General features: G+C 39.9%; 1 protein-coding gene across 1 annotated transcript; it reads right to left on the bottom strand.

Moving 5' to 3' along the window:
* Positions 1 to 1,713: 1,713 nt before the first annotated feature.
* On the bottom strand, positions 1,714 to 13,298 carry OOSP2 (oocyte secreted protein 2). The gene is made up of 5 exons (XM_027577845.1): positions 13,223 to 13,298; positions 8,954 to 9,132; positions 7,809 to 7,912; positions 5,968 to 6,080; positions 1,714 to 1,787 (listed from the first exon to the last, which is right to left on the bottom strand). The coding sequence occupies exons 1-5, from the start codon at positions 13,296 to 13,298 to the stop codon at positions 1,714 to 1,716; spliced, it is 546 nt and encodes a 181-aa protein (XP_027433646.1).
* Positions 13,299 to 60,948: the final 47,650 nt, after the last annotated feature.

The raw sequence follows: 60,948 nt of genomic DNA, 5'->3' as shown, positions 1-60,948 counted from the left end.
GCAGGAAATATAGGTAGATGGGTGAGAAAGCATTGCAGGATGGGGATTGAACAGTTATTTCGAAGAACAAAGAACGAAGTCAGTAAGAGCAATGTCTGGACGAGGGAGAGGCGTCACATGCATCATCACATTCGATTCTTACAGGCTTAGAAAGGCTAGTTAAGTTGCCAACATTATAGATACAAAAATTATGCAAATTGTTGTTTAAAGGGGTGCCTGGTTGGCTCAGTCAGTTAAGTGTCTGCCTTCGGCTCAGGTCATGATCCCAGGGTCCTGGGATCGAGCCCCGTATCCGGCTCCCTGCTCAGCGGGAAGCCTGCTTCTCCCTCTCCCACTCCCCTTGCTTGTGTTCCCTCTCTCAGTGTGTCTCTCTCTGTCAAATAAATAAATAAAAATCTTTTTAAAAAATTGTTGTTTAAATACATTAAATGATTACCATGTAGCAGTCATCACTCTAAATGCTTTACATGCCTTGCCCCACTTCCTCCTCATGCTAACTCCAGACCTAGGTGCAACTGTTAGCCCAATTTCATAAAAAAAGAAGACTATGGCATGGAAATGTTAATGACCAGCTTTCCTAACATTAGCCAGTACCTGGCCAAGCTGTGTGCAAACCTCAGGCTCTGGGTAGGGTGAGGTCAGAATGATGCCTGTTACCCCCAGTGGGATTTTAATAACACCACCCTCCACTTTCAGAGGTGTCCCAGCTTAGAAGATGAATTATTGTGAAAATGAATAAAAAGAAACCTTGTTTAAAATGGTGTTGGAAAAAGGTGCCTGGGTGGCTCAGTTGGTGAACCATCTGCCTTTGGCTCAGGTCCCGATCTCAGGGTCCTGGGATCCAGCCCCAAGTCAGGCTCCCTGCTCAGTGAGGAGCCTGCTTCTCCCTGTCCCTCTGCCCTTCATCCCTGCTTGTGCTCACTCTCTCTCATGCTCTATGTCTCTGAATAAATAAACTAACAATTAATCTTTAAAATAAAATGGTGTTGAGAGGCCAAAGCGGGGAGCTCTCACACCCTACCACTTCTCAGGGATTGCAGACCCCATAGGAAGAGACCTAGGTTCTCAAGCTACTTTACCTACGTTGCTACCCAGTACAAGGAAGAAAGGTGCTTCTCTAGCAACAGCCCAGCCAATGAGAGACAGTCACAACTCAGACGCTGAGGAGCCCCTATACTTGGAACTCCCTGTTCAGTCCAATGGACTTTGTGTTTATAACAGCCCTCCCCAGCGCCTCCCACCTTCCTCTATAAAAGAGCAGTCCTCGCTCTGTTCTCCTGACTTGGCTGTGGTTTGCTTTAGTTTGCTTTTCTCAAATTGTAATTCTCTACTATTCTCAAATAAACCCATTTCTGCAGTTTCATTCTTAAGCTTAACATGACATAATCATCCGAAATAAGTGTCCTTAAGTAGGTGATGGAACGATCAGAGTCAAGAGACAGTAAGGAAATAAATAACATATGAAGATTCAAACTGCAATTTTTAGGAAGTTCACAGGGCAGGGCCGGTGAGGAAGGCCTGGAAAGGGAAGTCTATGAGAAAGAGGAGAATGTTCCCAACAAACTGTGTGAGGTTCTAGTTCTAGAAACTGGAGCAGAGGTGGGAACTTGGTCACACAAAAGAACGAAAGAGGGCCGGGTGTGATGACCCAAGGAGAGCTCTGGGAGACTGTGAACTTGGGCACTGGATATAGAGTGAGCTGAGGTCCAGCAGTCAGGAAAAAGGAACAATATGCAGGAGCTCTGTGACCAGGGCAGGCCCCGGAGCCTGCCGCAGATGCTGCGGAGCTAGGGATGACAGGGAAACTAACTGTAAATCATGAGGAAATAGCTAACAGGGTGGCAGCAAAAATATGTTCCTCCTGCTTCGCTTTAGCCAGAGCCATTGCAAATGGAATACTGAAGAAGCAGCCAGAAGAGGAGGGGGAGCTGGGGAAGGGAATGGGAGGGAGAGGAGGAGGAGGGAAGGACAAGAAAGTGCCTTCGGGGAAGGAGAGGGAGAAACATGAGTAAATGAAAAAAAAAAAAGTAGTTCCTTTTAACACACTCGTTTTAAATGTAGAGCTGTAGAGGGGAGGAAGAGCTCTGAAAGGAAGTTACTTAAACTCTAAGACTTCAGTTGTCTCGTTTGTAAATATAAGACCCTAGTGCCCACCTTAGAGAACAGTACATATAAAGATTAAATGACAGAATACATGTAGACATCTTAGCAACTTAGGTCTTTGCAATGCATTCAGAATAAATGAATAAAAATGGGGAGCCTCTTCAATTATTTAGAGAGAGAATGATTATGAGGAACTGCTCTCAAGATTCCCAGAGATGTCTCCCACTGGCGTGCAGTACCCCCTGATTCCAGTGGATGTAGAGTGCTGGTTTCCAGTGCGCCTGGTTTCTGTGCGGGGACTGATGCTCACTTGGCTTTTGCAGCAGACCTTCCTGTCCTTGCCTTTTTTCCTGGGATAAAGCCACTGTATAAAGTGCCTCATCTTCTACCCACGGTATTCTTCAGAGGAAACTATCCCTTCTGTTACAGGACTAGGGGTTCTTGCTCACACGATTTTCTGCTAACCCCCTGGTCTGGGCAAGGATTGCTCTTCCCTCTGCCTTAGGAGGCTCGTAAACCTGCATCTTCTCAATGCCACCCTCATTTGTGTCTCCTGGGGTCCCCTCTCTCACCAACTGGCATGGAAATCAGACCTTTACTCTTCCTTGGAGCCTGAAATACAGAGATCTGGGCTCCTTCTGACCAGGCTGCTCTCTCTAGTGTCCACATGGGGGTACAACACTTGAGAGGCTGCCTGAGAACCTGCCAAGTTCACACCAGGCACCTGCCAAGGCTAATTCAGTGGGACCACTTTGATCCCTCAGTCAGCAGCACACGATTCTTTAAGGCTGCCCTGGACATTGATCAAGCCAACCCTTTGGCCCTTGAACAAGTTTTTAAATTCATCTCCAGTGTTATTTTTCTACAGTGAAAATGACCTAGAGTAGATAGAGCCTTGGTGAGCATCTTCCTTCCAGAACTTCTCTCCCCTCTATTCTCTACTGCTAGAATACTGCTTTGCCCAGGCTGGATTCCTTGGGACTAAGGTTTCCAGACAAAATTCAGAAGTCCCAGCTAAATTTGAATTTCAGGAAAACAACAATTTAAAAAATAAGTATGCACCGTATGATATTTGATCACTTAAATAAAATAAGTCCCAAATATTGCATGGAATATAATTATACTAAAAATAATGCTATGAGAAATCCAAGTTTAACTGAGCATCTTGTATTTTGATCTGCCAAATCTCATAAACCATACTTAGGGCACAAATTCCACTCTATTCCCTTGGATCATTCCTGACCACTGCCAGATACATTGTCAGCGCCTCAGCCCACCATGGTGTTAGACTTCCAGCCACGCGGCCTATCAAGAAAGAGTGGCAGAGTTTGCAGCAAGCCCCAGGTGAAGTGCATCTACAGGGATCCCACCCTGATGGATCTGCCCCAACTTAGTGGCCAAGTGAGCCTTCCGAGCATCTTCCAGTGGCTTCTCGGTAAGTCACTCTCTGAGTGAGCCACCAAGTCACTCTTGCTTCCTTTTCAGAGTCAGCCTACAGGTTTTTACCAGGTATTTTGGGGCCTTTTAATGGGCTATTTGGGAGGGAGGGACTCACTACTAGCTGGGCTGTGGTTGAAGTAGAAGACGCCTGGGTGGCTCAGTCCAAACGTCTTTGGATCTTTACTGCCCACCCCCTGCCCCCACCACTTCATGATTCCATCTCCTTTCCATCTCTCCACCAAAATTTCTATTGGCTTCTCAATACTTTGTTTTCTTTTAAGAGCATATATTTCACAGAAGAACTTTCATTTTCTAATAGAACAAATTCCAGTTGAAAAGTCTAACTGATCTACTATTAAACGTATCTCCATGCAGTTAGGTTAATATGGGATAAGCTATTGTGCCTTGTAGCCAGACTAGCATATTTTTTTATGTCAGGTTCATCGAAATAAAATTTATATACAATAAGTTTCCTTTTTCGGGTGTATAGTCCTACACATTTAGCTAACATACATAGAAGTGTAAACACCATCATAATCAAGCTAAAAGAGCTACGCATCTAATTCTCAGCATGTTGAACTTTTTTTCTTTTTATCTATAATTAATCTGGAACTCCATCATGTCATAAAACCTACTTCTCAGGAAAAGATTCCTACAGTCACTTGCATCCTTGTGCACTTTCCAGGGAAAGCAGTAATGTATTTTCAAAAAGAAAATAGGCAGCGTTTAAGCATATGAACTAATCAATACTAAGTACTTGATGAGCTATAATTATACCAAGTCCAGCTTTGTCTCTGGCAAAACTGAAAAACAAAACATCTATCATTATATTGGCTTTGTAAATGTTCTGGATGAATCCACCCCTCAGTCACTTACATAGAATGAAACAGAATGAACATATACACAAAAACTTACAATGCTCTGCAGAATCAGGGCAGACTACCTGCTACAAACTTACAAGAGGAACATTTAACAACAGAGACATCCTTGTGATTTTATTTCCATTTTTTGATTTTCAAAAAGGACTGGCAATTATTTAAGGGACACCTTAACCAAAATAATTCAATATCTTTTCATGATAAAAAACCGTCAGCCGATTAGGTCCAGATGGAATGCCCCTTCACATATTAAAGACTGCATAAAGCAGGCCCATAGTGAACACCATACCCAATGGTGAAAAGCTGAAAGCTTTTCCTCTAAGAAAAGGAGATCACCAATTTTAAGAACAGCGGGCCAATGATTTAACCTATGTTTTATCTGTAAAATTGGTGTACTATTCATACATAACTTTGGGGTTATTAGAATTAAGTAAGTTGTCATGACATGCTGGTAACATTACCTGATACATGTGAAGCCTCACAGAAGTGTTACCTCTTAGCTTTATATTAACTGTCGAAGGTAGATGCCCACTGTGAAAATGTTTAAATTCTTTGACAGGTAAACAACTATAAGCAGCATTTTCTTGAAAATGGTATAATAGCAGAATTTAAGGAAAATAGCTTAATGAAAAATACCTTGGCAAAATCAGATTCCAGGCTCACGTAACACCCAAAATATACATTTACAAAGCGATTGAATAACAAATGGCATAGCTCCATTCTCATAATTGATATAAGAAATATCCCAGAAGTCAGGAGTGACTTTTTTGTCTATTACATGGGAAGACTCCCTCTTTAGGGAAAAGATGTCAAGGTAGCTGGTGATAAGTGATTATGTGAAGATGATACTATGATGGGAGGATACTACCCTTGACCACCTCAATCCACCAATTATTTCAAGTGTGGAAAAATCACATCAGGGAGAGAACAGAAAATCTGACATCAAGTTTCAGTTAAGAATGTGCTTATTTAAATTCTAGAATATGAATCTAATTTCCTTCTGCAATAAGTAATCATATATGATATACATTGAATTCTTTTTAGGAATTAACTTTACCGATTAATTAGGAAAGCCACAAGAGTTAAAGTGTCTTCACACAAAAGGACTTTGTCCTGAGAGTATGTTAAATTTTAGACTCTGCACAAATTAAGTCTCTGGCACATTTAGATACTTCTCCCTATTCTTTACTTTTACTAAAAAATATTTAGAACATATTTCTCAAAGGTTCATATCAATTGGATCAAATTATTGTCATTGAGAACATTTTGTTCTACCGTATAAAACAGAAAATAAAATTTAAATGGGTAGTATAAATTACCTAATAGTTAACATTAAATTAATAAGCTATATCCCTAATGAATAAAAAAATGAAAAATATACCTTCCCTGAATCAGGACCTTCACTGAATTAGGGATTTTTAGGGATAAGATACCTAAGAAAAGATTTATACCAACTTTTTTTTAATACAAAAAACAGTTTTTCCAACAAAATTCATGACACCAGTTCCAAGTCTCCATTCCTCCTTGAGGAGGAAACCCGTCTGACTTGAACTTAGTAAGCCTAGTTCTTCCGGTGTGGTCTCAAAGTCAGCAATAAAGGGACTGGGGTCCAATTTTGTTTCATTTTCTGTAGAAACTGGTGTAAGCCACACCGATTTCCTAAAAAACAAAAACAAAAAACAAAAACACAGAGGAGCAGATATTGTTGGTATACATGGTACCTGGTCTCTCTGAGTCTATACTTGGGTCTAAGTTATTTTTACCACTGTACCACTGTGGCTCTTTTGAGTACAGTGATTTAGGGATGTGGCACAGTGCCTACACCCTCTGGATAGCAGGGGATTTGAAATGCTTGCTTTAGTAAAGTACCCAAGTGCCCAGTAAAATGGATTCAGACAAGTGAATCCTAAGAACAGTAAGTAAAAGCTGTCAAAAGTTTAATCCAATGTACTGGTGGTAAAGGGTGTGTGTGTGTGTGTGTGTGTGTGTGTGCGTACAGCAGTAAAACATATGCACCGGTAACTTCATTGTATATATTTGCTGGCCTACTTTTCATTTTTTTCTAAGGAAGATGAGCTGCAAACAACATAGAAATCACTATCAAAGCAGAAATGCCAGGGGGAGTAAGTCAGAGGCGGAGACGAACCATGAGAGACAATGGACTCTGAAAAACAAACTGAGGGTTCTAGAGGGTAGGGGAGTGGGGAGATGGGTTAGCCTGGTGATGGGTATTAAAGAGGGCACATTCTGCATGGAGCACTGGGTGTTATGCACAAACAATGAATCATGGAACACATCAAAAACTAATGATGTAATGTATGGTGATTAACACAACAATAAAAAAGTATTGAAAAAACTAATGATGTAATATATGCTGATTAACACAACAATAAAAAATTTAAAAAAAGAGTATCAAGAGTATTTAACAATATGAGTGTACATAATGGCACTGAACTTTACACCTAAAAATGGTTAAAATGATAAATTTCATCTTACATGTATTTTACCACAATAAAAAAAAAATACCAGGGGTGCCTGGGTGGCTCAGTCTTTTGAGCATCTGACTCTTGACTTCAGCTCAGGTCTTGATCTCAGGGTCATGAGTTCAAGCCCGGCACTGGGCTCCACACTGGACATGGAGTCTACTTAAAAAAAAAAAAAAAAATTCTCCCCTGCAAAAATACTACACGTTTGCTCTGAGCTCTACCTTCTTTTTTTTATGTCAACTATTTCCATATACGAAACAAGGATAACATTTTTTCCAAGATTTGTAACTAATAACACTCAATGTAAATATTACAGTGACAAGATTTATAACTCATAACACTGAATGTAAATATTAAAGTGTTTCAGGATACATCATTCCACTTGGTCTCAAAGTTCATGTGGGGTCCCTTTAGGATTCAATGTCTCAGTTCCACAAAACTGCAAGCAAAGTGCATTTAATGCTTAGGTTGATAACCCTTTCCTTTCATGCATTTCCATGAGTTAGTATTAAAATGAAGAACTCATGTTCTCTTTTTAATAATTTACTCTATTAACATGGAATTAAACTGTAAGATGTATTAGAGTATTATGAAGGAGGAGACATTGAAAACTAGTATCAGGCTTGATTCTTCCACTTATTAAGGTGACTCAGTATCTAATGATTCTGCTTTGTAATTCAGTTGCTGCAAAATGACCTAGTTACACTAGATTGTATGTTTTGATTCTAAAATGAATATTACATTTAAAAATAAAAGTATTCAGTATTTTTAGAAATGCTAATTTCGTGTTTGGATGTATGCTTATGAGGGAATCAAGTCTAAAGTTCATGTTTCCCCAGAAGCATCTTTAAGTAAAGGTGAAGCAGATACATTCCAAAGAAGTCTGGTCTATTGGACTCACCTAGAGGCAGAACATTCCAAAGGGATCTTCTGATGGTCACAATGTAGATTCCTAGGGTTAAAGTACATCTCTGTTTGAAAAAGGAGAGTATCCTCTGAAACAACCTAGGGGAGAAGAAAGTTTAAGTAGAAGGTACTTCTAATAATAGGGGAGGCATACATACATTTGCGTAGGAAGTAGAAAACATTTAAGATCTCAAAGTTGACTACTGTCACTTTTATGTATATACGAAGTTCTGACAATCCACTGGGACAGAACAGGAGTATTATCTGTAAGAGCGTATAAATACCTCTTGTGCCTGGAAAAAAATCTCAGTAGTACATAGGAGCAAACCTAAACTGCCAATGAGAGCCATGTTTATGATTCATTAATGGAAGATTTTTTTTTATTATGTTATGCTAGTCACCATACAGTACATCATCAGTTTGATGTAGTATTCCACGATTCATTGCTTGCATATAACACCAGTGCTCCATGCAGTATGTGCCCTCCTTAGTACCCATCACCGGGCTAACCCATCCCGCCTTCTAGAGCTTCATTCCTTTTCCTCATTTCTAATAAAGCCAACACCTTATTTGTGGGTGACTATTACAATTAGTCATTGGCCCAAAATGTCCTTGTTGTATGAATATAACTTTTAAATATGGGACTCCATGAAAAGAGAATATTCCAGGATAATAATACAGTTGAAGATTTATGCCCAGAAGAATAAGTAACAGATTTTATCCCAGTGAAAATCTACTTGCTTATATGGACACACATCCCTAGAGCACAGGCAGCTCAAATGATCCAATGAATAGGATATATGCCTTTCCAGGAACTGTGACCTTTCCCACTAGGAGTATCAAATGGAACTTAAAATTGTCTGCTAAGCTTTGGTGAAATACAAGCGTAGCCTAAGGACAACTTAAAATCGGCTTCCTAACCAGTCTGGAAATGTGTGTTCTCAGGTCCTGTGCACACAGACGGCCCAATGTCCAGTGAATGATAAGTAAAGGAACTGTGTCGTTGTCTACCCATAAGTTATGATAACTAGAAGCAAAATTTGTTCTTTAAAACAAAACAAAAAAGACAATTTTATTGCCAGGTATAAAGGTCTAAAAAACTATTTAGAAGTCATTTTGATAAATAATCACTATTCTCACCTTTATCCTGATCCCACAGTCATGTACAGGGTATATGAAATCATATGCGTATGTTTGTATCCGAGTCACGGGGCAACCCGATCCCAGATGTAATTCATCAGCAAATATATACAGATTGCTGCTGTACCCACACGGGCTAACCGAGATCATCACCCAGTCCACAGAACAACTTACTTTCACTGCAGAAAGAATCATAGGAGAAAGCATCAGACACGTATTTATCTCAGGGAAGAATTCAAAGAATATTCAGCTATGCCCTTTGTGATTAAATAAAAAGTATTCCGTTCTCCGACAAAGATAATCAAGGCTTTACAAACAGCACATATAAGGTGTTCACATCACCATTAGTTTCCAAAATATCTTCATCATTATATCCTCAAATAACTAGACTTCAATTATTTCACAGGGAAGAAAATCGACACATAAGAATAAGAAAATCACAATCTTCTAGCCCCCTGCCTCCTCTTAAAGAAACTAGATCCCAAAGAGGGTGATGTATCTAGGGCTACACATAAGCGACGGAAGTAAATTGCAATGCATTCGAAGAAGAGCGATATATCCCCAGGAATGCTTTTTGGAGAGAAGGAAAAAGAGTGGAAGAGTACGACCCATATCTGCAGCAACTGGAACCAGAGATGATCAGAGCCATAGAGGGAAGAATCTGAAGAGAGAAAATCCACTCAAGTTCTGTGAAAATTTTCTGTAAAACCTATTCTTACCCTCTACATTGAAATCTTCAGTTAGGAATCATTACTATTTCTAATGGATTAATGTATCCTGTAGAAGTAAAAATGTGCTGGATTCTGACCAAGTGCGCCAGACGGACATTAACCAGAGTTTCTTAGGGGATGATCAAAGTTAAGGAGAAAGAAATACCCATCACGGGGCTCACCCATCCCCCCGCCCCCCTCCCCTCTAAAACCCTCAGCTTGTTTCCCCGAAGTCTGGGAAACTATTGTTCAGAAAGAAAATACAGATTTATTAGCTTTAGTGTTTAAAGAGGCATGATTAGTAGTTGGGGAAAAAAAACTAATAAGATTACAAGACTTCCAAATTAGAGAACAAAACAGAATGAAGGAGAAAAACAAATTTCAAACAATTTAGGAGAAGGTGAAAAAGCAGGAGGGGAAAGAGACAAAACAACAAAGCAAACAAGGACAAAAAGCAACAAGATGGTTGCAATAAATGAATTGCAAATATATGTCAACAATAAAAATAAATGTAAATGAACAAAAATACTTCAGGCCTAATGACCAACAGCTGAAGGAAGGAATAAATTGTAATGTATTTATATAATCAACTTCTATATAACATGGAAAATATATTATACATATAAAGTGATCTGAAAACAACCAAGAAGCGAGTCAAAGACAAGACAAACCTTATATATATCTACCGATACAAAGTTCCAGGGAGAGATAAGCATTTTTTTAAAAGATTTTTTCCAAACAGAGACTATTCTTAGATAGCTAGAACCTGCCCTACAGTTCCTAAGGCATGAGAATCAAAACCCAATATATGACTCTACATTTCAACCAATACAGCCTCCTCATGTTCTCCAAAAGTGAAAGTCATTGGGTTTAAATCTTATCTTCCTATTTTGACATTAATGGAAGTAACTCAAACACAACCTGTCATCCAACCTAGGATAAATGTATTAAACATGGATTTCATTTCTTAGTTATCTTTATTTCACAGCTGCAGGGGCACCTGGGTGACTCAGTTGGTTAAGCGTCTCCCTTCAGCTCAGGTCATGATCCCAGGGTCCTGGGATCGAGTCCCATGGTGGGCTCTTTGCTCCATGGCGAGTCTGCTTCTCCCTCTGCCCCTCCTCCCACTTGTTCTCTCAATCTCTCTCTCTCTCTAAGAAATAAATAAAATCTTTTTAAAATTATATATTCACAGATGCACAGAATCCAGTAAGTGTTGAATATATATAATTTGAATTGTAGTCCTCGTTGATAGTACCACATGCATGCAGCAGTTCCCCTTTACCAAGTGAAAGTCCGACTGGCCATCCAACCTTTAGGATGGCAGTCTTCTCACAGCTGGCTGGACAGGGCTTGAATTCTGTAGATACCCAATTATTAGATTTTTTAAAAACTGGTTAAAAAACTGCAATGCAATTTATTCATTAATCAGTGAAGGCCACCGAAACTGGAGACTCACAGTCGGGTTGAACATTAAGTTCTGGCAATTTGACTTGAGTGTGCTCAGAGCCTCAGATCACTATGTGGAACTGGGCCAAACAGGTTCAAGTGAACATGCACCCAAGGTGCCAATTCTAGCCAGTTACGGGAAAGTTAAGCTGCAATGGTTTGAGATGACATTTAAGATGAATTTCCTATACTCTCAAAGGTCTCCTAGTTACTGTATGTGTTCCAAATATAGCCACAACCAAAGCACTTACATGTCAATTCTCTCCTTGGAGTCTAACAAAACCTGGAAGTAAATAAAGCAGTATCCATAAATAAGTAATTCAGTCACTGCTGAAGTCTGATCAGCGCCTCCTATCCCCCACCAGCACGTCTTTAAAGACAGAAGGGGGGAAAAAAGAGGGGGGGCGCAAAGCAACAGAAGTACATTCAGTAGTGCTCAGGTATGATGATGATTGATTAGCCATTGTCTCCTGCAGAAAGGACATAAAGTGATGAGTAAATTGGTCAGGGGCTCCAAGTTGAAAGCCTTGCTTAAAGGCTGCCTTTGGAAGACATATGTGAACAGATCTGTGGTCAGAAAAATTATCAGGAAGCAAGATTTCCTTCCTAAAGCAATTAGGATAATTTGTCATGGATGTTTTCCATTATTCATGCCGATCTCAATAATACACCACATGCCAAACATTATAACTGGAGTTTGCATATCATCTAAAAATTAAATTTCCTGTGCCATTAAGCACAAACCATACCCGTGACTGATTTTGACCATCTTCTCTTCACAGATTTACTTAGTAAACTGCCCCTCTGTGGTAGCTGTAGAAATACTAGGAGCTGGAGGAGGATTTTCCCACGGCAAAGCTCAGTAGATTATCTCCCAGTAGATGAATCTTGCATCAGTTTAGGAATTGACAGCAGGTAGTTGCCCTCAATATTTTGTATCTCCTACTTCTCACAAATAAGTCTAACATGACTCTGAGCAAAGCCAGAGGGACTAATTGTCTATTATCTTCTTTCCTGTAGGATTGGCGCTCACTTATACAGTCAAACAAGTGTCTTTAAAAATGACCATCTGCCCTCAATATTTTGTATCTCCTACTTCTCACAAATAAGTCTAACATGACTCTGAGCAAAGCCAGAGGGACTAATTGTCTATTATCTTCTTTCCTGTAGGAGTGGCGCTCACTTATACATCCATTACAAATTAATCATAGAAAGTCAGGAACACACAATGAAAAGAGTAGCTAGAGGTTCAAACCTTGACTAGGAAAGCTCCCAAAACAGTAACAGAACCAGGAGATCTTGGCATTCAGGATATTCTTAAATGCTTTGGAGGATCGAAATCTTCCCAGCGTGAAAATATATTCATATGTCACAAGCGAGAGATTCCAACTACTTAAGCCTGTAAGTTTTTGTTCTTTACAAATAAATCATCAAGAAAGTAAGAAAATTCAGGGAGAGGTTTTGGGGGGAAAGTGGCATTGGAGAAGGCAGGTGTTTTACCTCAGTGATAGTAAGCTCCAAATTGCTCCATGTGTTTGAAATATTATCCTAGCATCACCTAGATAAGATTCTCAGGAAGATCCTTCCCAAAGGAAAAAAAGAGAGTTTAAAGATAGTCAAAAGGTAAGTGGACATGGACCTACAGGAAGTCTGGGTTTCTGGTTTCATTTTTTTCATACTACATTAGAGTCATTTCAGTCTGACATTATGAGGCCATGTCTCAAGAAGTTGAGAAATTATTTGAGGGAAAGCCTGAGGAGCACCTGTAGCTGCTACACAAATTGGCTGAAGTAGAATCTTCCTTGGACCCCAGCACCGTGGATCACAGCCAGGCATCAATGCCCTCCTACCCTGAGCCCAGATGGCCCTGACACCCTGCGCCCCCCAACCCCAAATGGTCCCAATGCCCTTGAGTCCCCCACCACAGATGGTCCCAGGGCCCTGGGCCTCCCACCCCAGATGACCTCAGTATACTGACTCGACTCTTCTTGACCCAAAAGTATTTCTCTTCTACCTAATTGTAAGATCCAATCTCTTCCAGAGGACAGTCCCTGCATGGAAAGTGATCATAACCCTTCCAAGGAAGTGTTCTCCAGAACTGGCCATTTACCATAGATGCTCTCGGTGCAAGGCCAAATCAAGGCAGCAAGGAGCGTCCAGACCCCTAAAGCCACAGAGACCTTCATCTGAGCAGACCCCCAGCCAGCACTCCTCAGGAAACAGGAAGCGGGGCCGGCCGTAAGTGAATTTATATGGCATCCCACTCTCAGGTGCCTTCACTTTCCTACTGATTTAGAGAGCCCACGGGGCGTTCGCGCAGTGTCAGCCACCTAAAATCTGCAGCTCTCCGGATTCCCCAAACGCTGAATCTCCAAGAAACATATCAGGCAAAGAGTGCTGTTTGATGAGGGTGCCTGCAAGAGGCCTGTTGAGATGGCCTGGGAGGCTGGCATGGCCCACAACACTGCCAATAAATGCTCAGTTGTAGGAACCTGATTCCACTAGGTGATTTTTTTTTCAGGTGTCCTTCTAATAAGCAGAACAGGCTAAATCAAATACATGTGAAATCCAAAGACGTTTATTTATTCATTTCTTTGGGTTTGGCTGAAGAATAGCAGCAGAGATAACTAAAGGGACTTGACCAGAAACAAAAAACCCCAGGAGGAGACAGGGACCTAAAGAAAACCGTCTCTCTTGGCATCAAGTAAATCCACAAATCCATCTTTGCCGATTCTTCCATAAATTAATGTTTTAGTTACTTTAATGAGGTCAAGCCTTAAAAGTATTTGCTTATAACACAAGAGAACAGTAATTTTTTCATGCTGGGAAGATTCCTCAGAAGAGAAACATATATATGTCATCATATATTTTGTCCCCTTGTGTTTATATGTATATGCATATGTATATATAATTATTCATGCGTAATAGATATTTTCAATCCAGTACTCAGAATAAAAGTTCCAGCTAAGCATTTTTATTGCATTTTCTAAAAATGCCAGTTGTGACAAGAATGTGATGGTGTAATTTTAAAGCGAACTTGGAAATCAAGTTCACAGTAAAAAATCAATTCACAGTAAAAAAAAATTCCAAGCATCTGAATTGAAGGCCTATTATTGGTTTTCCTGACAACTAAATTATATTCTCAATGTTACAATCTGCTGTCATATAAGTACATGAACAGGGCTTCCTTATATGTCATGAAAAGGACTTTTGTTCCCAACATCCCATTCTCTCAGGGACAAGGAGATCCCTTAAGTCGTGACCCGCATGGTGTTCGGTCTGCATCTGGAAAGCTGGAGAACCCAGCCACCAGCTACAAAAAGGAAAAGAGTTGAAGAAAGACAAAGACAAGTCCACATGTTATTTTTTTTTTTTTTTGTCTTTCATTTTCTTTTTTACCTTTTCATGATGTTAACATTTCTATGATCTAAAATCCATAAGCGGGGCACCTGGGTGGCTCAGTCATTAAGCGTCTGCCTTCGGCTCAGGTCATGATACCCGGGGTCCTGGGATCGAGTCCCACATCGGGCTCCTTGCTGGGCGGGGAGCCTGCTTCTCCCTCTCCCACTCCCCCTGCTTGTGTTCCCTCTCTCGCTGTGTCTCTCTCTGTCAAATAAATAAATAAAATCTTTAAAAAATAAATAAAATAAAATTCATAATCTTTACATTTATCTTTTAAATCATGCCAGGGCTGCCTGGGTGGTTCGTTCTGTTAAGTGTCTGCCTTCTGCTCAGGTCATGATCTCTGGGTCCTGGGATGGAGCCCTGAATTGGGCTCCCTGCTCAGCAGGGGGTCTGCTTCTCCCTCTGCCCCTCCCCCTGCTTATGCTTTCTCTCTCCCTCTCTCTCTCAAATAAATAAATCTTTAAGAAATATAATTTTAAATCATTCCAATATAAACATCTAGTATTGTTCCAGAAGGCATCAGAGTCCACTGGTAAGGAGCCTAACCTCTGGAATCATAGACCAGTTTCTCCACTCTCAGTTTATGCAAATTTGGGAAAGTTAAACAAGCTAAGGCTCACATTCATACTCTGTAAAAAGGAGGTAATAGTACTATTTCCCTTGTAAGTTTATTGTGAATATTAAAAGGGATAACAAATGTAAGCCGTCTGGCCAGAGTTAACAGTGTACAAGAAATACATATAAAAACGAAGTAGGGGTGCCTGGGTGGCTCAGTCTGTTGAGCATCCTACTCTCAATTTCAGCTCAGGTCATGGGATTGAACCCAGCTCAGTTCTTGAGAACAAAGATTCTCTTTCTCCCTCCCTCTGCCCCTCCCCCCCAGCTCATGCACTCTCTCTCAAAACACACACGCACACACACTAATGTAAATAGTGTACAAAAGTACATACAGTCTCCTCAAACTTAAGCACAGTGAGTTCAGGTTTCATACAGTTTCCCAAGGAAACGTTATAGACCAGAACAGATGATATATTCAAACTGCTGAAAGACAAAAACTGAAGGTTTGCTGCATTTGTTACTCCCAAAGGACTTCTCGAATTATTATGCTGAATTATAATTTTCAAAGATGCTGGATTCAGTACCACAGTGTTTCAATACTATATATTTCTGAATCTGTGCCATAAGCAATATTTTTCTATACATATATATTCATACATGGGACAACAGTTTTGGAATCTGCTATTGTGGCCAGTGACTACAAATTGAAAAGGTATCTGCCACCTGTTTATTTTTTTAAGACTTTAGGATTGCTTATGAAATGTGAGAATTTTCATTTGTTTACACTTAGAAAAACTTGCTTGAATATATCCTATCCCAACACCATTTTACTGGTAAAAATGTGATGACTTCTAAGTTCTCTGTCTCTTTAGACTTTCTGTCTCTTGACTGCACCTGCCAACATTTTACTGAAAAAGTATTCATCGAAACCTCAAAAAAAAGAATTTTTAATTTCCTCTATATTAATTTGTTATTATTTATCATGGTTTCTTTTTCTTTTTAACCTGAGTTCCATTTAATTGATTTATTTCCTTTTATCTATGCAGTTAATTCTCTAGCAAGGTGGAAGCTCCTATATATTTAATTCTTTGGAAGTTTTATTTTATTTTTCTTTTTTCTAAAGTTTACAAGATTACCTCTGTGTCAGGGTCTCCAAAACCATCCCCAGTTTTGATGATTTACTAGGAGGACTCAGCATATAGTCATAGCATAGCATAGGCATATCACACTATGATTTAATATAGCAAAAGGATACAGAGCAAAGGAAAGGTGCATGGGGCAGAGTCCAAAGGAAACCAGGTGCAAGCTTCCAAGGGTTGTCTCCCAGTGGAGGCACACATCAGAGTGGCGGGAACTTTCCCCAAATCAAAATCCCAGATGCCAGCCTTGCAAAGCAGGCCTTTCTTAGTATAGCAGTCTCAAGCCTGCTATTTTTAAAATCTGTTCTGGGCATCTGTGAATTGTCAAGATGGGGAATCCTATGTTTTTCTATCATCGAGTTAACTTGTATCTGTCATAGGCAGAATTCTAAAGATGCTTTCTGTAATTGATTCAATCAAACATTAATCGAGGTACTGCTGTGAGGGATTTACAGATATAATTAAGATGAAGGACTTTAAAATAGGGGGATTAACCTGGATTTTCTGAGTGACCCAATCTAACTACATAAATCCCTAAAGCAGAGAACTTTCTCTGGCTGGAAGCAAAAGAGATATCACCTCAGAAGGGGATGTCAGTAAGATCTGAGGACTGTGAGGAATTCAACCCGCCATCATTGTCTTTGGAAAGGGTCCATGGGGGAAGGAATATGGAAGGTCTCTAGTGACTGACCTCCAGCCAGCAGCCAGCAAAGGAGACAGACTTTAGTCCCACAACTACATGAAATCAAATGCTACCAACATCCTAGATTAGCCCGCAGACAGGGCCTCTCCAAGAGCCTCCAGAAGAAACAGCCCCACTGACAACTTGATTTGAACTTGGTGAGACTCTAAGCAGAGAACCCAGGTGAACCATGTGGGGCCTACACTCCAACCATAAAAAGTGTGGGATAATAAATGGGTGTTATCTTCAGGTGCTAAGTTTGTGGTAATTAGTTACAACTGCAGCAAAAAACTAATACACAATCTGTATTCTCTTACAGGGAATTTACTACATTTTTCCAATGTTTTATGATAATTTGGGATTTTATTTCTAGATTTTATATTCCAATATGAAATTTTGGCCAAAGAATAAATTTTGCTGATAAATCGACCTTCTAACACTTATTTGCATTTATCCTTTTTGAGCACATATTTTAATAATTCTTTAGAGGGGATCTATATGTTATTTATTGTAATCCTTATTTTGTTTTGTTGTTGATCATTCTCACATGTGTAGAGGATGTCTAAGGTTAAAAGTGTTTAAGATTGTATATTTTTCTTAATCTCCTTTTTGCCCTTCATAGATGAATTCTAGTTAGCCTGAATATAAGAAGGAAATGATTAAAGTAAAATTTTATCAGAATTTTAATACTATTATTCCATACAGCTCTAGCACCCAAGTTTGCAGATAATTCTTATACAACTTAATAACTTTTGTAATGTGTGTTTGCTGCAAATTTGAGAATATTCGGTTTGTCTATAAATGCAAGAAAACCAGAAAGTGGTCAAAATTCATAAGACACGAATTGTGTCTATGATGTTTGTGAAACATAGTGGGAATTAATAGGATGAGTTAACTAACCAGAGGTTGTATGGTATGGTATGTGCTGGAAGGCTGGTTTGTATAAGCACATCCTGAATGCCCCTGTTAATCACTATCTTGAGAATGTAGAGATCGCATCTTCCCTCTGTATTCCATGAAGCAGAATGTGCAGAAAAACATGTTCAGCGTTCAAGGTCAGGGATTCCCAGGATGGCCAACCCAGAGTGTCTCCCTTGTAAGGAAGTGTCCAGATGGCAGGACTTGACCTCCTTGGAATACAGGCCATGCAGGGAGGGGAAAGCCTACAAAGAGTTGCTAGGCTAAGTTGCTGCATAGATCCCAACAGCAGATGCTTTATCCAATCCACTGCTCCTGGAACCCTGTATGTAAATTCTCCCAATAAACCTTTGTCTTCTTCGTCTCTGTCTCCAGATCTTTTCTTCACCCTCACCGGGCCATCACCCACCTTTGGCTTAAAGTCTGCCTGGGAAGCAGCACAGAGGCATGACAAGGATGGATAGAATAAACAGAAAATGCAGTGGAATAAAGAAGAATGAACCTGACATTCATTAGCTATTAGCAGGTTATTGATCACCACTGTTAACCTTAAAAATAAAACTGCCAGTTATCTTACCAGCAAAAGATGGGTTTATTCAGGAATAGCAGAGAACTGCAATCCAGGGCGAGAAAGAATGCAAAACCGTAGGCAAGTCTGGAGAACAAAGGAGGGGAACACTCTTTTATAGAGGAAGAGGGGGAGTTGAGAAGGCTGCTATACACAAGTCCATTGGAGTAACATGGGAGCTCCAAGTACAGTGAGTTTTCACTGGCTGAGTTGTAACTGTCTCCTTGGCAGGACTATGGCTGGGGGAGGAGAAATGTCTTTCTGCCCCCTGCTGGGATAGTAATGCTCAGAGTAGCTAAAGTGATTAATGCAAAGTTGCAAGGTCTCTCTCTTCCTGTTGCATTTGCAATTGACAAGGAGTGGTAGGACATGAGACTCCCCCCCCCCCCCCCCCCCCCCCCCCCCCCCCCCCCCGGTGAAGCTCCCAGCTCCATTTTAGTGAGATTTCCCTGCATGGATTTTCAGGTTATTAAAAGACAAATCCCCAAAGTCAACAGCTATATTAGTATGTTAAAAAAAAAAAAGCACCCCCTCTGCTTGAAATTATCCCCTTCCAAAATTCCCTGTTTCTCTTACAATCACTAAGACTATTAAGCAACACAAAAAGCATGAGGAGCCCTCCTAATACGTCAGAAATCTTCCTGGCTTCAGATCTCAAACCAAGGTACCACAGGAAAAAGAAATCAAGGGGGTGAGCCTCTTCAAGTGTTTTGTAAATCTCTTGCCTCTTCAGCTGTGGGTGGTGATCTAGCATTCTAGAAAGTACCCTCAGCACAGTTTTGGCTTTTCCTTCTTATAGCTGAAGTTTTTAATAGTTCTAAGCAAGAAAGAAAATCAGAGGGGAGAATGTGAGAAGTGGTTCTAGACTATACCCCCACACACCAGTTGTGTCTTCCCCAAACACATGGATGTGTCTGAAATTGTGTCTCACCTAATACTTAATACGTGTCGATTGGACTGTTAAAGCAGGACTTTGGCAAGATGCTTTGAGGGATCCTAGTGGGTGATACAGAAAAATCCCTTATGAATTCATTGAAAATATTGCATTTTATATTTACTCTGGATTCTCATGAAAAGAAGCCAGTTTCCCTGATTCAGACCCAGTAAAACTGGGACAAGAAGTGCTCATCTGTACTCGTAACCAGCTCCAGGAGATTCCAACGAACTCACACAATCATGGTCTAAGTTTGGAAAAACACTGGTTTCTAATTTTGCTCTACCAAAAGTCATCTTATTATGAATGTATATCTCAGGGGGCGGAAGAAAGGTGCTCAGCGAGCATTTTTGTCCAATTAAACCTAGTGCAAAATCTTGAAACAAAGGGGTGGTGGATAGGGGATAACAATGTGACCTGGTTCCATATTTTGGCAAAAGCCAACCTTTAAAAAGCTCCATTTCAAAAGTAAAAGATTAATAAATTACCATTAGAAATTATATAGTATGTCACACGGATTGCCTCAGCTTCTTTTTTTTTTTTTTTTTTTTTTAATTTTTTTATTGTTATGTTAATCACCATATATTACATCATTAGTTTTTGGTGCAGTGTTCCATGATTCATTGTTTGTTCATAACACCCAGTGCTCCATGCAGAACGTGCCCTCCTCAATACCCATCACCAGGCTAACCCATCCCCCCACCCCCCTCCCCTCTAGAACCCTCAGTTTGTTTTTCAGAGTCCATCATCTCTCCTGGTTCGTTTCCCCCTCTGACATACTCCCCTTTTCTTCCTCTCCTGTTATCTTCTTTTTCTTTTTTCTTAAAATATGTTGCGTTATTTGTTTCAGAAGTACAGATCTGTGATTCAACAGTCTTGCACAATTCACAGCACTCACCGCAGCACATACCCTCCCCAATGTCTATCACCCAGCCACCCCATCCCTCCCACCCCCAACCACTCCAGTAACACTCAGTTTCTTTCCTGAGATTAAGAATTCCTCATATCAGTGAGGTCATGTGATACATGTCTTTCTCTGATTGACTTATTTCACTCAGCATAACACCCTCCAGTTCCATCCACGTCGTTGCAAATGGCAAGATCTCATTCCTTTTGATGGCTGCATAATATTCCATTGTGTATATAGACCACATCTTCTTTGACTTTTAACAATATCCCCAAGTGATGTGCATGCATTTTAAAGTTTGAGAAGCAACGGCACAGTGAATGGATAAGAGCATCAGACTGGGTTTGAATGCTGAGTGTGCCCCTTACTGGCTCTATATTCTTAGACTCGTTACTTAACTCCAAGCTCTGAGTTCTTCATCCATAACATGGTGACAGTGGCAGCTCTGAGGGTGGTGTGAGGATTATGTAAGATTATACTCAATATCTGGCACACTGTATGCACTCAAAAAATGGTGCTAAATGTGTACAACTCTTGTCATTGTCCTAGTTGGAAGCCTTTTTTTCCCCATGTGGACAACTGTGGTAACTTCCTGCCTGCTTTTGTAGTCTTAGCGTATCCCCATTCATCCCATCATATACTCCAGTGCCAGTTCTTTCCACTAGCAAAGATCTGATTGTGACACTGCTCTCCCCAAAAAGCTTCAGGACATCTCATTGCATTTATATGCCCCTCACTGTAATCGTAAGCCAAACTTCTCTGCATGAAATCCACAGCCTCATACTCTCTGAGCCCAGTCCAGACAGAATGATATGGTGGACAGAAGGAACACCTGAGTCAGGAGCTTCAAAATTTTGCTCTTGTTTTAACAATAGTGAGCTGTTTGACTGTTTACTCCCTTCAGGCTCCAATTTCCTAATCCATACAATTAAGTAACTTGGTTAACAGCTTTACCAAGGTCTTTTACACCTAGCAATGGATGAGGCTGGAACTTAAACCTACGCTATGGACACACCAGGAATAATTTAATAAAGTGGCATAATACAAAACCAACATACAAAAATCAGTGGCATTTCTATACACTAACAAACCATCTGGAAAGGAAATCAAGAAAACAATCTCATTTCCAATACCATTTAACAGAATAAAATAGAAATTCATTGTCATATCCAAGGTTATGAAAATTTACCACTATGTTTGAAGAATTTTATATTTTTAGCTCTCACATTTAGGTCTTTGCTACATTTTGAATTAACTTTTGTATATGGTGAGCAGTAGGGTTCTAGCTTCATTCTTATGCATATAGATATCCAGCTGCCCAGCACCATTTGTCAAGAGATTATTCTTTGTCCATTTAGTGATCTTGGCATCCTTGCTGCAAATCAATTGATCATAGATGTAATGGTTTTATTTTTGGATTCTCAATTTTATTCTGTTAGTCTATATGTTTATCCTTATGCCAGTAACAAAGTTTTGATTTGTTTTGAAATTGGGACATGTGAATCATCCAATTTTATCCTTTTTCAGGATCATTTTGGCTATTTTGGATTTCCATATGAGTTTTAGGATCAGTTTTTCCATTTCTGTTAAAAAAAAAATGCCACTGAGATCTTAATAGGGATTGTATTCAATCTGTAGATTGCTTTGTGGGGGAGTACTTTCATCTTAATAATATAAATTTTCCAATCCATGAACACAGGATGTCTTTACATTTATTTGGTCTTTAATTTCTTTCAGCGGTGTTTTATAGTTTTGAGCTGGATTCCTTGCCTATTCCTACACCAATATCACACTATCTTAATGATAATCAATTTATGGTTTATCTTGATATCTGGTATCGTAAATCCTTTTACATATACTCTGAGAGTGCTTTAACTGTATTTGATCAATTGCCAGCCCGTAATTTCTTGAAGTTTGCGTTTCTTTATTTTTTCCATCTTTTATTTTCTCCTTTTTTTATTTATTTAAATTCAATTAGCCAAGGTATGGTATATCATTGGTTTTTGATATAATGTTCAATGATTCATCAGTTCAGGTGCTCATCACCTTTCTAACAAATTTTTAAATGTACAGTACAGGATGGTTAACTATAAGCACAATGTTTTACAGTAAATCTCTAGAACTTTTAAAAAAATATTTTATTTATTTGACAGAAAGAGACCCAGCGAGAGAAGGAACACAAGCAGGGGGAGTGGGAGAGGAAGAAGCAGGCCTCCGCTGAGCAGGGAGCCCGATGCGGGGCTCGATCCCAGGACCCTGGGATCATGACCTGAGCCGAAGGCAGACGCTTAACGACTGAGCCACCCAGGCGCCCCTCTAGAACTTTTTCATCTGCCATTCCCTAATTTAAAAAAAATGCTTTCCAAGTTTAAGTTTAAAAAAGAAAATCTGATTTGGGGGTGTCAGGGCAGCTCAGTCGGTTAGGTATCTGACTCTTGATCTCCACTCAGGTCTTGATCTTGGGGTTCTGAGTTCAAGCCCCAGGCTGGGCTCCATGCTGGGTGTGGCACCTACTTAAAAAAAAAATCTGATTTGATTAGTATCGGAATGAATCTATAATCCACGAGTCTTCAGTCTGTGAACATAATATCTCTTTTTTAAGGTCTTTTTAGGTCTAAGCAGAAAGTTTTATAATTTTCTCTTTGGAGTCCTTGCATATTTTTTCAGGTTTATTCGCAGGTATTTGATATTTTCATGCTATTGTAATTATATTATTTTTCTTACTGCTGCTGGCATATTAAATTTTAGTGGCTTTTAATATATTAACTGTAATAATTTGTCTATAGAGTCTTGGTATTTTCTACATAAGCAACTCTTCACCTGTGAACAATGGCAATTTTCTTTTTTCTTGAAAGCTGTTATCTTTCACTCCTTAATGCTGCCATGTACTCTCCCCAGAATCTCCAACACAGAGCTGACAAATGTAGTCATAGTGGGTACCTTCACCTGATTCTTGATCTCAGAGGACAAGTTATCACATTACAAAATGTGATATTTGATGTAGATATTTGAGTTAAATTTTATCAAATTAAAGGTCTTAAATTAATTAAAGATCTTGAATTTGATAAACTTAATCAAATTTAATCAAATTAATAAATTTAATCAGTTTCTTTATATCAATATTTTGCTCCTTCATCACCTATAGTTGATTAATTTTACCCAATGTTTTTAATACATCTATTGAGATGACTATATCATCCATTAATCTGCCATTGTGGTAAAATACATGGATAATTTTCTCTAATATCAAGTCTAGATTTCATTACTGATGCAAACCCAATTAGCCATTATGTATTATCTTTATTTGTGTGTTTCTGGACTTGGTTTTTCTAACCTTTTTTTATAAGAGTGATGATCTATTATTTTCTCTTTTATTATCCTTGTCAGTTTTTGTTATCAAGATTATTTTAGTTTCATAAAATGAGGTAGAAATTATGACCAGTTTATCAATTCTCTCAAATAATTTATTTAAGATTGAATTATTTTCTTCCTAAATGTTTCGTAGAAATATATTAGCCTGTATTAGGGTCTTGGTAGTTACCGAGCACATGAACCACGGCTGTAAAATAGTCTTAGGACCAGAAATCCTAATCATGTTGTGGATCTGAACAGAGGCCCCAAGTTACCAGGTTGGTGTGGCTCAGAAATCCTCTATAGTGAAACAGAAATGATACATACAGGAGAAGGTGAAATATGGCCAAGATAGGGACTTGCAACTCCATGAAGATATCTCAGGAGTGCCTATCTCCCAGACATACCACCCTTGGAGCCATTGACTGTACTGGCCTAATGAGGACCCAGATAGAGAGACCTCCTAGATGATGCACAGGCCTGGTTCACTGATGGCTCCTTCCAGTTACCTTGTACAGGGATGGACTACATTCCTGTAGAGGCTACATTCCAACCTGAAAGGGACCTCTCCCTTACCTACTATGGTAAAGAACAAGTGGCACAATGGGCAGAAGTTCCTGCAATATGGATGGCTATCAGGGCCACCCTAGCCAATGAGCCATGCTGTATTTTCACTGACTATTGGGTTGTGGCTAAAGGCTTGGTTGTTTGGTCAGGCCAGTAGCAAGACTCAGGCTGGCATATAAAATAAGCCTTCCCGTGGGGATAAGGTAGTCGGATAAAAATGGACATTGCTGCTAATAAGTTTTTTGTTTCCCATGTGGATGCTCACCAAAAGGCCTCTACATTAACAAAGGGGAACACAATAAGTAGCTAAATACAGAGACTGAATTATTCTCTATCACAGAGGAAGCAGATGTGCAACCAAGTGCCTCCTGGATCCAAAAGAGAATTGCTAATGAAAATTCAGACACCATCTTGGACTGGAACTACACGCATGGACGGCCACTGTCATGAAAGATGCCAAATGGGCATGGAAAAGCAGTCTGCCTGCCAGACTCCAACCAAAGCTAAAAATACTGTGCAGGGACAAATGCCTCCAGCCAAAGGCCAGGATGTTCATAACAAATAGATCCTGCTGGGCCTCTAGTCCTGCCCAGAGCATTCAGCTGGATCCTGACTACATTGACATTTTCTCCAGGTTTGGCCTAACCATCCCCATACATTCCACTGAGTTGGGCCACACTATCCAGGCCCTATGAGGCCACATTTGTTTGCTATTTATGTTCCCTAAGCATATTGCATCTGATAATGGCCCCAAATTTGCAGTCCAAGCTATACATCAATGGGCCCAGTAATGGACCATCTGATGGACTCTCCAGGTTCCATATGACTGGAATGGTTGAGCATTTTAATTGACAGTATAAAAATAGGCTTGAGTGGCTAATGGGGAAGAGACAAGATAACCCCAGCCTATACTACACATCTCAGGGGAGTAGTGTGGGGTCTTGATACAGCGATTCCCAAAAAGGGTAGTATTCATTTGCACTACATGTTTGACCAGGGTATTCATCTCCTTCCTTCGATTATAAACCACTTTTTACAATTATTTACACGTCAGTCTCCAAGGGTGGGGGGAGGTTTGCCCATAAGGCATCTCTTCTCATCCTTTCCTGAAAAATCAAATCAGTGGCAGATCAGGATGCCTATTAAACAGCAGTGGGGAGGGAGACACTACCCTCCTTCTCCATTTACCTCCCCGGTACAGATCATGGGTTTTTGCCTACAAGGACCTCAAAAATAATGGCCATCAGTTGAAGGTCTGAAGTTCAACATTTTCTTAATGTAGCCCTGCCACTTTGTCTTTGTAGTCCCATAATCTGGATATCAGTATATTAAATAGAAATTTTTATTAAACCACAGGAGTATCCAAGCCGGAAAACTCACCACTCTGGGTGTGGGATCAAGGGCACTATCCTTGCCTGTGTTGCAGGAGAAACTACCTGTCTCAGTCAGTGGGGAGGAATTCCCTCAACTGATAGGACATGACCTCCTTTGGGCCTGAGAGCGTGGCTACAGGGATGAGAGGGGGAAGGGATCCAAATTGTCTTCTCTCTCTCTTGCAGGGTAGCCCATGTGACTCTTGCCTTGCTGAAGTCACTAGTATGCCAGTCTTGGGAAGTTACCACTGCCCCAGATTTGACAAACTATTAGATATATCCCCTACTGTTCAGTCCCACAAGTATACATCCAATTGCTATGCCACTGAATACCACAAACAGACATTTCTCTAACCATGTATGTTTCTGGTACCAAAAGTATTCCAACCTTACTAATCTGGACCCATCTCTGTAGCTGGACTCTAACAATCCCAGGAGCAAAATGCCTTCCAAAAAGTCAACTCACTCGTGTCAAAGATGGGACATCTTGAGAAAGGAATACGCCCCAGAACACTTGGAGAAAGGAATGCAGGATCCACTATAAGGGCTGTTTTGACCATGACCCTTGCTTTTTGCTGTAAATATTGAGTTGATTATATACACTGTGTGATTTGAACATTGTTCTCTGGGTTTTTTCCATACCCGTAGGAGAGGTTGAGCAATAGGTATTGCATTCCAATATTGCCCCCACACAACAGCTTTCTTTGTAGAAAACCTATTTTATTTCTAAAGCTATTTGTAAGATTTCTCTTTATTCTTGGTTTTCTAAAATTTTACTAATATAAGTCTAATAAAGACCTGGGTTGAAATAATTGAGATAGAGGACACACACCTCACATATATCAGAGAGTCCCTGACCTGAGGAAGTATAAGAATTCAAACAGCTAAAACAAATTATCCTGAAATTTAGACAAAATAGCTGATGTTTTCCTTCACTCTCCAAAGATACATAAAAATTATTTATTGAAATAAAAATCATGTTCTTACATTCAAGTATAAGGTTTTTCCATATTGTGTCAGTAAAGTGCCCCAGTGTTTTACTAGGAAGGTAAGACAAGTAGAAAGGAAAGGGAAATGGAGACAGGGTGATAGAGCAGGGTAGTATTGGGGGAGCATATTTACTTACTGCACCACTCAAGAAGCAGCAGCATTTGGGGACATATTTAGGGACTTCATCTTCCTCTTGATTTTTCTTATAAGAGGAGCCACTACACATTTACCTAGATTTTTGTTGGTCTCTTAGCCAAGTCTCTTGCATCATGGAAACTCTATGAAGTGGGAATCTCCTTCCTGAGATTGATTGGTTCTTTGGACTGAATTGTGTCCCTCACCCCACCCAAATTCATATGTTGATGCCCTAACCTTCAATGAGATAGCATTTGGAGATGGGGCCTTTGGGAGTCAGTTAGGTTTAAATGAGGTCAGAGTGGGATCCTCGTGATGGGAGTAGTGGCCTCATAAGAAAAGACACCAGAGAGGCCCTGGGTGGCTCAGTCAGTTAAGCATCTGCCTTAGGCTCAGGTCATGATCCCAGGGTCCTGGGATCGAGTCCCACACTGAGTTCTCTGCTCAGCAGGGAGCCTGCTTCTCCCTCTCCTTCTCCCTGCCTCTCTCCCTGCTTGTGCTGTCAAATAAATAAAATCTTAAAAAAATAAAAAATAAATAAAAAGACATCAGCACACCACTGCCCTGACACCCACCCTCCAATTTCATCTTATTTCATACCTACCACTAGAAGAAGTGGTATGGGGATGAGAACTAGATTAGTTGCGTAGTGGTCTGCAATTCCTTGTGACTCTGGACTTATTTTTTTTTAAAGCATAATAATTGTAAGACTTTTTCTTTTTAAAATGCCTTTATCACAGGGGCTCAGTCGGTTAAGCATCTGCCTTCGGCTCAGGTCATGATACCAGAGTCCTGAGATCGAGCCCCACATTGGGCTCCCTGCTCAGTGGGAAGCCTGCTTCTCCCTCTGCCCCTCCCTCTGCTCATGCTCTCTTTCTAACAAATAAAATCTTTTTAAAAAATAAAATAAAACGCCTTTATTACAAATTTAAAATCTGGAGAAGCTCCTTTTCCCCCTACCCAAAGAGTCCATTAATATAGACATTGGAGCAAGTTCTTCATTTAAAAATATCATTTATGAATTGGTAAAAGATGATATCCAAAGGCACCAGTCCAGCTTCTACTAGGCAGTGCACTCCTCAGACAGTCATCATGCCAAGGTCAGCAAGGTTGCCTCACCATCCGGAATTTATAGGTTAATTCCTGCCCTTAAGAGGGAAAGATAAAATTCATGTTGTCGAAAGGGGGAAAACTATACCTGCAATGGAGGGGGAGGGGAAGGAAGAAAGCATAGTAGTATAGTTGCACTGAAGGGAAACTATTCATAGCTAAAAAGTCACTGAGGCTCAGCAAGGCAGGAACATGAGGGGGAAAGGCACCAATTTTAAATCACAGAACCCATTACAATATTTTAATGATTAAGTATAGCAGACATATGACATTATATACATATAATTGATAAGTGTTTATAAATTTTACAGAACAATCCCTCAAGTTTTGATTTAAATAGGCCCGCTGATATGTAGAAAAAAATAAAAGAGCTTTCCCTTCTACAGTGCAGAAGCCCAAAGACCATATATAGGCCACCTTTGTGGCTTAATTAAGAAGTGTTTCCTCTTATAGGCATTTAGTTCTTCTAAAACAAAAAGCTGATGTGAATTACCACCTTCATGGAAATTTCCAGTCCCATCCATATGTAGGTTATAGTCGAAGATTTTTCTCTGGCTGAACTGAGATCAATAAAATTGATGGAAAAAAAATGGTAAAATAGCTCTTGAGGTTACAATTGCAAAAACACTGCTTTACCTGAAAGAATAATGAGAAATGCTCAGGCCAGGTATAACTCCTAATCACCATAAGAGTTCATGGCTATGATGATCCTGACCTCAAATTATGTGGCCACAGAGGGTACTATGTGTGGTATATGTCAACATTTTACTAAACACTTGCCATTTTTCATGAGTGTATGGGAAAACGTGTGTAGTACAAAGTCAAAATACTTGCCCAAAAGATACTTGTGGATGAGTCCCCACATTTTCCATTTGAGGTGATGTTGACTTTTCCTGACCCACTGGCCCTTGGGCTGTTGCCCTATGTTTACTACCATTATTCTTTTTCCCTTTTTGCACAAAAGTGAATACGGTCTTTCTGAAGTAGAGAAAAGAGAAATACATAGATTTCAGGCTGGCATATATCCGCTTTGGGGGAGTGAAGAAGAGATTGTGATGTAGGGAAAAAAACTAAATTAGACAAATCTAGGTTGTAAAGGACAGAATGCCAAATCAAGTACCTTAGACAAAAATGGAAATTTGTACTTCACAGAAGAAAAACATTCTTAAAAGGAAGATTCAGTAAAACTCATTAGCCCAGAATTTGCTCTTGGGGCCCTGAGGTGATTTCATAGAAGTGTCAAATACCAGAAACTCCTAGTTAAGTGGCTGAGGCTCTGTTCTTTCCAGTCCTGCCAACCACACATCTACAGAGGATGACTAGAGACATGCCATTTTGAGTTGTTTGTTTATGATAGAAGGATGAAGTGGGCGTGAACATTCTCCTGCCCTTTATGAAGCCAAGTAAGAGTGTTTTAAACCAGCTCTTCAAATGCTGAGGGCACCTACAGTAGACTGACCTCTTACCCCCAAATGGCTTTGTGCTTATGCGGGACTAGCACAGGAGAGATGCACAAAAGTAGGAAATAGACAAGTGGGATAGGGTGCAAGAGCACCCCCACTTGACCATGCTGGGTTGTTTTCCCACAAGTAGGCTTCTAAATATTTATCCAGGATACCACCCTAGAATACTTATCAACTGGAGAAGTTACCCCCCAAAACAAAGATACTAGAATGAACAATCAAGATGGAGAACAGAAAGGGCAGGGAGCAGGGCTGGGTGACAGTTGTGTGCAATAAGTAAAGCCTCATATAGCGTATTCCATCTGGAATTCTGCAATTGGGATGACCTTCCCTTACAGGGTCCACCCAAAGAATCATTCATTCATAATTTTAAATGTACTTGGATTTCAGAGTATAGGGCATAATCACCTAGCCTGTTACTAAAAATGGACCACAATTATACCATGTAACTCAGACGCATGTGCCTCTCACCCTCCTTCAACCCCCATCATAACTGAACACAGCATCTCAGTAGGAGAATCAGGGGAGGAAGCATCTGTAGATCCTACTGAGCCCTCTCCTACTCCAGATTCACTGTGCACAGGGTTGAAGTACAGAAACACTGACTTTCATATAAAATTTAAAATGCCCACTGGACTTAATTATGTTTTCACATAGGAGAAGAGGTTGTTAAGGAATGGAGAAAGGAGATTGTTCATAGCACAGCAGAAAGCAGTGATCAGCAAATAAATACAGCTATTGAATCCCTGTGTCTCCGTAGAGCTCAGAAAGCTCCTCTGCTCCATTCTCTCTCTGCATAGAGGAATTCTCACAAATAAGAGAATACAGTCCTCCAGCAAGTCCTGTTTTTTATATCATAGTGCATCACCAGAGACTGACACAGTCCTAGTTTGAAAATTTGGGAGAAATACTCTGATTTTTAATCTCTTGGGTCATCCCTAGCTCTGACCCCATAGTCTGCAGACAAATAGCATGGTTCACATAAGGACCTCACAGCACCTTTAATAGTGTTGTGACAGGGCAGGCTAGGGATGGTAGGTACAGAAAAGGAACACCTAAGTGAAAGAAGGGAAATTTACCAATAAAAATCCTCCTGCATATTCTCTTTCATAACTCTGTTATTCAACTCTTACAGAATCTTGGCTAAAGGGATAAGCAGCAGACAACACTGAACTGTGTGGCATGTAAAACTCAGAACCATTTGTTATCCTGTCAGCTGACTTTGATGAGCAATTATGAATCATGATCCATTCACATTTATATTCGTGGACCCATTCATCTAACAATTACCAACATCTCTTGATACTTATAGAGGGAACTTCCAACAGGGTTGAGAACACAGGATCTAGAACAAGAAAGCTGACTTCTGGCTCAAAAATACTGTCAGCTACCAACTAAACCTTAAACAAATGAGGCTTGTCTACTCATTGAGAAAATAATGGAAAGAAAGGACTGCATTTTTTTTTTTTTGATAGACCTATTCACACGGCTAAACAGAACACTATTGATCAAAGTGGACCCAAAGCTCAACCTCAGCATACTGTCCAATAGCAGAACACCTGGCAGCCAAATATGTTAGATAACCTTAATCCCAGGGGTCTACTTCACTTACATTTGAATATAGCAGGATATTGGGGGGTAACCAGTCATATTTAAATTTGCCGGCACATAAGTGATTTAACTTTCGACGAGAGTACCCCATGGCACTCCTAATGAGACAGAGTATAAAATGCGTTATTTTTACTATGTCTGAGGGCTACAAATAATTTAGGAATCCAAAAACAAAGGAATCACCATTTTTACATTAATATATAAAGTAGATATAAGTGGAATATATAAAGCAGAACAGAGCTAAGTGACAAAATGTCTGTTTTTAGAAAAGACCCCGTGAATGGCTCTTGACATTCTATTGGCTTGGCAGCTGAGTCTGCACAATTTTGAGTCACCACACCTGTTTACAAGTAAGGGTCTGATTTAGGTAGACCTAGATTGTAGGACAATCTATGCAGGTTACTCTGGGTGGGACCTTTAAATATTTGGCACATTCAGAGCAGGGGACAACATCAAACAGGAGGTGGCAACCTTTCTCTGAAATGGGCTAAAGAATAAATATTTGAATCGTTGAAAACCATAGGGTCTGTTATATAGACTCATCCTGCCACTGGAGCAGGAAAGCAGTCAGAGATGATACCCAATGGAATGTGCTTCTTCTATTAACACCATTTACAAGCATAGAGAAGATGGCTGGATTTGGTCCTAGGGCCATAGGTGCTGAGCCAAAGTTGGCTATTACTTTTTTTTTTTTCAAAGATTTATTTATTTGAGAGAGAGAGAATGAGAGAGAGAGAGTACATGAGGGGGGGGAGGGTCAGAGGGAGAAGCAGGCTCCCTTACTGAGCAGGGAGCCCGATGTGGGACTCGATCCCGGGACTCCGGGATCATGACCCGAGCCGAAGGCAGTCGCTTAACCAACTGAGCCACCCAGGCGCCCAGTTGGCTATTACTTTAAAACAAGATATAGGACAGCAGCAATTCTATGAACAAAAAAGCAACCACTTTCTGGAAGCTGGGACATGCAGAGAAGTGAATCAGAGGTGATATTTGGGAAGATAGACCACAAGGGGAGGGAGCCTCCATCATCCGGCTACTGGCAAGTGATAGAGCCTCACAGCACAAAATTGGAACTTTTAGAAGTCAGCTCCGCTGAGGGACATTGCTCCAGTGGCTAAGCAGGGGGTGGAACACTTGCTGGGACAGTGTGGTCTCAGGACCCTCGGGGTCACAGAAAGACCAGGGGTGCCTGAGTATGGCAGAGCTCCCAGGTATCAGAGCGGGGAAGCCAGCTGCAGAGACAGAGCCAAGGAGTGGGCCCTCAGCTCAGGGTTGCCATAAACTGTGATCTGAGGGACAGTCTGGCCATGGCTCTTCCAGCAGGGACCCAACAAGTGGCAGATCCAGGGAGACTCCCCTTCCTCCCCCAAGAGGAGTGGAGTGCACCGCAAGAATCTGCTGGGTTTGGAGACTCAAACGGAGTCATGTGCCAGAGATAGAAATGCTGGGTCACAGGCTGGGTGAGCACGGAGTGCGGCCGGAGACCAGGGAGACAGGAGTGATTGACTGCTTTTCTCTCGGGGCTCACTGAGGACTGGGGCCCCAAGCTCTCAGCTCCTCCAGGGCAGAGATTGGGAGGCTGCCATTTTCACTCTCATCCTCCAAAGCTGTAAGGAAAGCTTGCAGGGAACAAAAGCTCCCGAGAGACTTAGCGTGGACCCTGGCAAGTGCGGTGCAATTCTGCCTCAGGCAAAGACATTTGAGAATCACTGCAACAGGCCCCTCCCCCAGAAGATCAGCAAGAACACTAGGCCAAGACCAAGTTTACCGGTCAATGAGAATTGCAAAACTCCAGTGCTAAGGGAATACAGCACATAGAATTCATGGATTTTTTTCCCATGATTCTTTAGTCTTTCAAAGTTTCTTTAAATTTTATTTTTTTTCTATTTTTTTAGTTGAATTTTTCTTTCCTTTTTCAAGCAACATCTTAGCAATTCCTTTTTTAAAATCATTTTTAATTTTCATTTTTACAGTCATATTCTATCTTTCATTGTATTTAACCTTATTTTTTGTATACATATAAGTTTTTCTTTCTTTAAAATTTTGGGATACAGTTTCTTCTAACAGACCAAAATATACCCTAAATCTCTAGTGTATGACTTTGTCCTAGTCTCCCCCTGATCACATTCTTTTTTATTCTTTTTCAAGCAAATTATCTTATTCCTTTTTAAAAATCTTTTTAATTTTCATATTTACAGTCATATTCCATCCCTTCATTGTATTTACTCTTATTTTTGTATATATAAGATTTTCTTTCTTTAAAATTTTGGGAGGAAATTTCTTCTAACAGACCAAAATACACGCAAAAATCTAGTGTGTGACTCTGTTCTATTCACTGGCCTGCTCATTTTTTTTTTCCTTTCTTTCCCCCCTGGTTTTGGGTCTCCTCTAATTTGTTTAGTGTATATTTTTCTGGGGTCGTTGTTACCCTGTTAGCATTTTGTTCTCTCACTCATCTATTCTCTGGACAAAATGACAAGACAGAAAAACTCACTTCAAAGAAAAAAAAAAAAAAGAACAAGAGGCAGTACCGACTGCTAGGGACCTAATCAATACAGACATTAGTAAGATGTTGGAACAAGAGTTCAGAATGATGATTTTAAAGATACTAGCTGGGCTTGAAAAAAGCATAGGAAATACTAGGGAATCCCTTTCTGGAGAAATAAAAGAACTAAAATCTAACCAAGTCAAAATCAAAAAGGCTATTAATGAGGTACAATAAAAAATGGAGGCTCTAAATGCTAGGATAAATGAGGCAGAAGAGAGAATTAGTGATATAGAAGACCAAATGATGGAGAATAAAGAAGCTGAGAAAAAGAGAGATAAATAACTACTGGATCACAAGGGGAGAATTCGAGAGATAAGTGATACCATAAAGCAAAGCAACATTAGAATAATTGGGATCCCAGAAGAAGAAGAAAGAGAGAGAGGGGCAGAAGGTATATTGGAGCAAATTATAGCAGAGAACTTCCCTAATTTGGGGAAGGAAACAGGCATCAAAATCCAGGAGGCACAGGGAAGCCCCCTCAAAAATCAATAAAAATAGGTTAATACCCCAAGCATCTAATAGTAAAACTCACAAGTCTCAGAGACAAAGAGAAAATCCTAAAAGCAGCTTGGGACAAGAGGTCTGTAACCTACAATGGTAGAAACATTAGATTGGCAGCAGACCTGTCCACAGCAATCTGGCAGGCCAAAAAGGACTGACATGATATATTCAGAGCACAAAACGAGAAAAATATGCAGCCAAGAATACTATATCAATAGAAGGAGAGATAAAAAGCTTCCAGGATAAACAAAAACTAAAAGAATTTGCAAACACCAAACCAGCCCCACAAGAAATATTGAAAGGAGTCCTCTAAGCAAAGAAAGAGCCTAAAAGTAACATAGACCAGAGAGGAACAGAGACAATATACAGAAACAGTAACTTTACAGGTAATACAATGGCACTAAATTCATATCTTTCAAAAGGTATCCTGAGTGTAAATGGGCTAAATGCCCCAATCAAAAGACACAAGGTAACAGATTGGATAAAAAAACAAGACCCATCAATATGCTGTCTGCAAGAGAATCATTTTAGACCCAAAGACAGCTCCAGATTTAAAGTGAAGGGGTGGAAAACCATTTACCATGGACATCAAAAGAAAGCTGGGGTGGCAATCCTTATATCAGAAAAATTAGATTTTAAACCAAAGACTATAATAAGAGATGAGGAAGGACGCTATATCATACTTAAAGAGTCTATCCAACAAGAAGATCTAGCAATTTTAAATACCTATGCCCCTAACATGGGAGCAGCCAATTACCTGCCAGTTAACAAAAAAAAAAAAAAAAAAAAGAAACACATCAGCAATAATGCAATAATAGGGGATTTTAACACTCCCCTCACTGAAATGGACAGATCATATAAGCAAAAGATCAACAGGGAAATAAAGGCTTTAAATGACACACTGGACCAGATGGACTTCACAGAAATATTCAGAGCATTCCATTCCAAAGCAACAGAATACACATTCTTCTCTACTGCACATGGAACATTCTCCAGAATAGATCACATCCTGGCATAAATCAGGTCTCAACCAGTACCAAAAGACTGAGATCATTCCCTGCATATTTTCAGACCACAATGCTTTGAAACTAGAACTCAATCACAAGAGGAAAGTCGGAAAGAACTCAAATACATGGAGGCTAAAGAGCATCCTACTAAAGAATGAATGGGTCAACCAGGAAATTAAAGAAGAATTTTAAAAATTCATGGAAACCAATGAAAATGAAAACACAACTGTTCAAAATCTTTGGGATGCAGCAAAGGCAGTCCTAAGAGGAAAGTGTATAGCAATACAAGCCTTTCTCAAGAAACAAGAAAGGTCTCAAATACACAACCTAACCCTACACCTAAAGGAGCTGGAGAAAGAACAGCAAATAAAGCCTAAACCCAGCAGAAGAGAAATAATAAAGATCGAGCAGAAATCAATGACATAGAAACCAAAATAACAGATCAATGAAACTAGGAGCTGTTTCTTTGAGAGAATTAATAAGATTGATAAACCCCTGGCCAGACTGATCAAAAAGAAAAGAGAAAGGACCCAAATAAATTAAATCATGAATGAAAGAAGAGATCACAACCAACACCAAAGAAATACAAACAATTACAAGAACATATTATGAGCAACTCTATGCCAGCAAATTAGATAACCTGGAAGAAATAGATGTATTCCTAGAGATGTATCAACTACCAAAACTGAACCAGGAAGAAAGAGAAAACCTGAACAGACCCATAACCACTAAGGAAATTGAAGCTGTCCTCAAAAATCTCCCAACAAACAAGAGCCCAGGACCAGATGGCTTCCCAGGGCAATTCTACCAAACATTTAAAGAAGAATTAATACCTATTCTTCTGAAACTCTTCCAAAAAGTAGAAATGGAAGGAAAACTTCCAAACTCGTTTTATAAGGCCAGCATTACCTTGATCCAAAAACCAAAGACCCCATAAAAAGGAGAACTACAGACCAATATCACTGATGAACATGAATGCAAAAATTCTGACCAAAATACTAGTACATTAAAAGGATTATTCACCACGACCAAGTGGGATTTATTCCTGGGCTGCAAGGCTGGTTCAACATTCACAAAATCAATGTGATACAATACCTTAATAAAAGAAAGAACAAGAACCATATGTTCCTCTCAATAGATGCAGAAAAAGCATTTGACAAAGTACAGCATTCTTTCCTGATCAAAACTCTTCACAGTGTAGGGATAAAGGGTACATATCTCAATATCATAAAAGCTATCTATGAAAAACCCACAGAGAATATCATACTCAATGGGGAAAAACTGAGAGCTTTTCCCCTAAAGTCAGGAACACGGCAGGGATGTCCACTATCACCACTGCTATTCAACATAGTATTAGAAGTCCTACCCTCAGCAATCAGGCAACAAAAAGAAATAAAAAGCATCTGAATCAGCAAAGAAGAAGTGACACACTCACTTTTTGCAGAAGATATGATATTTTATGTGGGAAAACCCAAAAGACTCCACCCCAAAACTGCTAGAACTCATACAGGAATTCAGTAAAGTGGCAGGAATCAGTGGCATTTCTATACACCAACAAGACAGAAGAAAGGAATTAAGGAGTCGATCCCATTTACAATTGCCCCCAAAACCGTAAGATACCTAGGAATAAATCTAACCAAAGAGGCAAAGGATCTGTACTCAGAAAACTATAAAATACTCATGAAAGAAATTGAGGAAGACACAAAGAAATGGAAAAACGTTCCATGCTCATGGATTGGAAGAACCAATATTGTGAAGATGTCAATGCTACCTAGAGAAATCTACACATTTCATGCAATCCCCATCAAAATACCATCCACTATTTTCAAAGAAATGGAACAAATAATCCTAAAATTTGTATGGAACCAGAAAAGACCCCAAATAGCCAAAAGAATGTTGAAAAAGAAAAGCAAAGCTGGTGGCATCACAATCCGGACTTCCAGCTCTATTACAAAGCTGTCATCATCAAGACAGTATGGTACTGGCACAAAAAGAAACACATAGATCAATGGAACAGAATAGAGAGCCCAGAAATGGACCCTCAACTCTATGGTCAACTCATCTTCGACAAAGCAGGAAAGAATGTCCAATGGAAAAAAGACAGTCTCTTCAACAAATGGTGTTGGGAAAATTGGACAGCTACATGCAGAAGAATGAAACTGGACCATTTCCTTACACCACACACAAAAATAGACTCAAAATGGATGAAATACCTCAATGTGAGACAGGAATCCTTCAAAATCCTTGAGGAGAACACAGGCAGCAACCTCTTCGACCTCAGCCGCAGCAACTTCTTCCTAGAAACATCGTCAAAGGCAAGGGAAGCAAGGGCAAAAATGAACTATTGGGACTTCATCAAGATAAAAAGCTTTTGCAGAGCAAAGGCAACAAAACCAAAAGACAACTGGCAGAATGGGAGAAGACATTTGCAAATGACATATCAGGTAAAGGGCTCATATCCAAAATCTATAAAGAACTTACCAAACTCAACACCCAAAGAACAAATAATCCAATCAGGAAATGGGCAGAAGACATGAACAGACATTTCTATAAAGAAGATATCCAAATGGCCAACAGACACAGGAAAAGGTGCTCTACTTCACTCGGCATCAGGGAAATCCAAATCAAAACCTCAATGAGATATCACCTCACACCAGTCAGAATGGCTAAAATTAACAAGTCAGGAAATGATAGATGTTGGTGAGGATGCAGAGAAAGGGGAACTCTCCTACACTGTTGGTGGGAATGCAAGCTGATGCAGCCACTCTGGAAAGCAGTATGGAGGTTCCTCAAAAGTTGAAAATAGAGCAGCTACCCTATGACCCAGCAATTGCACTACTGGGTATTTATCCCAAATATACAAATGTAGTGATCCGAAGGGGCAAGTGCACCCCAATGTTTATAACAGCAATGTCCACAATGGAATATTATGCAGCCATCAAAAAATGAAATCTTGCCATTTGCAACATGGATGGAACTAGAGGATATTATGCTAAGTAAAATAAGTCAATCAGAGAAAGACAATTATCATATGATCTCACTGATATGAGGAATTTGAGAAACAAAACAGAGGCTCATAGGGGAAGGGAGGGGAAAATGAAACAAGATGAAACCAGAGAGGGAGACAAACCATAAGACACTCTTAATCTCAGGAAACAAACTGAGGGGTGCTGGAGTGGTGGGGGGTAGGAGGGATGGGGTGGCTGGGTGATGGACACTGGGGAGAGTAAGGGCTATGGTGAGCGCTGTGAATTGTGTAAGACTGATGAATCACAGACCTGTATCCCTGAAACAAATAATACATTATAGTTAATAAAAAAAACAAGATATATAGTATGTTCAACATAAGAGAAATACACAGAAATATTTCTAAAGAAAAGCAATTAACCTAAGACCTTTGTCCATTTGTATATCTCCAGAGTAGTGGATTCCATGGAAAGTGTAAGCCAACAGACATGCATCCAATTATATGCTACGATTAAATGTACTTAAATTCTAGAATTATGAAATATAAGGTGGTATCCAAAATAAGAGTACTCAGCTTGTCCATGCAGTGAGGTAGAGTATTTCATAGAACTCATCTTTAAGTGTACATTTCAGGGCTTAGAACTATGGCATTCAAGAGTACATTGTAGTACCTCAGACTCCAGGCTCAAATACTGACTTAAACACTTACTTCTTGTGTCAGGAAGGAATAAATAGACCTAAGCTTTTTAATCTATAAAATGAGCCTGGTAAGGGATGCCTGTGTGGTGTAGTCAGTTAAGCATCTGACTCTTGGTTATGGCTCCGGTCGTGATTTCAGGGTCGTGAGATGGAGCCCTGAGTCAGGCTCTGAGCTCAGCTCAGAGAGTCTGACTGGGGCTCTCTGTCTCCCTCTCCCTCTGTCCCTCCGCCCTGCTTACTCGCTCTCTCATTCTCGCACACTCTCTCTCAAATAAATCTTAAAAAAAAAAAAAAATGAGCCTGGTAAGAATCTGTAGGGTTGAGCATTGTACAGAACAGTATTACATATTAAAGACATTCAATTTGATCTGGATTTTGCACAAATAGGAATATACTGCCCCATGTTCCTGAACCCCAGGGTAATTAAACATTAGGAATAGCTTAATAGAAGAATTCCATCACATTATCAAGTATCAGTTTCTTTCCTTCCTACTTCCCCCTCCCCAAAAATCTCCTATCTTTTCCTTTCTCCAGGTTGGTCCTTCCCTCCTCCTCCACGCCGCCCCCCCCAAACACACACAGAGGTTCTTCTTCCAGGGCTGACAAACTGAAACTTTGGCACCTCTTTCCTTATGGATGACTTGCTTACAGTTCCAATGTAAAAGACTCTTCCCTAGAAAAACCTGCAAATGTCCTAGTAGGGTTCCATTTGACCTGGAGTCATTCCCTGAACTGACAATGGACATAGCCTTTTTGTTTCACAAATGCTGATTGTACGTAACCATTACTTGTTCATGCTTACCATATGCTGGGAATGGTTTTAGGTACTGCAGATACATTAGTATTCACAGGTGTGGGCCACGTACCTGGATCAAGGGGTAGAATCAGTTTACTTAAATCATATGTGCTAATAGTTGGGGTGCTGTTGGACCAAACAGGAAAACCAGGACATCTCTCATCAGGATCCATTTTATTCAGGGTAGTTCATGGAATTTAAGTTTTTTGGCTTCAGAAAAGATCAATTCCCCCTTTAATTATACAGCAGCTATGCAACCTAGTTTAGTTGAAATGTTTGAACGACAAAAACAAAAGGGTGGGGGATTTGTCAGTCTGTTTCAAAATAAAACGTTGCCCTCAAGTTAGATTTTGTCACAGGCAAGAGAGATGTATTGGCAGAATTTTTTTTAAATGCACATTGTGTTTACTACAGTGTTATTCACATTAGCCAAGATATGGAAACAACCTAAGTGTCCCTGGACAGGTGAATGGAGAAAGAAAATGTGGTACATACATACAGTGGAACATCATTCAGCCATAGAACAGGAAAGCACACTATTTGCAATATGGATGGCCCTTAAAGGCATTATGCCATGTGAAATAAACCAGCAAAAGGCAAATGCTGTATGACTTCACTTCTATGTGGAATCTAAAAAAGCCAAACAGACAAACTCCTAGAGACAGAGAACAGAATAGTGGTTGCCAGGGGCTAGGGAGTGGGAAACTTCAAAAGGCATTGATCAAAGGGTCCAAATGATACAAACTGCCAGGTAGAAGATGAATCCATTCCAAGGCTCTAACATAGAGCATGGTGACCACAGTTAACAATACTGTATTACATACTGAAAGTGGCTGAGAACATAAATCTTAAATATTCTCACCACAAAAAAAGAAATGGTAGTTTCATGAGTTGTTGGAGGTGTTAACCAACTCTACCATGGTAATCATTTCACAGTATATACACATACCAGATCCTCACAGTGGACACCTCAAACTTACACAATGTTATAGGTCAATGATAGCTCAATAAAACTGGGGGAAAAAAGAATGCATGGTGTTTAAAGACCCCCATTTACCTGATATCTTTTCTACTGTGAAATAATCACAAAAACTTAGAGAGTAGTCAATATTACATAAGCTATAAAATCAATTTACAATTAATTTTAATAGCACAGTCACAAAGAACGTATGTTAGTTGAAACAATAACTGCTCTTACTTCGACTCTGAGTCCACAAGAAGAGAGAGGGTAAAGGAACTCAAAGAAATCCCGCATCCCTCCAGTTAGGGGGCAGCCAGTTCCCAAATAGATTTCATAATACTGTTCCTGGTAATACAAATAAGGCTTTTGTTTAATTCTGACCTGAAGCCAGCACTGGTTACAGATAACAGACACTGATGAAAGAAAAAAAATGGAAAATATTAGATCCCATATCTGGCCCAAATAACAGCCTAGAAAACTTTCAACAAAGTAGTCAACCTGAATCTCAACTCAAGAGTGAAAATGGCTTGATTCTATTTCTGTATGTTCCACTGTGAGATCTTAGAGAAGTTACTTAAAGTCTGTTGCTTCATCTGAATGTGAGGGAAATCCTAAGAGCTACTTCCTGAGGGGTTATAAACCAACTATCAATTCCTTAGAGGTTTCTCAGGGAGAATACAAATTTCATCTATAATTGGCTATCAAATACACTTTTGAAATATTTCCAAGCATAACTGATATAGCTCTAAAACAGGGATGGATAGGTTTCAATACTTGGTTGTACAGACCTAGAAAAATTCATCAGCTGCTTTCATTTTGAAAATGCTTGAGCCAGTTGATACTAGCTTTCTATGTGAAACTAAAGACTTCTACTAGAATAAACAAAAGCATAATGCACTCCACAGTAAGTTTATTTATGGATCGCTAACTGTCGTTTGGGGGAGGTGTCTATTTTTCATTATATCTGCATGAAGTCAATTTTATTATTGATCCACACTATGAATGAATAAACTTAAGTTCTGATATCTGGTAAATGGCAGAGCAGGACTGAAACATATGCAGAATCCATTCGGAGCAATCTCCAGATCTCCTAGACACCTGACAGTTCCTCCTTGCTTTCTCCCGACTCCAAAGGAAAAATGCCACCCCCCAAAGTCAATGGTATGTAAGAAAGCATAGCCACTACCTGAAATCCCACCTTCCAGAATTCCCTTTTCCTTACCGTCTTCAAAACCACAAACCAACACAAAAAGCATGAAAAGCCCTCCAAACAAGCCAGACCCTCATCATTTCAGATCTCAACCCAAGATGCCAGAGGAAACAGGAAACTGAGTGAAGTGGTCTCCACAGGTGTTTATAAGCCTCTTGTCTCCTCAGCTGCAGGTGCTGATCCATCATTCTGGAAGCAACGCCAAAACCTTCAACATGATTGGCTTTTCTGCCTCAAGGCTGAAATTACTTTAAATTACTATAATCATAATGATTCAGAAAGGCAAGAGGAAATATATAAAGTGGATTGAGACTGTATCCACCCAAATGGTGTCTTCCGCAAGCATAGGGAGGTGTCTGAAACTGTCATATATAGGATACATGTCTATTGGGCTGTGAAAGCAGGACTTTGCTAGATGATTTGAGGATCTTCCAAGTGGGTGAGACAAAAGAATGATTTATACATTGATTGATAATATTATGTATCATAACCACTTTGTGGTCTTATAAAAAGCACCCAGTCCCTGGTCCCGTGGACAGCAATTCTGATCCAGGGAGGCTGGTTTGACACCTAGTCATCTGGGCTCTCTAACCAGCTCCAGGTGATTCTGATTCAGGGGAAAAAAATTCACAGAACTGTGGGCTAGGCTTTTGAAAAACACTGCAATCTGGTTTGGTTATGCTTTCCCAAAACGCATCTTGTCATGAATGTGTACATCTCCAGGGAACTGAAAAAAATGTTTTCCAAGGTGTTTTTTCCAGTAAAAACTGGCAATGCAAAATCTCAAGAAAAAGGGATTATGGATGAAAATAAAGTTTGAACTGGGTCCCTGTTTTGGCAAAAACCACCTAAAAAGCACACTATCCCCAAAGCAAGAGTTTAATAAATTATCTTCAGAAATCATGTCATATAGATTGCCCCAGCTTCCAGGTATAGGATAATTTTGGGTGAATATCATAAAATAGTGTAGGAAGTCTCCAGGATTATACATTGATGTAGCAAAAATCAAACAATAATGTACGTTTGTGATCATCACAAACCTCAAGGGAAAGTTCTTCCCATTAAATATTTTTTTAGTGTTTACACTTAATCTATTTATTTATTTTTATCATGTATTTTTAATCAACAAGTTCTTATTTTAAGATATCTAGTCTTTAAATTATAAGTAGAAATTACAGTTTGCAGTAGATTTACATTTACAAGAACAATAGCAATGCATTTTAATACTTTTCAGAATACTTTTCAGTTTTCTTAATTATTCAAAAAGTGGGGCACCTGGGTGGCTCAGTTGGTTAAGCGACTGCTTTCGGCTCAGGTCATGGTCCCGGAGTCCTGGGATCGAGTCCCACATTGGGCTCCCGGCTCGGCAGGGAGCCTGCTTCTCCCTCTGACCCTCTCCCCTCTCATGCTCTCTCTCTCTCTCTCAAATAAATAAATAAATAAAATTTTTTAAAAAATTATTCAAAAAGTGAACATATTGTTATTTTAGTTCAGGTTTATTAAGATAAAATTGACATATAACATTGTGTGAGTTTAAGGTATGGAACATGTGGGTTTTATACACTTACATATTGCAAAATGATTACCACAATAGGGTTAGTTAATATTTCCATCAGCTCACAAAATCACCATTTCTTTTTTGTGGGGAGAATATTTAAGATTTACTCTCTTAGCAACTTTCAAATATTTAATACTGTATTGTTAACTACAGTCACCAGGCTGTACGTTAGATCCCCAGAACTTATTCATCTTACAACTGGAGGTTTATATCCTTTAACCGGCACCTCCCCATTTCCCCCATCTCTCAGCCTCTGCCAACCACCATTCTACCAACCGTTTCTATGAGTTCTGATTTTTTTAGATTCCACATGTAAGTGAAATCATACCATTTGTCTTTTTCTCTCTGACTTATTTCACTTGACGTAATGCCTCTATGGTCCATCCACGTTGTCACAAATGGCAGAATTTCCTTCCTTTTTATAGCTGAATAATATTCACTGTGAGCACATGCATGCAAGTCTGTGCATGCATATGCGTACCACATCTTCTCTATCCATTTATCCATTGATGGGCACTTAGGTTGTTTCCATATCTTGACAACTGTGAATAATGCTGAACATGGGAGTACACACATCTGTTAAAGGTCCCTATTTCATTTCCTCTGGATATACACCCAGAAGTGGGATTGCTGGATCCTATAGTTGCTCTAGTTCTAACTTTTTGAGGAACCTCCATGGTTTTCCAGAGTGACTGTGCCAATGTACATTCCCACCAACAGTGCACAAGGGTTCCGCTTCTCATCCTGTCAACACTTGTTATCTCTTGTCTTCTTGATGATGGCCATCCTAACAGGTATGAGGTGATACTTCATTTTGGTTTTGATGTGCATTTTCCTGATGATGAGAGATGTTGAGCATCTTTTCATGTACCTGTAGGACAATTATATGTCTTCTTCGGATAAATGTCTCTTCAGTTCCTCTGCCCATTTTTTAAACCAGATTGTTTGTTGTTCTGCTATTAAGTTGTATGCATTATTGACATATTTTAGATATCGACCCCTTATCAGACACTTATTTTGCAAATATTTTCTACCACTCCATGGGTCACCTTTTTTCATTTTGTTGCTTGTTTCTTGTGTAGAAGCTTTTTAGTTTGGTATAATCCCACTTGTTGATTTTTGCTTTTGTTGCCTGTCCTTTTTAGTGTCACATGCAAAAAAATTTTTACCAAGCTTTTTCCTGATTTTTTCTTCTAGGAGTTTTACTATTTCGCATCTTATGTTTAATTATATTTTCAGTTTCATCCATACCTCTCACCAAAACTGTTTTTGCCAAAGCCATGAGTGCTCTCCACGTTGCCAGAGGTAATGGTCAGATTGTGGTTCTCGTCCCACTTAACATTTTAATGCAACAGTTGATGTGGTTGATGGCTCCGCCTACTTGGCTCCCAGAATCCCACTCTATCCCGCTTTTACTTCCAGTCACCTTACTGACTTTTCTTTGCTTCATTTGAAGGTTCTGCCTCCTCTCGACTACCTCTTAGCATTGGAAATCCCAAGACTTAAGCCTTAGACCAATTATATTCTCTTTCCTTACTTATTTGCCTTGAACTCATCAAGTCTTATCAGCTTTAAAAATTACTTTTTGCTGATAAATACAAATTTTCTACACTAGCATGTACCTACTCCTCTCAACTCCAGACCTATATATTCAGCTACCTATTTGCTACCTTCTCTTGAAGATCTAATGGGTAACTTAAACTTGACAATATCAAAATAGTTACTGAGCCAGGATCTCCCACATTCTTTTATGAGTTAGTGGTATCTCCCATTTTATAGTAGTTTGAAAGTCATATAAAGTCTCCTGGATTCCTCTTTCTTATGCCCCATATCCAACTGTATGTGAATACTCCTCAGATATATTACATATATACAATATATATACTACATTATGTATGTAATATATACTACTATATGCAGTGCATGCATATGCATATATATGCAAAATCTAACCACTCCTATTGATTGCACTGTTACACCTGATTCAGGGTTCTCAGCCTCAGCACTATTGACATTTGGGGCCAGATAATTCTTTGAGGTAGGGGGCTGTCTTATGCACTTTAGTATGTTTAACAACATCCTGGCCTACACCCACTAGCTCTCAGCACCAACACCACCCCCTATTGGAGGAAAAAACCAACTATCTCCTGATATGTCCCCTGAAGGGAAAGACGACCCCTGGATGAGAACCACTGGTCTAATATGCCATAATTGCCTCTCACTAACTTGGGGTGCTGATGTAGTGAGTCTCCCTACTTCAGCCCTTGTTCCCTCTTGTGTCTATTCTCCACACAACAGCCAGGGTGCTCCTGTTTTTGAAAGCAAACAAATAAAATAGAGAAATATCACACGAGGCTAAAGATCTATTCAGACTCTGGTGCTTACAAGGCTGAACTTGGGGCCAGTATTGATTTCCACTTATTGTTTCAGAACATCACAGGCAGTGTTTGTGGTGCTAAGTAGCATGGGTTTTGAAGTCAAACTCTGGGTTTACTTCCTGGTTCTGCCATCTACCAGCAAATTATCTTGAGCAAATAACTTATTTTCCCTGTGCATCAGTTTCCTCAACCATAAATTGTTATAATAGTGTTTACTTCATTCAGTTGTCATGAAGAACAAACACATTCATACAGGTAAAGTGCTTACAACAGTGCAGACACATGGTATGCAATTACTAAATGTTAGCTGCTGTTTATTATTGTTGTTATCTGTGAGAAGAAGACTATGCAGTGTGGCTCTTTAATCATTGGAAGAAAAAAAAATCTCAGTTCAAGATTTTAACCAGAAAAATGTAATAAAAAGAAAGTCCTGCCAAGTATCATAAATTTACGAAGACCTGGTCAAAGTTGTTATGATCTGAAGCTTGATAACCGTAGACTTTCTCAAAAAGGTCAGACAATAAGATACAAAAAGAAATATAATCTCAACCCATGTCCTACTATGCTTTGTCACTCTCCTGCATCTTCAGCTCAGGATAGTACATGTGGTCTTGACTCCTTGGTGAGTTCCTGTATCATTTTAGCCTTCTTTTCTTTTTAGACTTTGTATTTCCTTTCGGAATCTTGAATGTGGGATCAAACTTAAAATGAAAAGAACCTGATTTGGCTAGGTTTAAGCTCTATCAGGTTTTCAGTAACCCTGACACATTATCAAAAAGCAAATTATTCCATTTTTCAGGATTCCTAGTACTGTTGTATTCTGGGCGACAATTATAATAACTTTGGAAGAATGCATGGCCAGGGATCAACAGATTGATGTTCCCATTGGGGTTTTATGCCCCTTCCTGTGGTGATGCCATTTAAAGTTTTGGGTTCAGTTTCTTAACTAGAAAGTAAAGATGAAGCCAGGAGCCAGGACAGGAGCCTGGCAAACCATATTTACTTTCAGACAGCACACAGCAGTGGCATTTCAGCCCTGTCATTGGGAGTTTCTTGGGATAATTTTAGTTTTAAGTAGAAGAGTCTCCTGGAGAGTCTAAGGGGACAAGGAAAGATTTTAAACAGATATTTCTCTCAAGTGTCTCAGGAAACTTAATGGCATTTGAATAAGAAGTTATGGATCCTTCGAACTCTCTAAAAATGGCAATGCTCTCACTGAAGTGACTAGAGACAGCATCTACTAATAGGAAACCAGGCCATTTTCTAAATGGACAAGTGGGTTAAAATCTGCCACAGTGCTTGTACGGAAAAGGCAACCAATTGAAAGAGAAAGGATCTTTGTGATTCATATTTGAGAAAGTGTTTGTTTATGCCCCTTGAGAAACACCATTATAGCTAGAGAACCGATCAGTGGTAAAAAGCATGAGTTTTGAGACCACATGAATCCAGGATGGAATCTGGGAGCTCCCTCTACTCACCAGGAAACTCTGGGAACTTCATTTAGACAATGAGTCTGTTTCCTTATCTCTGAAAAAGCAATGATCAAGGTGATGAGGAACAGTAGTGACAGAGTTCTGGGCCTATGGTAAATGCCCAACAGGAAGAATAGCTCGAGGGAAGGAGTTAAGACACTTAATAGCAAAATGCTTTCCTAAGAGCCTTTCATAGGTGATTCTCAATATAGGACTCAGCTCTTTACTCCATAGGAAGATAAGATGAATCAGAGGTACTCATACACATTATATGCTTTTTTCCCTAGATTTTACTTTATTTATTTGAGAGAGAGAGGAAGGGGTGGAGGGAGAGGGGGAGAGAGAGAGAATCTCCAGCAGACTCCCCACTGAGTGCAGAGCTAGATGCAGGGGCTCGATCTCACGACCCTGAGATCATGACCTGAGCTGGTATCAGGAGTTGGGTACTTGACCAACTGAGCCACCCAGTGCCCCTAACTGCTTTTAGGTATAATGTTTCTATTTCCTTCAGACATATCATGCTATTAGATAACTTGAAAATATAAGCACAGATAAAATGGAATTCACCTACTATCACTACCCACAGATGCTTCAGTTAATAAACAGGTATTTCCTGCTGCTTTCTCCAAACCCCCAAATCTATATCAAAGTTGATGATGCCCCCCTAATTCTTATTACCGTGAATCTGTAATGTGCTTCCCAAATCCCTCTTTGTAAGGATCCTGTCACCCCAGCTGCTGGAATGCTGTCACCAGATAGCCTTCAGCTCTCGGCCCCTTTAGGAATTGTCACAGCTGTAGAGACCTGTCTCACCAAGGCCACAACCCTCCCCTGGGGCAGCCCATTTCCAGTGACTTATCCAGGGGGAACAGGAATCTCCCTGCAGGCTCAACCAGAGCTGTCTTTGGACCCATATCACAGCTCAGTTTCTCCCTTTGCCCACTCTTCTTTTTCCTTTTATAGGTGTTGATCCCAAAGACACTTTTTTTTTAATTGAGTCCACATAATTCTTTGTGTAAATCAATGTGTAACACTGTATAAGTTTAAGGTACAAAATGCATTAATTTGATACACTTATACTGCAATATGATTATCACCATATCATAAGCTAACATCTCCACCACATTCCATAATTATCATTTCTTTTTTGTGGTGAGAATGTTCAAGATCTACTCTCTCAGCAACTTTCAAGTGTATAATACAGTATTAAACTATAATCACAATGCTGTGCATTAGATTCCTGAAGCATAATCATTCCTAACTGCAGGCTTGTGCCCTTGGACCAACATCTCCCCAATTCCCCCACCTTTCAGCCTCTGCTAACCACCATTCTACTCTCTGCTTCAATGAGTTTGGCTTTTTTTAGATGCCGCATGTAAGTGATATCATACAGTATTTGTCTTTGTCTGACTTATCTCACTTAGCATAGTGCCTTCAAGAAACATCCATGTTATCACAAACAGCAGGATTTCCTTCTTTCTGAGTAGTGGGTATACATGCCCATACACACACACACACACACGTACACATGCAACTTCTTTATCCATTCATCTGTTAATAGATATTTGGGTTGTTTCCCTATCTTGGATATTGTGAATAATGCTGCAATGAATATGGGAGTGCAGCTATCTTTTTCAATATCCTGTTTTCATTTCCTTTGGATATATACCCAGAAGTGGAATTGCTGATCATATGGACAGAAAATTGTAAAGACTCAACCAAAAAACTTCGGAACTAATCAATGAATTCAGTAAAGTTGCAGCATATAGAATCAATATAAAGAAATCAGTTGCATTTTTACACAATGAACAACAAAATATCTGAAAAAGGAATAAAGAAAACAATCCCATTTACAATAGCATCAAAAACAGTAAAATACTTAGTAATAAATTTAACCAAGGAAGTAAAAGATCTGTAGCTTGAATACCATAACACTTTGATGTAAGATATTGAAGACACAAAGAATGGAAAGCTATCCCATATTCATGGATCAGAAAAATTAATATTGTTAAAATGTCTATACTACTCAAAGCCATCCATAGGTTCAGTACAATCACTATCAAAAACTCAATGGCACTTTTCACAAAAATAGGAAACAAAAGCTATCCTAAATTTGTACTGAATCACAAAAGACTTCAAATAACCAAAGCAATCCTGAGAAAAACAAAAAAATCCTGGAAGCATCACATGTCCTGATTTCAAAATATTCTTCATCCAGTTCCAGATGGTAACATAGGAAGATCCTGAACTCACCTCCTCCCATAGATACAATGAATCTACAGCTACTTATGGAATAAATTCCTCTGAGAAAACCCAAACTCTACTACAAAAATATAGCAATCAAAACAGTATGGTACTGGCATAAAAATGGACACTTCTTGGGGCATCTGAGTGGCTCAGTTGGTTAACCGTCTGCCTTTGGCTCAGGTCATGATCTCAGGGTCCTGGGATCAAGGCCGCATCAGGCTCCCTGCTCAGCAGGGAGTCTTCTTCTCTTTCTCCCTTTGCCCCTCCCCCACTTGTGATCACACACACTCTCTCTCTCAAATAAATAAATAAAATCTTTTTTTTAATGGATGCTTCTTGATGAATATCCTCAAGCTCCATTTTTTTCTTTCTGTAGAACCCAGTCTGTGACATTCAGCTCGACCCGACAAAATTCTATTACTTCCCTTGACATTTCATTTAGAATAGTGAACAAAATAATAAGTGATGTTATAACAAAGTTTCACTGGCTATTAAAATTTTTCAATTAAGCCAATATCCCAATTATATTTGTAGCAGTGATTTGCATAATTGATCTGTCACTATGACCAGTAAGACACACCAAGATCTCTGGTGAATGGGGTTTGGGGCTGGTAAAGTATTAAATACTTTGAAAAGTCTTCTGATGCTTGACTAGTGTCACTCCCTTCTTGTGATTGCATTTAGCCAAACTTCATAAATTATAATATTTCTGGAAACTGCTTGATAAACTTGTAATGCATGGAAAATGTTTTTCTCCTCTCAAACCTGTCAACACCCCGACATGCTTTGTCACTGACTTTTATATCTGCAAAGAACACATTAGAGTTTGCACCTACAGCCCAACAAGAGAAATATTTAGCATCTCCTTCCTTAATTTCCTCTATTCTGACTATTAGAGAAATCAATCTAGACATAGCATAATTAGAAACTTAGTGGCCTCTGGTTTGTGGGCCCGGTGAAGGAACCATAAGACACTTGTTTTAAGTAAAAGCCATTCCTCTTACTTTGGTCATGGTGCCACAGTCATGAGGATGATAGAAAAATTCATAGTAAACATCCTTTGGCCAAGTGTGAGTTACAGGGCAGTCATCTCCCAAAAATGTTTTATCAGGGTTCATATACAAATTGGGAAATATCATGGGTTTAATCTTGGCATAGAACCAGAAGTTGGTACAGTATACTACAGGGCTAAGAAATAGAAAAGAGAAACTTTGTTAGACTTACTATTACATAGATCAGCTCAGAAAATTTTAGCCTAATACAAATGAAGAGATCATCCCTCTACTAAAATAAAACCTATCTTAGAGATGAGCAAGTCTGCAAAAGATGGACTCCATATTTTGCTTCATCCTCTGAAAACACCCAAACATCCTCTTTAGTGAATCCAGATATTAAAAATCAATACAAAATAAGATCTTATGATCCAACTATCTAAAGTCATCTTTTATAGAGCTGGCATCATAAGAATATATCTATGTCAGAGCATTTACGCTAAGAGGTATAGAGCATAGTCAATCTCCCTTGTCCAATCAGAGAATAGAAACAATTTATGATGGATTCATTCAATAGAACATCAGATTAGTTAACATTTTTAAAAAAAAATTTAAGTAATTACTACACCCAACATGGGGTTTGAACCCATGACCCCAAGACCAAGAGTCACATGCTCTACTGACTGAACCAGCCAGGTGTCCTGAACAACAAACAGTTAAAATGAACCAAAGCTACACATATAAATCTCTAAATAATGTTGAGCAACAAAAAAACTGTAGAATAAAACATAAAAGCTTAAATGCCTGCAAAACATATTTTTGTATCCATGAATAATTTGATATAAAATTATAAAATGCACAGATAAATCCTCCCTCTCAAACACAATGGGTTTACAAAGACCAAGGTAAAGGACAACTGAGCCCTTGATAAGGCTTCCTTCCTGTATGTCTCACTCCACAGAATCCTGAGGCCCAGCTTCCATTCATGGATGTCTCCTTATAGTCCAAGCCACACTCTTTACATTTAATCCACTCCAAATATTTGAGCCCCCAAGAACATGACATGGTCTGAAAGGAATCTGAAGAGGAAGGGAGTTGGGGAAAGAAAGAAACTAAGTTTGGGCACATTCTCCAATCCCAGGACTAGATGTTGTACTAGACCAAGATCAAGCATCTAAAAGAAACTCCCACTGTATGTATCCTTAATTTTTCTAGGATTCAACGGATTATTCAAAAAACTTTGAATAATCCAAAAGCCACACTGAAAGCCCCATCTGTCAGCATTTGTTAAGAAACTCTTATTCTCCAAATCATATGTTATACCTGACCAATCCCCAGCACGAGTCCCTATCATACAAAAAGAGAGAGAGAGAAAGAAAGAACCCTCTCCACCCAAGGAAAGTCTTCATTCCCCAAATTGGAAACCCAATCCCACTCAGGAAACAGGAAGCTGGGGAGAGAGGCCGCCTTATATGCCAAAATAGCTGGAGTACACTACCAATTTTGAACAGCACACACATACCATAAATACACTATTGTCTAAGACTTAATGCTTTTTATTCAAATATCAAAGAACATGAGCAACAGTAAAGCAACACGTGCTATTTGAGTCTTCCCCTGAAACAGTGAATTTTGTGAGCCTACAAAAGTGCCCATGAAACTCACACACAAATTATTATGTAACCAACTATTGGAGTATATCATACACTGGAGGAGGCAGGCCTTTTAGATACGATTCAGAGGTCAAGAGAAGGCTCTAGTTCACTTGCTTTGGAGTCTCAATTTTATGTGGAGTTATTTTTATGCACTAAGGTTTATTTTAGAATCTGCATTTCTTTTTTTTTAAGGTTTTATTTATTTGAGAGAAACAGCACAAGCAGGGGGAGAGACAGAGGGAGAGGGAGAAGCAGGCTCCCCACTGAGCAGGGTGCCCGCCGCAGAGGGGCTCAATCCCAGGCCTGGGATCATGACCTGAGCCAAAGGCAGACGTTTAACAGATTGAGCCACCCAGGTGCCCCTAGAATCCGCATTTCTAACAAGCTCCCAAGTGATGCTAATACTAACTGTCCACGGACCACCCTTTGAGAATCAAGGCCCTAAACTGTTTGCCTTCAGAGCACGTGCAGAGCTTCCCAGACTTTAAGGAGCATACACATCACCTGGGGATCTTGTTACAGTGTATACTATTCTGATTCAGGAGGGCTGGGGTGGGGGCTGAAATTCTGCATTTCTAACCAGCTCTCATGTAATACCAGTGATGGTGGTCTGTAAATAATTTTTAGCAAGGCCTAAAAATACATTAAACAGAATTTAGATTCCTTTCTTTAAAACAAAAGATGCAATGAAAAAAAAAATAGAAATTCAGAATCTCACTAGGAAAAGGAGCCTGAATGAATATTTGGTTCCAAAGCATTCTGCTTTTTTGTCTCTAGATCACCAGCTCTAGAGTTCAGAGGGTTTGTGCTGTTTTAATAGTACAGGCAGAGCAGAAGCTTACAGATATTAGAAATGAGTGGAGAAACGCATTTAGCTTACATCTAATTCCATTCCTTGATATTTCCTGGGTTTTGCTGTTACATTCAGTGTTTTCTAAAAGTAAAGGCCACTAAATGATGAGATCTTCAAGGGCAGGGACCATTTCCATGTATTTGTGCCTCTCCAGAACTTGGCCAACCTGGTACCTAAGGTTGGCACCAGGTACCATCGATTATGGGGGTGTGGGTGGGGGTGGAGAGCAAGCAGTAAAAAAGAAAGAAATATAACTAACACTTTTTCTGCTTAAGAGTTTACCAAATATTTATGTTCCAATTGAATGTAGACACAAATATATCCCAGTTTTAACATTGTGCTTTTAAATGTTTATGTGTATTAGAAAAAAACATCAAAACATCATTTCATAGATATTGCCATCTAAGGGGGCAATACTAATGGAGAGTCCAAATGAAGGTCAAGGCTTGTGCACAGATAGGCACATCAGGGTCTCCAATTAAATAATCTCTATGCCCAATATGGGGCTCAAACTCACAACCCTGAGATCAGGAGTTGCATGCTCTTCCAGCTGAGTCAGCCAGGCGCCCCTCAGTAACAAAATCTTAGCTCCCATATCTGCCAATGTACAAAACTACAACCTTTAGCAACTTGTTAGCAAACTGATAAAGAAATAAGTGGTTTAAATCTTTAAATGACCTGGTTAAATCTCTAGAAGAGCAGTACTTTCAGGGTGAGGATGAAGGCATTGAAGAAAAGATGGTCCCTATCTCTGGATTATTTGTCTTACTTCTACTCATGAGCATCTATCTTCAGGATTTTATGATCCTTTTTTTTTTTTTTGCAATAAACCCCCAATTGCTGAAAAATCTCCTTTCTCTATTTTAAGTACTTTAAAAAAAAAACACTGTAAACTGTATTTTAAGTACTTACAAAAAGTAAGTGCATTAATAATATATGTCTTAATGAAAATGCATTTCAATTTTTGGCAGTATGGGAAATATTAGGAAGGCAAGATAGGACCTTCTCCTCTTTACCTGCTGCATTTGAGGTTCTAGAAACCTCCAGACATATTGAGAGTGATCATCTAATATACAGGCCAAATTTGAGGTTTCCAATTGTCCTCCATATGCCTTCTTATGACTATTTATTGCTATTTACTTTTTTCTGAATACAATAAAAGATTGACGCATGGGCTTTGGTTATTATATCTCTTTAATCTTTTATCATATACTAAAACCTCACCCTCAACTTTCTTTTTCAGTTTAAGTTTTATTACTTTTTTCTTTTTTAAAAATTAAGGCAAATTTTACACACAATGAAATCTACTCTTTAAGTTAGAGTTCCATAAGTCTTGATAAATGTGTGCAGTCAGGTAACCACCACAACAATCAAGATATAGAATTATTTCCATCACCCCAAAATGTTCCATATACATCTGTGCAGTCAGCTGATCTCCAAGCCCCAGCCCCAGGCAACCGCGTATCTGTTTTCACTCCCTATAGTTTTGTCCTCTCCAGAATGGCATTTAAATGGACTCATTCAGTATACAGCCTTTGTGCCTGTTTTATTTCACTTAGCTTAAGGCCTTTGAGATTCATTGAAGTTGTTAATAGTGACAGTACTTTGTTCCTCATTACAGCTGGCAACATGTGGCTGTTCCGCTAGTTATTTAATCATCTATGAACTCATAGACATTGAAGCTATTTCCAGTTTGGGCTTATTATGAATAAAGCTACCATAGATATTTGTGTATAGGTCCTTGTACAGACATATATAATAATTTTTCTCAGGTAAATACTCGGAACTGGAATTGCTGGGTTGTATGGGAAGTGTATGTTTCATTTTTTAAGAAATGGAGAATCTATTTTCCAAAATGATTGTGTCATTTTGAAATCTCACCAGAAATTTAGAGTGTAATTGCTTACCAGTACTTGGCGTTAACGGGTCATTTAAATTTTTGCCCTTCCAGTAGGTGAGTCCCTCGCTGTCCTTAAAATTTGCATTTTCCTAGTAATTAATGATGTTGCACAACTTTCCATGTGCTGATTTGCTCTCAGTATGTCTCTGTTGAAGAAGTGTCTATTCAAACATTCTGCTCATTCTTACTGAGTTTTCGTCTTACTGAGTTAAGCTTCCTGAATTTTTCCTGGTTTTTAGGAAGATATCTTTTTAGAAGAGTCATGGCTACCTGTCTTAATACTTCAGAATATTCATTCAGAGTATATCTGATTATTTTCTCATAATTAGACTCAAGATAAACTTTTTTTTTAAAGATTTTATTTATTTATTTGACAGAGAGAGAGAGAGAGAGAGACAGCGAGAGAGGGAACACAAGCAGGGGGAGTGGGAGAGGGAGAAGCAGGCTTCCCGCTGAGCAGAGAGCCCGATGCAGGGCTCGATCCCAGGACCCTGGGATCATGACCTGAGCCACCGGGGTGCCCAGAATAAAACTTTTTGGCAAGAATAAATCATAGGTGATGTTGTATCCTTGTAGTAAAGATCGTATAAGTTTAGTAACCTTTATATATCTTTTTCATTTCTCATTTTTCTAATTTTTTTCTTTATTGTGTTACAGAGTTCTTTATACATTAGGGAGATTATGCCTTTATCTGTAAGATGAAAATATTTTCCTCCCAGGCAGTCATTTGTCTTTTGACTTTATTTTTGCCATCAAAATTTGTTTAATTTTTTTTCAAATTTTATTTGGTTGCATTTTACTTCTTGCTTCTGGGATAGGAGTCATAATTAGAACAAATTCCCCCATACTGTTTAAGAAAATAATTAACACAGGAGCACGTGGGTGGCTCAGTCATTAAGAGTCGGCCTTCTGCTCAGGTCATGATCCCAGGGTCCTGGGATCGAGCCCCGCATCGGGCTCCCTGCTCGGCGGGAAACCTGCTTCTCCCTCTCCCACTCCCCCTGCTTGCGTTCCCTCTCTCGCTCTCCCTCTGTCAAATAAATAAATAAAATCTTAAAAAAAAGTGGGGGGAGAGAGAGAAAACAATTAACACAAGCAGGCTAAGTACACTGTGGGCTTTTTACATGGACCAGGGTAAAATCAATCCAGGGCCAATAAATCACTTTCCTTTGTCATTTGAAATCCATGGCCATTTGTGTTTTTGTATCCAATGTGATCCCCAAACACCTAACTGATTTACATTTGCTCTCTGCTAAGGAGCTAGTAACGCTAAAACCTTTCAGCTATGTCCCATTAAGACTTGCATGCCCAGAAGGAAGGAAGGGAGGGACGGAGGAAGGGAGGGACGGAGGAAGGGAGGGAGGAACGGAAGAAGGAAGGAGAGAGAGAAAGAAGAAAAGAAGAACTCTGGCCAGCTAAGGTGTCCAGGGGTCCCACCTACAGGTCTGGTTTCTGAATAAGGGAAACAGGACACCTCAGCCTCACCCTCAGTAAGCCCTGGACCAGCACAGCCAGCCTTTCATTCAGAGCCTCTGAGAGAGATACTCTCGTATGTGTCTCCTATTCATGCATGTCAAGATCTTCCTTCATGTGTCTATAGCTTTTCCTTCTTACTGCTTTGGGCTTAGAGTTCCATTTATATTTCCCAGATTTTTTCTTTCACAAAAAGAATTACTTCCCTTGTAAAATTTATAGGATAGGGACTAGTCACAGCAGAGAGTCCCCAATGGTCACATAGTTCTCTTAATGGCTCAGTAATTTTTTTATAGCATCTGTAGGTCTAAAGAAATGCCTCATGGCTTCATGTATTAAGTGGTTATAGCAAAAATAATTTAGTGTCTGATATGAAGAATTCTTAATCTCAGGAAACAAACCGAGGGTTGCTGGAGTGGTGGGGGGTGGGAGGGATGGGGTGGCTGGGTGATAGACATTGGGGAGGGTATGTGCTATGGTGAGCGCTGTGAAGTGTGCAAGACTGTTGAATCATGGATCTGTACCTCTGAAACAAATAACGCAACATATGTTAAAAAAAAAAGAAGATAGTAGGAAGGGAAGGATGAAGGGGAGTAAATGGGAGGGGGAGACGAATCATGAGAGATGATGGACTCTGAAAAACAAACTGAGGGTTCTAGAGGGGAGAGGGTGGGGAGATGGGTTAGCCTGGTGATGGGTATTAAAGAGGGCACGTTCTGCGTGGAGCACTGGGTGTTATGCACAAACAATGAATCATGGAACACTACATCAAAAACTAATGATGTAATGTATGGTGATTAACATAACAATAAAAAATTTAAAGAAAAAAATAATAATTTAGTGTCGGGTCGCCTGGGTGGCTCAGTCGGTTAAGCATCTGCCTTTGGCTCAGGTCATGATTCCAGGGTCATGGGATCAAGTCCCACATCAGGCTCCTTGCTCAGCTGGGTGCCTGCTTTTCACTCTGCCTCTTCCGCCAGGTAGTGCCCACGCTCGCTCGCTCTCTCTCTGACAAATAAAAAATAATAATTTAGTGTCTATTTATGCCCTAACAACTTCATAGCCATTTGAAAACATGAGAACACATGCATTGAAAGAAAACTTAATGTTTATCTTATTGATTAAATAACCACAATTACTTACTAACAGAATGTGTATGCCTGTTTGACAACACACAGCTTCTCAATTTTGGAATCAGATTGGACATCAACATTCTTGATTTTGTTCCACACTGATTTTTCCCGTGGTAACTGCTTTTGCTCTTTATTGCGGCAAACACAACACCCCAGCTTTTCAAAGGTACGGCCTCACTGAGAGGAATGTAGTGCCATCAAACAAGGGTTACTTTGAGCTAGTCATTTGCCCAGTGCCTGCCAGCTTTCAAGTATCACTGTGTCCCTTGAATTGTAAAGCATCCTCTAGTACCCCTGGGACTTCACTGCAGAGCCTCTGGGCTCCTCGGGACGCCATATAAAAACCACAGAGTTAAGGACAAGATTTGTATGTCTGTAGAGAAGTCTGACTATTAACAACCCCTTTAATGGAACAGTAAATTCTCACATATAGGATTTTTTGGTAAATGAATGAAGATAACCACATGTGGTATACTTTGTTATATATATATATTTTTTTCACTAATCCATTCATTCAATTCTTCAGTAGGTGTCTATTGAGCACCTTATATGCCCAGGGACATGTCTCAGAGAAATGAAAACTGGTTTTCACACAAAAACCTATATAAAGTTGTTCCTAGCTGATTTATTCAATACAGCATAATACAGAATACTGTGTCCTTCAGTAAGTGAACAGTTAAACGAACCATGGTCATTGAGGTCATGGATTATCACTTGGCTATAAAAAGAAACACGTTCTTGATTCACTGCAACATCCTCATCTTACAGCTGGATGTCTGTACCTTCTGACCCCCTTCACCCATTTCCCCCCCTCCCCAGCTCCCTCAAAATAACTTTGTTAATAAAATAACTTTTTTAACAAAAGACATCTTCTCCCTTGTTTCAAGACACTTTGAGAAGCATCAGGTGAGTAGATTCTGAAATGTCATTATTCTTAGAAAATGACTTCAAAGTCACACCAGGTGAGCAAGCCCAGCAATTAAGGTTTTTTTTTTTTAAGATTTTATTTATTTGACAGAGCAAGAGAGGGAGAGAGAGAGAGAGTACAAGAAGAAGGAGCAGCAGAGGGAGAGGGAGAAGCAGACTCCCCACTGAGCAGGGAGCCCTATATGGGGCTCGATCCCAGGACCCTGAGATCATGATCTGAGCCGAAGGCAGATGGTTAACCAACTGAGCCACCCAGGCACCCCTGTTAAGCACACTTTATGTGACACTATGGTTTTCCATATCCAAGTGATCAAGAGAGGCTCCGCCTTCAGGAGCTAGAGCTAACAATGTGTTGTTGAAGGCCTTCTCCCTCTTCTCTGAACTGGGTTAATTGAACACATCTGAGTGTGGCATTGGGTATAAAACCACTTTAGGTTCCCCAGCTCCTCTCAATTTCCTGTGGTCCAAGGAGCCCTGAGCCTGGCACCTAGCATAATGAAAGCCAGTGTGGATTTACGGCTGCTCCTACTTGTTTCCTCGATTTGGATGTACGTGTTCTGGGCAAGAGCCAGGTATCAGAGGTGACCCCAAGGGATAGTGCCTTGAAGGGGGGAGTTTCTCAATGACCCTGAGCCATAGGGCTTCTGGTGGCTTGGACCTGATTGCCCCCCTCAGTGACTCTCCTAGTCAGTGCTTTGTCTTCCCCCGGGGTCCAGCCAGTACTGTTGAATGAGTATTGCCCTCAAGGGGTTGTTTTCTCTGCTGATTCTTAGAATTAGCCTCTCCTCTTCTCTCCCACTTCTGCCATGCGTCCGCTACTGGAAATTCCCACCAAGTCGTCCTTGGACCCTCTGCTCTTTCACGTGACTTTCTCTTCCCATTGCTGACACCTCATCTGTTCTTTGACTTTGCACCTGAGTTCCTTAAACAGACATTAACTGGCCTCCCTTGTCTGTCTCTCTTCCCCTCTAGAACATCTCTGCACAAGATGTGAGGCAAGGACACATTTCTTAAGATGAGACCCTGACCTCCTTAAAAACTCTAGTTCTTCTCTGCAGCCACGTAGATCAAGCATAGACTGGTCTTCAGCATGCCATAAAGACTGACCTCAGGCTACCTTCACATCCCATGTGTCTGTTTGCTCCCCAAACAGGGACTTCCAGACTGCTGGCTTTCCCACTGGTACCGCATGGCCTCACTCGGGCACCTGGAGAGAATCTGGTACAGAACCCTTTAGAACATATTCAGGCCATGTGGATCACAGACACTTGGTTATATCAAAGGAAGCAGATGTTAATTGAAAAATCTTACAGACCCATAAATTGCTCTAAATGCTTAGAAGGAAAAGTTGCGTGGATTATGATTGCATGTCACAGGCAAAACTGATGTGGTTCTAGGGGGATAGGAGAGCCTTCCTGAAGTTCTATGGAAGGTAGGACCTTGGGGATGACATGTCCTTAATTAGGGTAGGATTGGGGTATTGGGGAACAGGGAACAACTCACTGCTTTTCACCTTAAGTTAAAAAAAAGGTTGTGCAAAATGCCTCTATTTCAGAAGTGGTGCTCTGTGTCTGGGCTGCTGAAAGGTGACCAATGGGAATGGAATGCAGAGAAGTTGAAAACTGTGATTTGAGTAGACGAGGGAGGGTAGAAAGGGTAGCAGGGGATTTTGAGATGAGGGGGGATCTTAAGGAAGAAGACCATTCCCTCTGCATTGGGCATTCTCTAAAAACAAGCCTTCCCCAGACTTGGGGTGATGTGGGGTCCCAGCCATTATTAGAGAGCTGATGGAGAATGTCTAAGTTGTGGGAAAGCTAGGGATGGAAGATTTGTGATGGAAACATCAGGACTCGAGTGAGGCAGGTAGGAAAAGAAATCAAACAGACCATCCCCTCCTGTGTGTGGGCACCCCACAAAGAGCAGCACAGGCATTTCCCCCACCCCATCTGACCCTATAACCTGAAAAACAGGGCCTGGCTTACTTCTGGGGCAAGTGCCAGATGAAGCAGTGCCTTGCAGCTCATGTTAAGGACTTTGGTCTTTTTCCTACTCCCCGTGGGAACCCCAACCAGGAAACCACAGTAGTGGTAATAAAGGTGAGGGTAGTGTGCTGAGTGTCCGTTACATTCAGTTGACTTAGGGTTTCAACCTGCCCTTCTCCCAGCCTTGCCTGATGTCCTCTCCCACGCTGCCATCAGCATTCACAAAACCACATGGAATAGATGAAGGATTGTGGAAGGTAGAATGAATCCTCAACAAGTAACCCCTTGTAAACAAGTTGTCTGAGGTGGTGGAGTCCTGGCCTTGACCAGGCTACTAGCCCGTCAAGATGACCCCTGACCAGATCATAAACTTGGTCACTCAGGCTCTTGGGTCCCTATTTTCCATATTTGCCAAATGCAGAGATGCTTATTCAATTTCTCAACGATATTAAGAAGTTCAAACTTAAAATTATACTAAAAATGGGATGGTCCAAGGAAAAAATATGCAGGTGCTTTGTAATTATAAATCACTCCCAAAGTTTTAGACAATGAAATTGAAAATGTACGTGAGCACTCGCATGCACGTGTGTGTGTGTGTGTGTGTGTGTGTGTGTGTGTGTGTGTGTGTGTATTTCCCAGTGGTAGGAAATGCCTGGTGGCAAAAGAGGCAGATGAGGCTATTAGGGCGTATTGTCATTGTCAAGTGTCCCTTGTACTTCAGAGCTGACAATGAGTAACTTTGTGCAATTTCTAGAGTCATCCATCCCTCTTCTCTCCAAGGAATACATTCCAAGACCCACAGCCTATGCCTGAAACCATGGGTACTATGGAACCCTACATATACCATGTTTTTCCCATATACATAG

This window comes from Zalophus californianus, chromosome 11, assembly GCF_009762305.2.
Source record: "Zalophus californianus isolate mZalCal1 chromosome 11, mZalCal1.pri.v2, whole genome shotgun sequence".
NCBI classification, from domain to species: Eukaryota; Metazoa; Chordata; class Mammalia; order Carnivora; family Otariidae; genus Zalophus; species Zalophus californianus.
Note: the sequence above shows the minus strand (reverse complement) of the source record. Positions and strands in the feature narration are given on the sequence as shown.

Bases quoted from the DNA above. Each gene is read 5' to 3' on its own strand.
- OOSP2 (XM_027577845.1), bottom strand. From the start codon at position 13,298: ATGAAGGTCTCTGTGGCTTTAGGGGTCTGGACGCTCCTTGCTGCCTTG. The intron at 9,133-13,222 runs GTAAATGGCCAG...TTCTTTCTGCAG, and splicing joins TTGCACCGAGAGCATCTATG to TGAAAGTAAGTTGTTCTGTG. The intron at 1,788-5,967 runs GTCAGACGGGTT...TGTCATCCCTAG, and splicing joins ACTAGGCTTACTAAGTTCAA to CTCCGCAGCATCTGCGGCAG.